Consider the following 72,089-nt stretch of genomic DNA (forward strand, 5'->3'; position numbering starts at 1 on the left):
TCAGGTTCCCCTAGTCAAATTTCCTCATAATCGAAACTCTGCTTCCTTTTAAAGAAACATTATGTGATCTGATGAGTAGCAGACTTCTCTTCCAATAAGACAGAGCTCAGCAGTCACTAACAGTAAAGAAAGGGAAAAGTTTGAATTGGAAAGCAGTGTTTCTACAACTTGTTTTAATTTCTCCCTGATCCATTCTTTAGGAGTTTCTGTGTGTCTTCTGTAGCCTTGCCAAAATCCACATTGAGTCCAATGTCCTAATATCATCTATGATCACTTACAAATACTCACACATTTTACCTTTTTTCCTTCTGCTCTCAAATCGTTGTCTGTTACCGTCTCTTCAGCCTTTCTCTTCCTGGGATTCTTTTCTCAGCATGACGGCCCCAAGGTGGTCATACGCAAAGAAGCACCCTGTGCCTCAGATATGTATTTATGATTTAGTGACCTCTCCTCCCCTCAGACCAATTATTATTTTACTTGGAGTAGCAATGGTCATTACATGTAAAATTGAACAGTCAAGAATGTTGTTCTGAAGTCTTCTCCCCTGGTGACTTTTACCAAAGTAGAATTAGAAGTTTCAGCTGTCAGTTCTTAAGAGAGTATTGTAGAGTTCAGAGAAGTTGTTATTTCCTCAGTTCTCTAGAGGTCACCAGATCTCAACCTTAGAGTCGAGGAAATAATGTGGCCTGTCTGAGGTCTACAATTGAGTTATGCATATGTATTGTATTTCTGGATTATTTGAGGTGTTCTGTAAACTAATCTATTGTGTCTTCTTCATCTCAGACGGTGTCATCATCATGTATAGAATGGAAGTCCAATGACAAATATATTTTGATATTAAGAAAGTGAACCATAAAATGACCCAGATGCTATAAATCCAGAAAAGTATTTACTGAATAAATTCTAGTTGTCCAAAGTAATTTATCATTATTTGGTTTTCAACTATAGCCAATGTTCAATTGTTTTTTTATGAGAAAATACCATTTATCACTGTAGACATTACTGAGTGAAGTGAAATAAAATCTTAAAGAGAGATAATATGTATGTCTGGACAATTTTGCTATAAGCAGATGGATTTATTAAATGAAAATTAGTTAAATTGTCAAATCAAATTTCATTTCCGGACATGATCTTTCTTTGTGATTAATTGGTATGTGATGACTGAGGTGCCTAAACACCAGAGGGGGCTGACATTGCTTTTGCTTGGTGATGATAACTAGTTAGTAAGAGCACATTTCTATGGCACTATGCACTAATGATGTAGTGTATAGAAAACTAAATATAAACTGTCGACAATATACTCTCACTGTATCCAGCATGGTAGAATGATGACTTTCTAGGCAAGTGGTATTGACTGTTTCAAGAGTGGTACAGCTGTTATGGGAGTAAGCAATCATTTAAAAATGGCTATGACGCCTGTTTGTTATTTGGGATTTCATATCTGATACAGTGAACTAGTCAAACGTCAGAGACTGAAGATATCATAGGTCTACTGCTGTTTTCTTCAAAAATCAGTCATCCTTTTAAACCTTTTAAATATATTTGTAATCATATATTCATTCTCTCCACCTTTTGTTAAGTTTATTTTTCTTTTGAGTTTTCTGAGGCAGAGATGAGTAAGAATGTTTCCTTTTTAAATATATGTTTATATCTGAGGGGAATCTCTATGTTTTCATATATTCCCAGTGACAGTCACACATTTCAGGGACCCATTTGATGGGGACAGAACAGCTAGGAAGACAAATCTTAATTTGTACAATGTATCTGCTTACTGTAATGGTAGCTCTGCATTCCTTGAAAAGCCACAAAACCACTAACTAAGTTGAGGCAGCTTATTATAAAATACCATTCCTCATTCAGCAAATAGTGAAAAATCAACAAGAAACTATTTCTCTAAGACGTTTTGGATAATTAGTGGTATCTACCACAGGACACATAGTTTCCAGTGAAACTGATGGACTAAAAGTAATATTGCATAACCTGAAGACAATGCATTTAAGATTATATAAAAAGTACCTGTGTCCTTTAGTCATAGTTTTCCTTGGATTGCTTTGATGAAACACCAAAAGAGAATCCAGATGGAATCTCGTAGAGTGTAGCATGAAGAGAGGTCAGGGCATACTGAAGGTCAGAGACCTAGGGGCATACTGAAGGTCAGAGGACTAATTGATGGAATCACATCTATTTCCACCTGGGTCCTGGAAATGACTTAAAGTCATCAGTCTTCACTCTATTAACGTAAGCCTGGTGAGGAAAGGTTTTAGCCTCCATACAATGTACAACCTCATCTAGGCCTAGATTGTTTTAAGCCTCTAAAAATTACTGATGAACAAGGTCACTCCTCTTTTTGGTCATTCTGAACTCTAGCTGGATGGTCAACTCAGCTGTTCCGGCTCAAACCCCTCTCAAAGCTGACTGATTCATTCTGCCATATCTCTCTCTTAGCCTCAAACTAATTCTGACTAGTTTATTCTAATTTTTGAGCACTTTCTCATTCTCTAGCTCATTCTGACTTTGCTTTTGTCAGGCTTATTCTCTCTTAAAATGTCTCCTACAATGCTCCCTGTAAAACTGCTTCATTTTTTTCCTTTCTCTTTCCCTGAACTGCATATCCTATCCTATATCTGCTCATGAGTCTTGCGCATATCCTATCCAGTGAAATCTTTCTCCAATTAATCACTTTGCCTGCCACTCAGACATCAGTTCCAAACATTGATGCCTCTGTCTTGAAAGTATATTTACCTTTTTTTTTTGGACGAAAGGTGTATACTAGTCGGATATGTTTATCTTCCAGCCAGAAAGAATCAAGTTGTGTGCTCAGGGATGGGCCACACCACAACTAGGAATGGTTTTGGTTTCAGTAAGTAAGACAATTTCGGAGTTCACAGTGTGATCCAACATTCTGCAACAAATTGTGTTTAATTCCCCATAGTCAGAGGTTGCATTTTTTCTTTCACATTACAAGTAACAAAAGAGTGTCAGAAAATGAAGGAATTCTATTGTCATGCTCTTTTGTACTACTTACATCAGAATGTAACTAGCAATGGGAACACACTAAGCTGTTGCTTGGAGGGACTATCTTACTAAATTATTTTGAGTTTTCTAGTTAAAGATCATTTTTTTCCTTGCTTCAAAGCCAATACTTTTTTTTTCTTTATTAAACTGAGTATTTCTTATTTACGTTTCGATTGTTATTCCCCTTCTTGGTTTCCAGGCCAACATTCCCCTAACCTCTCCTTCTCCCCTTCTATATGGGCTTCCCCTCCCCATCCTCCCCCCATTGCCACACTACCCCCAACAATCACGTTCACTGGGGGTTCAATCTTGGCAGGACCAAGTACTTCCCCTTCCACTGGTGCTCTTACTAGGCTATTCATTGTTACCTATGAGGTCAGAGTCCAGGGTCAGTCCATGTATAGTCTTTAGGTAGTGGCTTAGTCCCTGGAAGCTCTGGTTGGTTCGCATTGTTGTTCATACGGGGTCTCGGGCCCCTTCTAGCTCTTCCAGTCCTTTCTCTGATTCCATCAACGGGGGTCCCGCTCTCAGTTCAGTGGTTTCCTCCTGGCATTCGCCTATGTATTTACTGTATTCTGGTGTGTCTCTCAGGAGAGATCTACATCCAGTTCTTGTTGGCCTACACTTCTTTGCTTCATCCATCTTATCTAGTTTGGTGGCTGTATATGTATGGGCCACATGTCGGGCAGTCTCTGAATGGGTGTTCCTTCAGTCTCTGTTCTAAACTTTGCCTCCCTATTCCCTACCAATGTATTCTTGTGCCCCTTTTAAAGAAGGAGTGAAGCATTCACAATTTGGTCATCCTTCTTGAGTTTCATGTGTCCTGTGCATCTAGCGTAATTCAAGCATTTGGGCTAATATCCACTTATCAATGAGTGCATACCATGTGTGTTTTTCTGTGTTTAGGTTACCTCACTCAGGATATTATTTTCCAGTTCCATCCATTTGCCTATTAATTTCATAAAGTCATTGTTTTTGATAGCTGAATAGTACTCCGATGGGTATATGTACCACATTTTCTGTATCCATTCTTCGGTTGATGGGCATCTGGGTTCTTTCCAGCTTCTGGCTATTAAAAATTAGGATGCTATGAACATAGTGGAGCATGTCTTTGTTGTATGTTGGAGCATCTTTTGGGTATATATATGCCCAAGAGAGGTATAGCTGGCTCCTCAGGTAGTGGAATGTAATTTTCTGAGGAACCTCCAGACTGATTACCAGAGTGATTATACCTGTTTGTAACTCTACCAACAATGTAGGGGTGTTGCTCTTTCTCAACATCGTCACCAGCATCTGCTGTAACCTGACTTTTTTGTCTTAGCCATTCTGACTGGTATGAGGGAGAAATTCAGGGTTGTATTGATTTGCAATTCTCTGATGACTAAGCATGTTGAGCATTTGTATATGTACTTCTCAACCATTTGATATTCCTCAGCTGAGAATTCTTTGTTTAGCTCTGTACCCCATTTTTAATAGGGTTATTTAGCTCTCTGGAGTCTATCTTCTTGAATTCCTTGTATATTTTGTATATTAGTCCTCTATCACACTTAGGATTGGGAAAGATATTTTCCAAATCTGTTGATTGAGTTTTGTCCTAATGACAGTGTCCTTTGCTTTACAGAAGCTTTGCAGTTTTATGAGGTCCCATTTGTCAGTTCTTGATCTTAGAGCATAAGCTACTGGTGTTTGGTTCAGGAAATTTTCCCCAGTGCACATGTGTTTGAGACTCTTCCCCAATTTCCCTTCTATTAGTTTGAGTGTATCTCGTTTGATGTGGAGGTCCTTGATCCACTTAGACTTTAACTTTGTAAAAGTGGGTCAATTTGCATTCTTCTACATGCTTACCTCCAGTTGAACCAGCACCATTTGTTGAAAATCCTATCTTTTTTCCATTGGAGCATTTGAGCATTTCTGTATCCATTCTTTGGTTTAAGGGCATCTGGGTTCTTTCCAGCTTCTGGCTATTAAAAATTAGGATGCTATGAACATAGTGGAGCATATGTCTTTGTTGTGTGTTGGAGCATCTTTTGGGTATATATATGCCCAGGAGAGGTATAGCTGGGTCCTCAGGTAGTGGAATGTAATTTTCTGAGGAACCTTCAGACTGATATCAAGTGACCATAGGTGTGTGGGTTCAATTCCGGATCTTCAATTCTATTCCACTGATCTATCTGCATGTCTCTGTACTAAACCATCCAGTTTTCATTACTACTGCTCTGTAATACTGCTTGAGGTCAGGAATGGTGATTCCCCCAGAAGTTCTTTTGTGGTTGAGTATAGTTTTTGGTATCATGGGTTTTTTTTATTCCAAATGAATTTGCAAATTGTTCTATCTAACTCTATAAAGAAGTGAGTTGGAATTTTGATGGGTATGTCATTGAATCTATAGATTACTTTTGGTAAAATGGCCTTTTTTTACATATTAATCCTCCCTATTCATGAACATGGGATGGCTTTTCATCTTCTGAGATCTTCTTCAATTTCTTTCTTCAGAGACTTGAAGTTCTTGTATACAGATCTTTCACTTGCTTGTTAAAGTCCCACCGAGGTATTTTATATCATTTGGGACTATTGTGAAAGGTGTCATTTCCCTAATTACTTTTTCAGCTTGTTTATCCTTTGAGTAGATGAAGGCTACTGATTTATTTGAGTTAACATTATAACCAAACACTTTGCTGAAGCTGTTTATCAGGCATAGGAGTTCTCTGGTGGAACTTTTTGGGTCCCTTAACCATAGATAAATATTATCATATCATCTGCAAGTAGTGATATTTTTACTACTTCCTTTCCAAATTGTATCCCTTTGACCCCCCTTTGTTGTCTAATTGCTCTGGCTAGGAATTCAAGTACTTTGTTGAATAAGTAGGGAGAGAATGGCAGCCTTGTCTAGTCCCTGATTTTAGTGAGATTGTTCTAAGTTTCTCATCATTTAGTTTAATGTTAGCTAATGGTTTGCTATAAAATGCTTTTACTATGCTTATGTATGGGCCTTAAATTCCTGATCTTTCCAGGACTTTTCTCATGAGGGTGTGTTGAATTTTGTCAAATGCGTTCTCAGCACCTAATGAAATGATCATGTGGTTTTTTTTCTTTGAGTTTGTTTATATAGTGCATTTCATTGATGGATTTCCATATACTGAAACATCCCTGCATCCCTGGGATGAAGCCTACTTGATCATGGTGAATTCTATTTGTGAGAATTTTATTGAGTATCTTTGCAATAATATTCATAGGGAAAATTGGTCTGAAGTTCACTTTCTTTGTTGGGTCTTTGTATAGTCAAAGTATAAGTGTAATAGTGACATCATAGAAGGAATTTGGTAGTGCTCCCTCTGTTTCTATTTTGTAGATTAGTTTGGGCAGTATTCGCATGAGATCATTATTTAGCTTCCTTGTATGTGGGCTTTCTCTTGTTTTTGTTGTTGTTAAAGACCACCCTTAGTATGTGGTGATGGGATACATGGGATTATTTCTATCTTCCTATATCTGTTGAGGTCTGTTTTGTGACCAATTATAACATCAGTTTTGGGGAAGGTACCATGGGGTGCTGAGAAGATATATCCTTTTTTTTAAGGATAAAATACTCTATAAATATCTGTTAAGTCCATTTGGTTCATACCTCTGTTAGTTTCTGTATGTTTCTCTTTAGTTTCTGATTCCATGATCTGTCCATTGATGAGAGTTGGTGTTGAAATCTCCTACTACTATTGTGTGAGGTGCAATATAGGATTTGAGCTTTAGTAAGGTTTCTTTTATGAATGTAGGTGCACTTGCATTCGGAGCAGAGATATTTAGGTTTGAGAGTTCATCTTGGTGGATTTTTCCTTTGATGAATAAGAAGCGTCCTTCATTATCTTTGTTGATGACTTTTGGTTGAAAGTCAGTTTTATTCAATATTGGAATGGCTACTCCAGTTTCTTTCTTGGGACCATTTGCTTAGAAAGTTGTTTTCCAGCCTTTTACTCTGAGGTAGTGTCTGTCTTTGTTTCTGATGTGTGTTTCCAGTATTCAGCAAAATGCTCGGTCCTCTTTATGTATCCAGCCTGTTAATGTATGTCTTTTTATTAGAAATTGAGTCCATTGACATTAAGAGATATTACGGAATACAGATTGTTGCTTCCTGCTATTTTCATTGTTAGAATTGGAATTATGTTTATGTGTCTCTCTTTTGGTTTTGTGGCAAAGAAATTACTTTCCTGCCTTTTCTAAGGTGCAGTTTCCCTCCTTGTGTTGGAATTTTCCATCTATTATCTTTGTAGGGCTGGATTTGTAGACAGATATCATGTAAATTTGGTTTTGTCATGGAATATCGTGGTTTCTCCATCTATGCTAATTGACATTATTGCTGGATATAGTAGCCTGGGCTGGCATTTGTGTTCTCTTAGGATCTATCTGCCCAAGATCTTCCAGCTTTCATTTCTTGAATGACTTGAAGTTCCTATCATACAGATCTTTCACTTGTTTGGTTAGAGTTACCCCAACATATTTTATATTATCTGTGGCTATTGTGAAGGGAATCATTTCCCTAATATATTTCTCAACGTGTTTATCATTTGTATAATGAACCACTACTGATTTATTTGAGTTAATTTTATATCTGCCCACTTTGCTGAAGTTGATTATCAGCTGAAGTAGTTCTTTGGTAGAATGTTTGGAATTGCTTATGTATACTATCATGTCATCTGGAAATAGTAATACCTTTATTTCTTCTTTGCCAATTTTTTCCCTTCAATCTCTTTTTGTTTTCTTCTTGCTCTAGTTAACACTTCTAGTACTATACAGAATGGATATGAGGAGAGTGGGCATCCTTATCTTTCCCCTGTTTTAGTGGGATTGCTTCAAGTATCTCTCCACTTAATTTGATATCAGCTGTTGGCTTGCAGTAAATAGCTTTTTTTTAGGCTATTTTTATTTACCATTCAAATGTTATCCCCTCTTCAACTTTCCTGTCAATAAACATCCATTGATCCCTCCTCCCCCTTCTTCTATGAGGGTATCCCTCCAACCACCTACCGCTTCCCACCTCTCCACCCTGGCATTCCCCTATAATAGGGGGTCCAGTCTTGGCAGGACTGAGGGCTTCCTCTCCTGTTGGTGCCCAACAAGACCATCCTCTGCTACTTATGCAGTGGGAGGATTGTCAGTCCATGTGTACTCTTTTGGTGGTGGTTTAGTCCCTGGGAGCTCTTTTCGGTTGGTATTGTTGCTCTTATGGGTTTGCAAATCCCTTCAGTCCCTTCAATCCTTTCTCTAACTCCTCCATTGTGGACCCTGTTCTCAGTTTAATGGTTGGCTCCTAGCATTTGCCATGCTCTGACAGAGCCCTCAGGAGTCAGCTGTGTCAGGCTCCTGTCAGCATGAACTTCTTGGCATCAGCAATATTGTCTGGGGTTTGTTGGCTATATGTATATGGGCTGGATCTCCAGGTGGGGCAGCCTCTAAATGGCCATTGCTTCAGTCTGTGCTCCAAACTTTGTCTCCATATGTCGACCTATGAATATTTTTGTTCCTCTACCTTTTAAGAAGGACTTAAGTGTCCGCACTTTGGTCATCATTATTCTTGAGCTTCATGTGGTCTGCGGATTGTGTGTTGGGTAATTCAAGTTTTTGGGCGAAAATCCACTTATCGGTGAGTGCATACCATGTGTATTTTTTGTGATTGGATTACCTCACTCAGGATGATATTTTCTAGTTCCATCCATTTACCTATGAATTTCATTAAGTCATTTTTTATACTAGATGAGTAGTACTCCATTGTGTAAATGTACCACAATTTCTTTGTTGAAGATTATCTGGGTTCTTTTCAGCTTCTGGCTAGTATAAATAAGGGTGCTGTGAACATAGTAGAGCACATGTCCTTGTTTTATGTTGGAACACCTTTTGGTATATGCCCAGGGGTTGGTATAGCTTGGTCCTCACATAATGCAATGTCCAATTTTCTGAGAAAACTCCAGACTTTTTTCCAGAGTGGTTGTACCAGTTGGGAATTCCACCAACAACGAAGGAGTGTTCTTTTTTCTCCACATCCTTGTCAGCATCTGTTGTTGATCTTAGCCATTCTGATTGTTGTGAGGTGGAAACACAGGGTTGTTTTGATTTGCATTTCCCTGATTAAACATTTCCTTAGGTTCCTCTCAGTCATTTGGTATTTCCAAGCTGAGACTTCTTTGTTTAGCTCTGCACTCCATGTTTTGCTTTTATTATCTTTAGGTATGAGCCTTAAATTCCTGTTCTCTCCAATATTTTAACATGAAATAATGTTGTATTTGGTCAAATGATTTTTCTGCCCATGAGGAGATGATCATGTGACCCCTTTCCTTGAGTTTGTTCATATAATGGATTTTATTAATGGATTTTCATATCTTGAACCAACCTGCACCCCTGGGATGAAGCCTATTTGATCTTTGTGAATGATGGTTTTTGCATGTTCTTTAATTAGGTTTACAAGAATTTTATTGAATATTTTTGCATCGATATTCATAAGCAAGATTGATCTGAAGTTCTCTTTTTTGGTTGGGTCCTTTTGTTGTTTAAGTGTCAGAGTAATTGTGGTTTCATAGAATGAATTAAGTAGTGTTCCTTCTGTTTCTATTTTATGGAATATTTTGAGGAATATTGGTATCAGTTCTTCTTGTATGTGTGATAGAATTCTGAACTAAATCCATTTGGCCTTGGCCCCTTTTTGGTTGGGAGGCTTTTAATGACTTCTATTTACTTATGGAATATGGGCCTGTTTAAATAGTTTATGTGTCTTGATTTAAATTTGGTACATGACATCTGTCGAGAAAATCATCCATTTTACCTAGATTTTCCAGTTTTGTTGAGTATAGGCTCAACTGTAGCAGGAACTGATGATTTTTTGAATTTAATAAGTTTCTGCTTTTATGTTTCCCTTTTCATTTCTTATTTTGTTCATTTGTGTACTCGTCCCTTTATTTTATCTGGCTAGGGGGTTATATCTGTTTTGTTGATTTTTTGAAAAACCTGGCTTTCAGTTTTGTTGGTTTTTTGAGTTGTTGTCTTTGTTTCTATTTGATTTGGGCCATGAGTTTGACTCTTTCCTGTGATATACTTCTCTTGAGTGTGTTTGCTTCTTTTTGTTTTAGAGCTCTCAGGTGTACTAATAAGTGCTAGTATAGGATCTCTCCAATTTCTTTAGCAGGGTCCTTAGTGCTATGAATTTTCCTCTTAGCACTATTTTCATTGTGTTCCATGAGTTTGGGTATTGTGTCAGCATTTTTACTGGATTCCAGCAAAGCTTTAATTTCTTTCTTTATTTCTTTCCTGAATAAGTTATCATTGACCCAAATGGATCAAGGACCTTAACACAAATCCAGATACACTGAATCTAACAGAAGAGAAATTGGAATACAGCTTGGAACTCATTGGAATGGGGGATGGATTTCCTAAGCAGAACTCCAATGGCTCGTTTCATCGGAGATCAAGAATTGATAAATGGGACTTTAGGAAACTGAAAAGCTTCTGTAAGGCAAAGGATATATTTAATAGGACAAATGCAGAACTTAGATATTGGGAAAAAATCCCTCACTATCCCACCATAAAATAGAGGGCTAATATCAAATATATATAAGCTAACCTCCAAAAAACCAAGCAACCCAAACAAGTAAAGGGGCATAGAAGCATAGAAGTAAACAGAGAACTCACAACAGCGGAATCTTAAATGGCTGAAAAGCACTTAAAGAAATGTTCAGGAGTCTTCTCCTAGCAGCCTTCAGATGAAGATGTAGAACTCTCCTGCACCATGCCTGCCTGGATGCTGCCATGTTCCTGCCTTGATGGTAATGGACTGAACCTCTGAACCTGTAAGCCAGCCCCAATTAAATGTTGTCTTTTATAAGACTTGCCTTGGTCATGGTGTTTGTTCACAGCAGTAAAACTCTAGGACAGAAGTTGGTACCAGGGACTGAGATATTGTTCTGATAGACCTGACCATGCTTTTATTTGGAAGAATGTGTATTTGGGGCCTTTGGATTTGGAAAGTAGTGGAATGCTTTAAATGGGGCTTAATGGGCTATCTCGGTAGGAATATGGAAGACATTTCTTACTGAGAGTGATTTGAATTTTGTGGACCTGACCTAAGAGGTTTCAGTGGAGAATTTCAATATGTGGCCTAGAGACTGTTTTTGTGGGGGGGGGGGTTGATGAAGAATATGGCTACTTTTTGCCCTTGTCTGAAGAGTCTGACTGAGGCTAAGGTAAAGAGACTCAGATTAATTGCACTGACAAAGGAAATCTTAAAAATGCCCAGCAGAATCTTTGTTCTCTGGTTAAGTCTCATGAAGAGCATTTTGAACAAGCTTATCAAGCTGAGAAAGGAAAAATATAAAATGTATGGATCAAGTATTAAAGGGATACAAGGAAGTAAAATGGAACTGAATGCTGTGTTCAAGGATATTAAATTGAATAAAGGGAGTGGAAACCTTGGGGCAAGATTCTACCCAGTTAAATTTAGATCCAGGCATGTTGGCACACACCTTTAATACCAGGAGGTCAAGCAAAGCAGATCTCTGAGTTCAAGACTAGCCTGAGACAGAGGAAGTTCAAGGTGAAGAAAAGCTGAAATCTAGACATGGTTTAATTCCATTAAAGGTACGTACCTTTAATTCCAGGAGACAGGCATGCAGATTTTTGAGTTCAAAGTCAATCTACAGAACAAAATTCTGGACAGCCAAGCTTAGGCAGTGAAGGAGTTGGAAAAAAGAAAGCTAGTGACAATGTAATAGGAAAAGGGGGCCATCTTCCAGCTTCTTCAAGAAACAGAACTCAGCAGTTTTGTCCATATGGCTCTGACTTTAGAGTGAGAACCAAGGTTGTACCTCATGCTGTAGTTAGACTTGTTAATGTGTAAGAGTCACCCAGGTGGTACTGGTTTTGAAGGCATGGAGGGGTCTTGAAGAGCAGCTGAGGCTGGGCACTGTGAGAGAACATGGAAGGCTACTGGTGAATGTGCAGCCTCAGTTGTAGTTGATGGCCCAGGACTGAAGGGATCATGCAAAGGAACTGAGGCTTGGCACCAAGAAGAGAGCCTATGAGAGGAGCTATTGGTGAAGCCTAGTTGCAATGGAAGACCTCAGTGTATTAGAGATGTCAGTACCACGGGATGGTCGCCAAGAACAGTAGCAGCAGTGGAGTGGATCAATCTGTTCTTGGAGTGCTACAGAGGGCAGAGCTGGAGAAATGATACCAGCCCTTTGGAGCTCAGAAGATGATGTGTAGATCCCAGATATTGAAACAAGAAGCTGTAACATGTAAGACTCTCAGAGAGAATCTTCCCTCAGGAGGGAGATCCTCGAGCCCAATGACCAGTCTGAGTGAACAGGCTGCAATCTGCAAGGGGATTTTTATTGATCAGGATACACAGGTATCTGTGGGCGTCCCAGTCGATTCGGAAGACTGGCGCACCTAGCAGAACCAGGGACGGGTTTTTATAGGGTATTGGGGAGCAGAAGCAGGCTTACAGAAGCAGATGCATGGTTGGTGGATTCAAGTGAGGCGCAGATGTATGGTTACACCCAATTGGCTATTTAAATGAGGTTGTCACACAGCAAGAGAATACGTGCAGGTTGGGGCGTCTGGAATGTCAGGGGCTATGGGCTTATCTCTTGTTAGGTGGCCCATAAAGCAATACCAATAATTTAGACTGATTTCTGTATTTTGTTTTCTTTTATGGTCCGTTTTGTCTAAATGATGGGTCAGCTTGTCCCACAAAGCTTGGACACATCTTGAACTTTCCCAGGCTTATTTTAGTTCTGAGTCTGTGTATCTAAAAACTTACTTTTTACTTCTACAGTTGAGGGCCTTGGGCTTGTACAATTCCCTTTCTGGGAGGGGGTCTTTCAAACATTGAAGTTGTCTTGGAGATCCCAAGATGTTGAAGATGCAAGAGCTGTGGGATACCTGCCAAGGAAAGCTACTAACAGGAAGTGGAACCAGCCCAGGAGAAAGAGAAGTTTGTTGCTGTCAACAAAGATGACAAAGGAGTTAAAGATCTGAAGACTGATCTGGCATCAGACATAGAGATGCAGAGTTTGGAGTTTGCCTAGCTGGTTTTCTGTCTTGCTTTGGGGATCACAGTTAAGTGACTGGATGAATTTCAGAAGAGGCTTCGAATTTTGGACTTTGTTGAGACTGCTATAGACTACGGGAACTCTGGAAGCTGGACTAAATGTATTTTGCATTATGCTGTGTTTAGGTATGGCCTCCATAGACTCTTATGTTTGAACAACAGATGGGGGCCAGTGAGTGGAATGTGATGGTTTGTATATGCTTGGGCCAGGGAGTGGCAGTATTAGGTGTGGCCTTGCTGGAATAGGTGTGTCACTGTGTATGTGGCTTTTAATACCCTTGTCCTAGCTGCCTGGAAGAGTCACTCTTCTACTAGCAGCCTTCAGATGAAGATGTAGAACTCTCAGTTTCTCCTGCATCATGCCTACCCGGATACTGCCATGTTCCAGTCTTAATGATGTGGACTGAACCTCTGAACATGTAACCCAGCTCCAATTAAATGTTGTCCTTTATTTAAAAAAAAAGAAGAAATGTTCAGAATTGTTAGTCATCAGGGACTTGAAAATCAAAACAACCCTAAAATTCCACCTTACACTAATCAGAATGGCTAAGATCAAAATCTCGGGTGACAGCACCTGCTTGTGAGAATGTGGAGAAAGAGGAACACTCCTTCATTGTTGGTGGAATTGCAAGCTGGTACAACCACTCTGGAAATCAATATGGAGGTTCCTCAGAAAATTGGAAATAAACCTACCTGAAGACCCAGAAGTATGACTCTTGGGAAAATACCCCAAAGATGCCCCACAGTGCCACACTGGCACATGTTACACTATGTTCATAGTGGCCTTATTTGTGATACTTAAAAGCCAGAAACATCCCAGATGCCCTATAATGGATTAATGAATATAAAAAGCATGGTTCATTTATACAGTGAAATATTACTCAGCTACCAGGAATGAGGACATCATGAGTTTTTCAGACAAACGGATGGAACTAGAAAATATCATTCTGAGTGAAATAATTCAGAGCCAAAAGAACACACATGGTAATTACTCACTAATAAGTGGATATTAGCCAAAAAGTACAGAATTCCCAGGATAAAATCCACAGTCCTCAAGAAGGTTAACAAGCCCTAGGCCCAAGTGAGGATGCCTCTGTCCCACTTGAGAGGGGAAGAAATCAAACAAGGAGGGTACAGGGAGGGAGGGATCTGAGTGGGAAAGGGGACAGGGAGAAGACAAGGTGAACATGATGAGATATTGGGAAAACAGGAGTGAAGCCCTGAGGACTAGCAGAAATAATGGAAACAGGCAACCTCAGGAGGTAGAAAGTAGGGGAACCCTCTAGAATATAACCTGATAGTCGAGGGATGCTCAGAACTCAAAAGTATGAACCTTCAATATAATGCCCAACTGTGGAAGAAGGAACTTGTAGAATCTACCTCCAGTAGAAAGACAGGACATCAACTGGAGAGATGGGTTTGCCATTCCATACTGAAAAAGTCTGACCCAGAATTGTCCCTGTCTAAAAGAACAGCAGGGACAAAAATGGAGAAGAGCCTGAGGGAAAGGAGATCCAGTGATTGTCCCAAAGTGGGATCCAACTCAAGGAAAGGCTCCAGACCTGACACTAAAATTGAGTCTGTGGTGTACTTACATGCAAGAGCCTAGCCTGGCTATCTTCCAAGAAGCCCAACAGGCCACTGAAAGAGTCAGATGCAGATACTTACACCCAACCAAATGAGAGAAGCTGGGAACTCCTGTGGTTGAATTAGAGAAAGGCTTAAAGAAACTGATGAGTATGATGAGCCCATAGGAAGACCAGCAATCTCAACTAACCTGTACCCCCAACATCTCTCAGACACTGAGCCATCAACAAGGCAGCATACACTAGCTGATATGAGGGCTCTGACTTATATAGAGCAGATGGCTGCCTGGTCTGACCTCAGTGAGTGAAGCACCTAATCCTGGAGAGACTTCAGGCCCCAGGGTGTGGCGTGGTCTGTGAGGTGGAGTGGGGGTTGGGGTTATCCTCTTAGAGACAGGGGAGGAAAATGTACTCAGCACTAATTTTGAATTCTTGGATCTCATATTTCACATTTTTGTGCTCAGAGTACAAGCATGTATGGGTACTGTGTATTTATGTAGTACAGGGGATGAAAGTTCAATCACATCACATGTTAGGCGAGGATATTATATCCATATACCTTTTATTATATAATATTTTCTTTCATGTCTATCACTTTGCTCTATCATATTATCTCAGCTATTTTCCCACTGTCATTCTCTTCATCTTGTTCAATTGTCTAAAAGAAAAAAAACACAAAAAAAGAAAAGAACAGAAAAATGACTCATCTATACCATCCTGTGCCAAAGGAGGCTTTGCCTCACAGAAGTGATAACTGCTCATTCTGTCACTACAGTACTGTTCACAATAGTTATAAAATAGAAATAAGTTAAAGTAGGGTTCAGGCTAGGGAGAGAAGGCCAGAAAAGGCTGAAAGGTTAGTCATAATATGGGAATGATGAAAAAGCTATATTCAAGACTCTTTTTCTTAAGTTATGTAATTTTAATATCAGTCCTAGAAGCAAAATACCATTCCTGGGATGATGTACTTTTCTAGTAGTGTTGGTTACAGAGGCTGCAAATAACCCTCTAAATATAGTTGACATCCACAGCTTTTTGCTGTCCATCAGATTTATATGGAAAGACATTATTCATCAAGGTCCCTCATGGTTTTGCTGCAGGACACAACTGGAATTGTGCTGGTATCTCTCACTGCTGGGCAGCTTGCACATGACAAAAGGTGCTATGCAGGCTTTTGTGGAATACAATACTTAACAATCATATCCAGCTGAGAACTCGGAGAGGTATATTATTGACCTATCAATCAAGATGTACCCACTGTGCCATAGTTGCATCCTTCTTTGGGTTAAAGCCTGCCATGTCCACATTGGGTTTAAGACCTGCTCTGCTCTACAGTATGCAATCCATGCTTCTTATACTAAACATGCTTGTATGTATGAGTTTATGTTTGGGCAACAATAACAGATTGACAAAACAAGCAAGTAGATTTAAAGTACATTATTGGAGAGAACGAAAGTAACAGTGTTTATAGCGTGTAGCAGAATGGACTGTAGAAGCCCTTCCCAACTGGGTGGGTTCCAAGTAGAGCACAACCTCTGCTCCACAGATGAACTCCCAGATTCTGGTTCTGACCACCCTCGGCACTTATATACGAAGGATAACAGTATCCTCATGTACTGTTATGAAGGAATGGTTCACCTTCTAGTGGTTCTCAAAAGAAACACAGTATTTTAAATACCTATAATTGTTTCCTCTTCTCCTTTTTCCTCTGCTTCAGTTTTGCCTAAGGACATGGAGATTTGAGGGGTATTTGAGGTAAATACAACTTATTTTAGTATCAGAAAGGATGTCCAGGCTCTCAGCAACTGCTTTCCTTTTGTTTTGGATATTTTATTTATTTACATTTGAAATACTATCCCCTTTCCAGGTTTCTCTTCTGGAAGCCCCCTAACTCATCCCCCTCCTCCTGCTTCTGTGAGGGTGTTCCCCTGTCCATTCACCCACTCCTGCTTGCCTCCCCTGGCATTCCCCTACACTGGAGCATGGTGCCTTCACAGGACCACCCATTGATGTCAGAAAAGTCCATCTTCTGCTACATATGCTGCTGAAGCCATGTGTACTCTATGTCTACTCTTTGGTTGGTGGTTTAGTCCCTGGGAGTTCTGGGGGGAATATGGTTGATTAATATTGTTGTTCTTCCTATGGTGTTGCAAACCCCTTCAGTTCCTTCAGTCCTTTCTCTAGTTCCTCCATTGGGGATCCTGTGCTTATTTCAATGGTTGGTTGGCTGTGAGCATTCATTGATTTTTTTTGGGGGGGGGTTGTTTTGTTTTGTTTTGTTTGTCATAGTTGTCAGGCTCTGTCAGAACCTCTCAGAAGACAGCTATATCAGGCTCCTGTCAGTAAGCACTTCTTGGCATCCACAGTAGTGTTTGGGTTTGGTGTCTGGGTATGTGATGGACCACCAGGTGGAGCAGTCTTTGGATGACCTTTCCTTCAGTCTCTGACTTTGTCTCCATATTTTTTCCCATGAGTATTTTGTTTCCCCTTCTAAGAAAGACTGAAGCATCCACACTTTGGTCTTCCCTCTTCTTGAGCTTCATGTGGTCTGTGAATTGTGTCTTGGGTATTCTGAGACTTTGGGCTAATACATGGTGAGTGCATACCATGTTTGGTCTTTCTTTTTTCTTTCTTCCTTTCCTTCTTTCTTTCTTTCTTTCTTTCTTTCCTTCTCTCCCCCCCCTACTTTTTTTTTTTTTTGGTGACTGGCTTACCTCACTGAGTATGGTATTTTCTAGTCCCATCTATTTGCCTAAGAATTTCATGAAGTCATTGTTTTTAATAGCTGAGTAGTACTCCATTGTGTAATGTACCACATTTTTTAAATCCATTCCTCTGTTGAAGGGCATCTGGGTTCATTCTATCTTCTGGCTATTATAAATAAGGCTGCTATAAACATAATGGAGCATGTGTCCTTGTTATATGTTGGAGCATTTTTTTTTTTTTTTTTTTTTTTTTTAGTATATGCCCAGGAGTGGTATAGCTGGGTCTTCAGGTAGTACTATGTTCAATTTTCTGAGGAACCTCCAGACTGTTTTCCAGAGTGTTTGTACTATTTGCAATCCCACGAACAATGGAGGAGCCATTCTTAGCCATTCTGACTGGTGTGAGGTGGAATCTCAGGGTTGTTTTGATTTGCATTTCCTTCATGACTAAGGATGTTGAACATTTCTTTAGGTACTTCTCAGTCATTCCATTTTCCTTAGTTGATAATTCTTTGGTTATCACTGTACCCCATTTTTTAATAGGGTTATTTGGTTCTCTGGAGTCTAACTTCTTGAATTCTTTGTATATATTGGATATTAGCCCTCTATCAAATGTAGGATTGGTAAAGATCTTTTCCCAATCTGTTGGTTGCCATTTTGTGATGAATAGCAAATGACTGTCTAACATAATACATATATTAAAATGTTGAGCAGGAAGTAGTGGAGTGCATGAGTCAGTAGAGTGGGGTAAAATGATTATTATTCATTACATATTTAAAACTGAATCATGTATCTCAAAGCACTTTGCAGTGGTGAAGCACCAGGAAAGCTCAGCACATCTCATTATCTATACTGGTGATAGTTACTTGAATCTATGTGTACTTTGGCATTTTTTGATGAATGGTGAATCTACCACGTGATGGAAATGAGATGAAAAAATTTTCATTAGAATTCCTGAAATTATTTCCACTGACTTTTGACACTTGCATCTGAAGACTGCTGTCACAAACTTCCTTTAAGACATTTATTTGACAGCAAGCATTTGCTTCTATTTAAAGTAGATACACTGGGGGTTGGGGATTTAGCTCAGTGGTAGAGCGCTTGCCTAGGAAGCGCAAGGCCCTGGGTTCGGTCCCCAGCTCCAAAAAAAAAGTAGATACACTAAGAACTTTCAATGCTAAATGCCAAAAACAGTTTACATGCTGTTTCCAACTTTCAAGCAAAAAGCACTTAAAATATTCTTAAATTGTTATTTTTATTCAAAAAAAGAAAACTTGGCACTTAAAAAATAAGAATTGATCTTCAGTGTCAACAATTTATAACCTTTGTGAATGCAATTCTTTTTCATAAGAGAAAATATAACCCTTAAAATAGGTAATTATATATATATACATATATATATGTAATCTTTGAATTAAAAACAAAATCTATTCTTGCTCATATTCACCATTGTCCCTGAACATAACCTACTTTGAATCCCCTTTGAATCGCCTATGCCCACTTTTCCTTGAGCACTATCCCACTTTCCTGTGAATCCCCACCCTTCTTCCTTCTAGTCCATTACTTGCTACCCGCCCCCCAAACCCCCACCCCCCAATGCTATTTTCTGAATCAGTTTTAAGTCCTCATCTCTCCATTCTCTGCATTCAGGTCCTCTCTGGCCCGCACACATTTCTCTAGATACTGTACCCCCCAAGCAAGAGTTTCCTACTCTGCGCCCCACTGCCCCACTAGCACACAGTTGCCAACAGCACCTTAAAATTCCACCTCCGCCTCCAGCTGCATATGTAGCAGGGGATGGCCATGTTAGGCACCAATGGAAGAAGCCCTTAGTCCTGAGCTGGACACTCCTCTTCTCCTTCCCCCCTCCCCCCGTAAGAGAATGTCGGGGGTCCTGAGAGGGTGGGAAGAAAGAGTTGATGGGGAGGGGAACACCCTAATAGAAGAAGGGGTAGGGGATGGGATGGAATAGGGGCCTTATGTCCGGGAATCCGGAAAGGGAATAACATTTGAAATGCAAATAAAAAAATATCCAATAAAAGAAAAAAAAAATCCATCGCAGTCCAGCCTCCTTTCTAGGTACCGCCCCTTGCTAGCATCAATCACTTGTACTCTGGTCCCGCCTTATTTTCCTCCGGAGCTGACCCCTAATGCACACAGCACACTCAGGCGCAGCGACCCGGAAGCGGTTTTCCTCTGCATAGATCGCGTAGCTAGGTGAGTTTTCCCAGATCTTTTAGGCCGGTTGCTGGTACTCAGAACCCAGACCTCTGCCCTGGAATCCCTATCTTGCGTGCAAAGCTCCACTCGGGGACGCGGAGAGCTGCGAGACTGAGAAAGTAGGAACGTGGGCGAGAGATGGCAGCGGAGCCAGGCGAGGGGTGTCCAGAGAGGATGCAGCCTGGAAGAAGCAGGGACACGGATGTAGAAGCTTCTGCGGTGGGGGGAGGATACACGACTAGCGCTTGTGTGGGCAGTGCGGGGGATTCGGGACTAGGAGAGCTAGAGAGGGCTGCAGGTAACAGAGTGGCAGAGGAACAGCGTGCCGAGGCGCCGGGTGGAAGGGAGAAGAAAGCAGGGAAGTGGAGAGGAGAGGGAGAGAACAGCTAAGCTGCCAGAGTGTTGCGGGCTGTATGAGGGAAAAAAAAGCAGGAGATGGAAGCGAAAGGGGATGTATCTGGTCAGACCTTCCAAGACCAAGTTCTCAGTAAAAAGGTTTATTTGCCCTAGAGGGATAGAGGTCAAAGACAGGAGATAGAGGAAGAAGGGAAAGGGAACAAAGAAGAGGGCAGAAGGGGGGCAAGTAGTATTTGTCCAGGAGTGGGACAAAGGACTGCTTCTAGATAAAGAGGAGACACATGTGACCTATAGGCAAATGGCGGTTTATAGAGGTAAAATGAGAATCCCTGTGTTAGGACAAGGTGTTTAATTTTAATTTGGCATATTAATTTGGTGAGTCAAAGGTGCCTTTTGGTTACCAGACTTTAATGATTTGATAAATGGGCCTTCATAGTCAGCCCCAGGAGGAGGGATTGGCCAAATAAGGGAGTAGACCTTGGGGGTAGCTTTAGGAATGTAATCTAAGAGTTTTTAACAAGGCCGAGAGAGGAAAGGGCAAGGCCTACCAGAGTCATGGTCACCATGCTGGAGCTGGCAAAGTCCCTTCAGAAAGGGTAAATGAGATAGTGAAGAATGAGGGAGGGGCAGGCTGGATAAGGGAGATGTTGATGGAATAATAAGGTTGTTATTACCGAGCTTGATTCTGTTGGTGAAAAAAAAAAACTTTAACTTTTGTTTAAGTTTTAGTAGTATGGAAGAGAGTTGCAAAACTTGAATCTGATTGGCATTAACTGGTACAGTGTTAGGCATGGCGGCACAGATCAGTAAGGCCAGAATGTGGAAAGAAAGCTGGGGTTAGAAAATGGAGTTTAACCTAGCCTGGAATAAATCACTAAGACACTTTCTCAATGTGTAAATACTGTTGCGGTTAGAAGTTTACTGACCCTTTATAGTCCTTATACAATTAGAACTGATGTGACATTTTTAGACAATGTCACCCTTCTTTGAAAGGGGTGTGGTGTGGAGGAGCTAGCTCTCTGTCAGGCACCAATTTCGTGTTATGAGCTTTAACTCATATCTTGCTCACTTCCTGAAGATAATATCGAATGCCACATTTTCAGACAATTCTCCCCTTTTACTTTCAAGTCCTGTGACCTGAATATAACCTACTATCACGAGTGCTGTTAATGTACTTGCCCAGCTCTAGATTCACAGGGAAATGGTTTGGTTAGGTTTACCCATTACGAGAAACAAGACAGAGGAAAGAGGTGACCATCTCAGAAGACTCTCCTGTAAGTTTTAACTTGTCAAGTAGGGAAGCAGTCCTCTTCTAAAGTGTTAGCTGAATATTCTGCTTATATTTATTTTGTCTGTATGATTACATGTGTTAGTTTATATGCATATGTGCATTCTGAGTATGTGTAGTGGTGACCTTGTATTTCTGATCTTTCAGAGAAGGAATCAAGTTCTGTAGGAAAGTGTCAAGTCTCCTATTGTCCCTTCTGCTGTAGTTTCTTGTTGCTATGGCCCCTCGGTATAGCGGTCTACAGATGCCCATATTTCTACATGGTGAATGAAATCCTTCCAGTGGCTGTGGCTCTAAACACAAGAAGTAGGTATCTTGCTGGGCTGGTTCCCATGCAATCCCAGCTCACAGGAGACTGAGGCAGGAGGATCATGCATTCCAGGCCTATCCAGGCTATATAGTAGGTTCTCATCTCAAAAGGGGATGCTAAGTGATTGTATTTATCCTGAATATTATAGTTTTACCATTTTGAGAGAAGGGTCTATTAGTTCCTTATGGCCTGAAAATCATTATGTTTTCTAGGCCTTTGGTTAACAATCCTCTGCTTTGAGTGACATGATTATATGTGTATGCTACCATGCCCATGCTTTATTATTTACTTATTTATTTCCACAATAAGAGTCTTTATTATAATCTCTGTGAACGCATGTGATATACTTAATTGTATTAATTATATGCTTTTGGTATTCAGGACTGACTTCTAAACCCTCATGTTGTACAAGGAAGAACCTGGGAGGAGGAGAAGAAAGAGGAAATAAAAAGATCCAGAAATGGCTGTCGCTCAGGTACAGTGAGTGTGCTCCCTTTCCCATTGTTTCTCTGCTCTCTGAAGAGTTAGGCATGGAAGCTGCTGACCACTGGGTATACACTAGACTTCTTCACTTGCTCATACTCATATTTTTCGTTATCCATTAAATTTCATCAGGCAATGATCCTGTCATACGAGAGATGCTTTCCTTGCGTGTGTCCTAGGAGCAGCCTTTATGCTGTTGGGCAGGAAGGTTTGTCTAGTATCACATCTGAGTGAACTTTTAGCACTCTAGATATAGGTTAAAGAAGCTACACATGGAAGTAATATGTTAATGTGCACAGATCGATTTTGAGTTGTGGAGGGAAAGGAGACCTTCATGGGAAATCGTATTCTGCCTAACCCAGTACACTACAACACCAGTAGTAAAGTTAATGGTCAGTATTTCCAGAGAACATCTCAACAATTAGCAAATGGAATGAGGGATAGAGGGCGTTGTATTTCATCATCAAGATATTATAGTTTTGGGTAGGTCTTTTGTGTATTTGTTTCTCTTTTTTATTTATTAAATCACATTATATCCTGATTCCACCCCCCACCCTCCCAGTTCTACCCTTACAACTCCCTTCCCCCATTACCATCTCCCCTTCTCAGAGAAGGGGATTCCCCCCAACCCCATCCCTTGAGTAGAACCCAGGCCTGGGACATCAAGTGCCAGCAGGACTAAGCACCTCCTCTCCCACTGAAGCACGGCCAGGCAGTCCAGCTATGGGAAGGGGATCCCATGGCAGGCAGCGGTCAGAGACAACCATGGCTCCAGTTGTTAGAGGACCCAAATGAAGAGGACCAAGCTCTACATCTGCTACAAATGTATAAAAGGTCTAGGTCCAGTCCCTGTATGCTCTTTGGTTGGTGGTTCAGACTCTGTGAGTCCCCACAGGCCCAGGTTAGATGTTCTTGTAGGTCTTCTTCTAATGTTCTTGGGTTCTCCAGCACACTCATTCTATCTCTCATTCTTCCCCAAGACTCCCCAAGACTCCATCAGATATCTGGTTGTGGATCTCTGCCTCTGTTTCCATCCACTGCTGGATGACGCTTCTCAGGAGGCAGTTATGCTATGTTTGTGTTTGCCAGAGTATTGGGCTTGTTCGGTTGGTTAGGTTTTCTTTTGTCCTTGTTTTTAGAGAGATTATCTTCCTGTTTAATTCGGACCATCTTCCGGAGTGCTCATATGATGATGCACACAAGGCTTTCATCTCTGTGTGTATGTTCATGTGAGTGTGTACTCACGTGTACACGTGTGTTTGGAGGTCAGAGGTCAAACCAACCATCTTCTTCAGTGTCTTACCACTTTTATGTTTATACAGTATCTCTCATGGATGCTGGAGTTCATTAAGTGGTTAAGCTCCGTGGATCTCTCTGTCTCCATCCATATAGCACTGAGTTTCCAGATACACTCAGCATTTACATAACACTAGGGATGAAAACACTAGTGCTCATGATTTCCAGGCAAGCACTTTACTTCCTGGGTGGTCAATAGGAATTAGCCTGAGTGCCCAGCAGCAGGGGCTTCTGTAAACAACTCATCCTGTAGACCCTGCTGGGTCTCTTGTGAAGCTGGCAGTTAGGGCAAAAGCAGTTATATTTTTCAGTCATCAGAGAGCATGTCCTTGTAATTAAAAATATATAATAACATTTTCCTCTATTCCATTACTATTGAGTATTCAGAAATAAAAGTATGAGTGTGTATCCTGACATGACTCTTCCACCGTGAATCTGGAAGCAGTCCTGACTCTTAGGCAGCGAGACTCAGCATTCCCTTCATTGCCTAGTCTTTCAGTCTCTCACAGCCGTAAACCATCGCTGCAGTTCTGTCAAGCAATCATACAATTCTTTTTTATTTTATTTATTTTTATGATATTTTATTTTGCATGTTTTCCTTTAAGGAAAAAAGGCTAGCTTACTCATTTCCTTTGTGTCAGCCTTTAACTCTATTACATGGACCCCTCTGTAGTCCAGTCTGTCCTTGTCTTCATAGTAAAAACTGTTGCCTCGATTTCAACAGGTCTGTGAGTTACTATCCCCATCTCTTCACAGTCTATGGGAACATTCTGTAAATGGATATGCATTGCTTTTCCACAGTCTTCATGGAGTGAGGCTTTTCATCACTATGAACCCATCTTGTGGTAGAACATGGATTCTGATAAGTAGGTGCTCACATTACACCACTAGACTTGCTGTGCTATTTCTACCCTCTGCCCTGGTTCCTGTGTTGACACACCATCTCAGATTTCACTGCTAAAATCAAAAGTGTTTGGATTTCTTATGGTCCTCATATTATTAAATCTGTGAATCCCTGAGGGAGATTCCATTTTAAGAGACCACTGTTCTTCTGTCTAGTAGACAGTACTTCAGTACAATTTAAAATCCCTTTTCAGGCTTTTTTTTTTTGATCTTCTAAGGATTTGTTTAGGTGTACATATGAGTCTGTCTGTATGCCTGCACCCCGTGCATGCCTACAGCAAATAGAAGTGGGCACATTAGATCCCGTAGAACTGGAAGTTTTCAATCCAGTGTGAGGGCTGGGAACAAACCCTAGTCTTTGGCAAGAAGAACAGGTGCTCTTAACGATTGATGTATATCATTAGCCCACTTTCAGCATCCTTGAAAAGTCTTTAATTAGGTGCTATTATATATTTTCAAAAGAAAAGCACAGTGCCTTTGTGGGAGTGCATGTTTCTTGAGAGTGATGATAAAATACACTGTTGTTATTCACTCCTGTGTTTACCTGGTTCTGTGTTATAACCATATCACATCTTATGGGTCTCAAATCCTCCACTTGAGGCCTTGCTGGTTACAGAAGATTGTCAGTCCAGGCCCCTTGTTCCCATTACTGGCTCTATGCTAGGGTTACTCTAGTAGGCTCCATCGAGTTTACATTATACTAGGTTACCACCTTTCCCCCAGTTACCCCCAGTTCCAGTTGTTTCTCCCTCCCACCCTATCTGATCTCTCCTGTTCTAAAACCCAAGTGGCCTAGTTTACCTGTGAAATCTATTCTATTCCTTGTTCCCAGGAGATACATGCCTCACATTTTGAGCAATCATTTTTACCTAGCCTCTCTGGGTCTATGGACTGTAACATAATTTTCTTTTACTTTATAGCTGATATCCTCATAACAGAGTATATATCGTGTTTGTCTTTCTTAAGTCTAGGATACCTTACTCGCAATGATTTTCTTCTAGTTCCATCCAGTTACCTGCAGATTTCATGATGTCTTTGCTTTTAACAGCTGCGTAATACTCCATTGTGTAAATGTACTTCATTTTTATTATTAATTCTTTGGTTGAGGAATGGCTGATTGTTTTCCGTTTTCTATCCATTATGAATAAAGCTGCTGTGAACATAAGTGATAAGGTGTCCTTTGATAGGATGGAGTGTCTTTGGGGTGTATGCTCAGGAGTGGTATAGCTGCGTCTGAAGGTATGTCAGTTTCCAGTTTTCTGAGAAACTGCCTTATTGACTTGCAATGTGGTTGTACAAGTTTGTACTCCCACCAGCAGTGTAGAAATTTCCTGCTTGTTCCATACTGACTCCAGCATGAGTTGTCACTAGTGTTTTCTCTCTTACTTATTCTGAAAGTTGTAAGGTGGAATCTGAAAGTAGTTTTGACATCCATTTCTCTGATGTTGAATATTTCTTTAAGCGTTTCTTGGCCATTTTTATATTCCTCTGTTGAGAATCCTAATTAGATGTGTACCCCATCTTTCACTTGGATTATTTGGTTTGTTGATGTCTAGTTTCTTGAGTTCTTTATATATTAGATATTAGTCCTTGGTCAGATGTTCTTTTCCAATTCTGTGGGCCATGTTGTCCTATTGACAGTGTCTGTTGCGTTACAAAAACTTTTCAGTTTCGTTTATTAATTGTTGATCTGAGTGCCTGCACTATTTGTATTCTGTTCAGGTATTTGTCTCCTGTGCCAATGTGTGCAAGACTATTCTTCATTTTCTCTTCTATCAGGTTCAGTGAATATGCTTTTATGTGGAGGTCTTTGTTCCACATGGATTTGAGTTTTGGGCAGAGTGCTATGTACGAGTCTATTTGCATTCCTCTATATACCAACATCATTTAGATCAGCACTATTTGCTGAAGATGCTTTCTTTTTTCCATTGTGTATTTCTGACTTCTTTATCAAAATTCAGGTGTCCATATATAAGTGTGGATTTACATTTGGTCTTCATATTAATTCTATTCATCAACCTGTTTATATACCAATGCTATGTAGTTTTTATTACTACAGTTCTATAATACAGCTTGAGATCAGGGATGGTGATTCCTCCAGAAGTTCTTTTATTGCTCAGTATTGCTTTACCTATCCTAGGCCCTTTGTTTTTCTCTATGAAGTTGAGTATTGTTCTTTCAAGGTCTGTAAACGATTGTGGTGGAGTTTTGATAGAAACAGCATTGAATCTATAGATTTCCTTTGGTAGGATGTACATTTTAACTATGTTTTAACTACAGATCTATAACATGGCAGATCCTTCCATCTTCTGATATCTTTTTCTATTTTCTTCTCCAAAGAACCGGTTTTTATTATATTAGTCTTTTACTTGCTTAGTTAGACTTACTCCAAGATATTTTATATTATTTGTAGTTATTTTGAACCTTTTAAAAATATATTTCTCAGTTTTTCATTTGTATGTAGGAGGGCTATTAATTATTACTAATTTTTTGAGTTAATCTGTGGAACCACTTTGTTGAAGGAATTTCTGCTGTAAGAGTTCTCTGGTAAATTTTGGGAGTAGCTTATGTATGCTAGTCATATCTTTTGCAAGTAACAATACTGTAACTTCTCTTCCATTTTTGTATATACTTTATCGCCTTTAGTTGTCTTATTGCTTCAGAGAGAACTTTAAGTACTATACAGAATTGATATAGAGATAGAGGACAGCCTTGTGTTCCTGATTTTAGTGGAATTGCTCCGACTTTCTCTCTATTTATTTTGAAGTTGGCTATAGACGTTCTGTATATTGCCTCTATTATGTTCAGTTATATCTCTTGTATCCCTGATCTCTCCAAGTCTTTTGTTATGAAGGGGTGTTGGATTTTGTCAAAGGTTTTCTTTTCACCATCTAATAAGATCTTCATGCGTTTTTGTTGTTCTTGTTGTTGCTTGTTGTTTGTTTGTCTGTTTGCTTGTTTTCTTTCTTTCTTTGTATGGTGGATGGCATTGCCAGATTTTCTATGTTGAACCATCATGCACAGGTGGGATGATGTCTACTTATCATGGTCGATGTTTTTTATGTTTTCTAGAACTTGGTTTATGAGTATTTTATTGTGTAGTTTTGCATCAGTGTGTATGAGGGACGTTGGTTTTTAATTCTTTTACTTTGTTGAATACTTTTTTGGTTTGTGTATCAAGTTGACCATGGCCTTATAGCATGAATTTGATAATGTTCCTTCTGCTTCTATTTTGTGGAATAATTTGAGGAATATTGGTGTAACATCTGGTCAAACTCTCTGGCCCTGTGCTTTTCTTGCTTGAGAGACTTTTAAGGACTGCTTCTATGTGCTTACTGGTTATACCTCTATTTAAATGGTTTGCCTGAGCTTAATTTAAGTTTTAAATGTAGTATCTATTGAGAAAATAGTCCATTGCTTTTCGATTTTCCAATTTTGTGGAGCACAGGTTTTTGCACGTTGATCTAATTATTCTTTGCATTTCCTTAGTATTGTTACGTCCATCTTTTCATTTCTGATTTGGTGAATGTGAATATTATCTCTGTATTTGGATCAGGGTTTGTCAATCTTGTTAATTTTCTCAAAGATCCAACTGTTTATTTATTCTTTGCATTTTTCTCTTTGGTTCTATTTTATTGATTTCCATCCTGCATTTGATTATTTCCTGCCATGTACTCCTTTTTATTTTAGAGTATCTAAGTGTCCTGATGAGTCACTAGTATGTGTTCTTTCTACTTTCTTAATGGAGGCATATAGTGCTGTGAACTTTCCTCTTAGCACCACTTCTTTCTGTAACAAAGGATTCGGTATGGTACGTTGTCCGTTCATTTTCACTGAATTCTAGAAAGTCTTTAATATCTTTATTTCTGCCTTGACACTGAATTCGTTCAGTAGGGAGTTGTTCAGTGTCCATGAGTTTGTAGGCTTTCTGTTGTTTCTGTTGTCGTTGAAATGCAGTTTTAATCCATGGTAGTCGAGGAAGATATAAGGGGTTATTTTCACTTTACTTTATTATTTCAGAATTGCTTTGTGACCCAGTATGTAGCCAGTTTTTTAGAATATTCTGTGAGTTGCTGAGAAGCTATACTCTTTTGAATTTGGGTGAAATTTTCTATGGTTATATATAAGGTCCATTAGATCCATAATGCTTACTAGCTCTATAATGTCTCGTTTAATTTTTGTATAGATTACCTTTCCTTTGGTGAGTCAGATACTGAAGTCTCCACTATTAATATCTGAGGTTCAATGTGTGATTTATGATTTAGTGAGGTTTCTTTTACAAATTCAGTTGCCCTAGTTTCCGGGGCATAAATGTGAAGAAATGTCATTTTGCTACATTTTCTTTTGATGGGTTTGAAATGTCTTTCTCCATCTCTTTTGATTAATTTGGGCTTGAAATTTAGAGCGTTTGTGTTTCCCTTCTTTAGGTTTTCCTGGTATGAGATTATTTGTTGTGTGTGTTTTTATGGGTGTAGTTATCTTTCTGTGTGGGAGTTTTCTTTCTAATCCTTTAGGGCTGGATTTGTGGATAGATCTTATTTCAATTTGGCTTTGTCATGGAATATCTTGTTTTTTTCCAGCTATAGTGATTGAGAGTTTGCTGGGCACAGTAGTCTGGGCTGTAATCTGTGGTCTCTTAGAGTGTGCAAGACATTTACCCTGGCCCTTCTGGCTTTCAGAGTCTCCACTAAGAAGTTGAGTATAATTCTAAAAGATCCACCTTTATATTTTACTTAATCTTTTCCCATGAAGCATTTAATATGCTTTCTTTGTTCTGTATGTTTAGTGTCTTGATTATTTTGTGGCACAGGGATTTTTTTAGTCTGATCCAATCTATTTGGTGTTCTGTAAACTCCATGCCTATGCTTACAGGTATGACCTTTTTGAGGTTTTGAAAAATTTCTTCTATTATTTTGATAAATATATTTTCTGGCTTTTGATCTGGGATTCTTCTCCTTTGTTTATTCCTATTATTTTTAGGTTATTTTTTTCATAGTGTCCCAGATTTCCTGCATGTTTTATATCACAAATTTGGTAGATTTAACATTTTCTTTGACCAGTGAATCTATTTATTCTGCCCTCTTCTCAACCCCTGAGAGTCTTTCTTCCATTTCCAGTTGTCTATTGGTGATGTTTGTATCTGTTTGCTTACCTAGCTTTTCAAGCATTTCTGTTGAGGTTTGGTCTTTTGCTATGCTAAATTCTAGTTGTTCCCAGACACTATACATAGACCCAAATGATGCTATGTGACCTTGTCCCCTAAGTTATTCTTGATTGGTGAATAAATTTGCTGACAGCCAATAGCTTGCCAGAAGAGACATGGGTGGGATTTAGGGATCTTAGATTTAGGGTTGGAGGAGAACCACAAAGTGAAAATTAAAAAAAAAAGTGAAGAGAGGCAAAGCCACCTTGGGATAAGAATCTTAAAACAATGGCCATGTGCATTGGCCTGGCAAACTATATAATGGGATTGTTGGGTGGGTCGGGTGGAAAATAGACATAATAGCATAGAATATGGATATCTGCACAGCTCTTGTGCTGACTAAGGCAGATTATAAATATAAAGGTTGTGTATATCTTTTATCTGGGAACTAAATGGTCAAAGACAGGGTAGAAACCCTGAAACAAGAGTGAATGTTTGTACAACACATTTCCATAATTCCCTCCATTTTGTTTTCTTTATTGCTTCTACTTCAATTTTCAGGTCTTGACGAGTTTACTTCACCTGCTTGTTTCTTTGTTTCCTTGCTATTCTTTAAGGAGTTTATTGATTTCCTCTAATTTTTTTGTCTTTTCCTCAATTTCTTTCAGAGATTTCTTGTTTAAGGACATCTGTTATCTCAGTAATGTTAGTTTTAAGGTTGATTTCTTGTGATTCAGCTGCATTAAAATATTTTCAGTCTTGCTTTATAGGATAGTTGAGCTCTAGTGATGCCATATCACCCTGACTATTATTGATTTTGTTTTTAAGCAGTTGTTTACACATCTGGTTTTGGTTATAGGTCTAAATGACTATTTTTGAGGTTGTATTTGTTAGATGTGGCATTCCTTGGTTTCTGTTCCTGTTTAGTCTTCTGTTCCTTACAGCCTGGATTTCTGGCTGACCAGCTTGACCTTTCTTCAACTAAGGAGTCTCTGACTACGTTAGTGACTCGATTTTTAATGACTAGCTTGGCCTTAGGTTCAGGAGAGAAGGTGGTGAAGTGGAAAGGGGGAGGTGCAATAGTAACTTTTATTCACCTGCTGTAATTGTCAACTCTGAGACTTACTTCCCCTGTCTGCTATGCTAGACTAGTCCTGGAAGCTCCTACCATCTGTACAATCTAACACAGACATAGATTATTTTTATCCTCTCACAATTACTGTTGAATAAGTTCAGCCCTTCCTACTTCTTTCTGATCTCTGGCTGTTCTCAGTCAAACTCCTCCAAGCTGACTGATTCCATGTAGCTTCTGTCTGCTTCTCCTGGTTTATTCTACTTGGCCTCATAAAAACTTCATCAACGTGTTTTAATCTTCTGTCTCCTGATTTTCTGTCTTTTCTTGTTTTAACTTTTGTCTAGCTTGTTCTATCTTGGTAAAACGCCTGTTCCCCTCCTGCATTGCTCTCTCTTAAGTCAACTACTCTCTTTTCTCTCTCATTTTTATGAGAGTTGGGATTATCCTATTCTGTCAAATCTTTCTGTTTTGTCACTTTCTCTGTCACTCAATTAGACACCACTTTCAAAACCTGGGTGATTCCTTCTAAAAACTAATGTTACCTTCATCATTTTGGATTAAAAGTGTGTTCTAAAGATGTGTTTGTACTGTAGCCAGAGGGATTAAAGGTTTTTGCTAAGGCAGAACCACCTTACAACAAGAAAAATTTTTTTTTCTCAATAAACAGCACAGTCTTGGGAGTTCACAGTGTGATGAAATAACCTATAACAGGCAGGCATTGAAATAGGTTTTTTGAGCCAAGTCTAGAGAGTAAGACACTTTACCTGGCAACCAAGTCCCTTACCTGTTTTTCTGACGTGGCATGAACCTGCATGGTGGGATTGTATGGAATTGTGGAAGTATGCTGGAATTGGCAGCAGGGAGCTATAAGGTGGGAAATATGGTAGGAGAGCAGAATTGGTAGAATATGCCTTTAGGGACCAAGTCTAAAGAGTAAGACATTTAATCTGGTGGGCAGGTCACTCACCTGTTTTGTTTTGTTTTGTTTCTTAAAGCCTCACGACTTTATCTGTGAAGACACTGTTCATGCAATAGCTCAGCTAGAAACTGAACAGGGTGTGTCAACCAGTACAAGTGAGATGAAACTATCGGTTTTTCTTTTTTCCTTTTATGGGATAGTTACTAGGGGTGGGCAAAAGGGCCTAGGAAAATGCTTCGGTGAATAGAGTTAATGTATAAGAACAGAAGGTAAATGAAAGGGGCACACCAAGTCTTGGCTTCCATTTGTTTGCTATTCATATTATTCACAAACAAGAGAAATGGTCTGTGACATATCGTAATATCTCAAAGAAAAACAAAATAACCTTAGAGAGAAGCTATATTGCTCTGATGCTTCTTAATCTGGGAACATAGGAGGAAAAAAAAATGTCTATTTCTCCCTGTACCCTCTCACCCAACCGAAGACTTAGGATAGCACACATACGAGGTTTTCCCCACACCTCAGGAAAGTAATTCTCCAGTGTACCCCCGCCCAGTGTCAGCTAATTCTGTTGCATTCTGACACTAAACAGCTAGAAACCTCAGTTCCATAGACTGCTCTGCCTCTCTTCAGTTTTATGTTTCATTTTCTAGGGCAGCTCAGAATACCTATCCCCATTTATATGAAGGACATTTCAAAGGCTATAGATAAATGGTTAGACAAAGAAGACACAAAAGGTGAGGTGCAGGAGATGGACTGTGGCTTTCACACCCTGTTTGAGTAAGCCCCTCTTTAGCACTTTTGACCATAGCAGAATGTGAGGAAAAAACTCTGTTCTTTGAGGATACATGGAGTTCCATTACACACACATGATTACTTAACACCACTGGTCATTGCTGTTCACTTGAGACTTCAGCTCCTCTACCCTTCCTAGAGGATGGGGAGAAAGCCTGAAGTTCAGACCTATTCTTGTCTTGGTCACCTTGGTTTCTAGCAACCTTTCTGAAACTCAGAACCCTCTGGACCTCATTTCAGTGCTCAACATAATCATTCTTAACAATCCAGAGATGCCAGGTGAATTACACATCTGAGAACTAAATAAAGACATGTTTTTATTAGGTTACAGCATGGAGGTGGTTTATTTTCTTTAAATTAGTTCATCCTTTTGATTTTTCACTTGTGTCACCTCTGTGTAAAGCTCTTAAATGTCCACATGGTAAAATGTGTTTGTTCCCTTTTAGGGACAGTTGACATTCAGTGATGTGGCCATAGAGTTCTCTCAAGAGGAATGGGACTGCCTAGACCATGCACAGAGGGCTTTGCACAGGGATGTCATGTTGGAGAACTACAGCAACCTGGTCTCCCTGGGTAAGGATGGCTTTCTTTGTAACTTTCCATTTTCCTTCTGTGCCTTTGGGGATCCATGTAACTATTCTACCTTTCTCCTTTTCCTTCTTTCTTCCCTCCCTTCCTTCATTGGGAATAAAACTTAAGACTTTCATACAAGCAAGCGTTCTACCACTGGGCTGTGCTCCAGGCCCTTATGATAGATTTTTTGGCCTTTTAATTTATTTTTTTTTATTTTGAGTTGTATAGTCTAGTAGCCTTGAACTTACAGTCTGCTTGCCTCACACTGGAATTATAAGCATTTGCCACCATGCATGACTCTTGGCACCTAGGCATGTGTTTAAAGTATCTAATTCCTTGCTTTCTTTCCCTGAGCTTTTGAGTCAGTACTTCTTTGTAGATAACTAGTTTCTGTCCATTAAGTTCCCAGAGGGAGGCATTCATGATAAGTTTGTGAAGTATTTTTCTAGATTTATATGTAACATGTTCTGTCCTCACTTTAGCACAGTATGGAATTTCTATAACATCCTCAGTTCCTGATGTTACTGTCTTTGTAAACAGGAATGACACTTCAAAGTCTGAATGCTGTGTCTAAGTTGGAACAAAACAAAGGACCCTGGACCGTGGAGAGTGAGGCAATAATAACCAGAAAATCAAATGTACAGGAATATGCCATAGCTATGAATGCAGGTAAGCTGTCAGAGCACAGAGTAAAGGCTGCCCTATTGTGTAATGGCCAAGTGCAAGGTCTCAGTGAGAAACAAGTATCTACAAGCTACTATTCGCTACAGGAACAAAAATTTAGCTCTTCATACTCATGTGGTGCCAGGCAGTTTTGTCTGGTTTTAATCTCGTTTGTATATTTGAGGTAGTGTCTCACTCTTTTGTTCATGCTATTCTGAAACTCACTGTGTAACCCAGGGTGACCATAAAATCTGAGTAAGCCTTCTGCCTCATTCTTCCAAGTGCTAAGATTAGATGCATAAGCTACTATATCCAGTTTCTGTACAGTAAATAAGTTTTGACAAAGGTGCTATAATACAGATACACCTTGTGTGTATACTGAAAACTTCATGATGAAATATTTGATTCTCTGTGGCAATGTGATATGTTCTAGAACTTTCTGCAGGGCAGGAGAATGGGTTGCAAGATTGTGCTGTGCAGACCAGGCTGGCATGAAAATCTTAGTCCTCTTGCCGCAGCCTGACAAGTGAGGAGATTATATATGAGCTTCCATTCTTGCTTCAAATAGAACTTTGAAGAGGTGAGTCTAGTTGAAAATAGGTAGCTGGGATATGCCACTCTGAAAAGGAGTAGTACTGAATACTGTGTTAGTAAGAGAGATTGTTTATGAAATAATCAGGCTAAACCAGGCATGGTGGTGCATGCCATAATCTAAAGACTTGAAAAGTTGAGGCAGCTAGGTATTCATAAGTTTGAGACAAGCCTGATTCACATTTTAAGTTCCAGACAAATCAGGGCTGTGTAGTGAGAACCTATCCCAAAAGAAATAAAAATTTTAAATAAAATAATTAGGCTAACAAGCAAAGAATACCTAATTGTTGTTTACTTGGTTTGTTTTGCTCAATAAAATATTCTTTAGACTGATAGACACTGTTGTAATAAGAACTCTTTTTCGGAAGAACAAATGAAACTAATATAATACATAGAGTCAATTGGTGGTGTACACCAAGGTTAATTATGTAATTAACTACTAGGAAGAACAATGAGAATAGTACAGACATTCCATGGACACATCAGTCTTCTAGATCTATACTCAAGCTGAGTTGCTGGATGATACAATACTAGCATCTTTTCTGGTTCATCTGTGCCAGTCCAACACCTCATCCACACTTATTTTCTTTATCCTAAAACTTCCCATGAGTGTCAGAGAACTTTAGTGCTGTGAGCTAAATGAGTAGTCTTTTCTTACTTAGCTTCAGGTATTTCCCTCTGAGTTTGGAGAAATAATGTGCATATCATATATCCGACAGGGAGTGAATAACTGAATCATGAAACCTGAAACAAGCTAGTGTGAAAACAGCACACTAAAAAAGGAGGATGGACTTATGTGTTTGTGTGCAATGGGGTTATGATTAAGCCCAGGGCATTAGCTGAGCTAATATTCGGCCATCTTCCACTGCCCATTAGAAATGTGGGTATTTTAATTTCTTTTATTTATTTATTTTTTTGAGCACTGCACAGGCCACTAAGCTTCCTCAATGCATGGATTAGAGGTGTACATTGCCATGGCCAACTTAATAGACATTTATTGAACAGCAGTGACATACAGAAGTACTCTTATTGCAGAAATGCCAATTTTCACCCTAATGAGATATCGCCTTCACTTGTTAAAAATATGCTGCTTTGGAAAAGCTGCACCTTGGTCTGGATGTGAGGGAAAGGAGACTCTTATTAAGTGTTTGTTGGAATATAGATTAAGATTCAATAATGACACCTTTTCACAGAGATGTCAGAAAAAATAAGAGGTATCGTGTAATCAAGCAGCTGAGCTTTTGAGTGTAGATTCTAAAGCCTCAAGATGATGTTTTGTGTGGGATGTTTATATTCTTGTGACATAAGTCACAAGTAGTCAAATTATGTAATAGACCATGTGTTTATCACCAGCAGTTTCTCTCCCCCCCCCCGTCTCTCTCTTATCTTTTTGTCTTTCTCTCTCTGTCTCTTTCCTCCCTCCCTCTCTCTGTCTCTGTCTCTCCCTGTCTCTCTGTCTCTCTCTGTCTCTGTCTCTCTGTCTGTGTGTGTGTGTGTGTGTGTGTGTGTGTGTGTGTGTGTGAATTTTACTTGTCCTGCAAAAGAACATTCTCTTAGTTATGATGTTTATCAGCCTGGAAGAGCTTTTATAAACAGAATAAACCAGCAGGTAATTGTCACATTGGGTTTTCTTGGATACCCACTCCAGTTTTGTCCATTTTGCTGTGGATAACAGAAATTCATTCTTTTAGGATCATAGTCTTCACTGGGTATATCTCCATATTTTCCTTATCCATTTATCTGCTAACATACATATAGGTCAATGCCATATGCATATCTCTCATGAGTTTTCACTTATATATAAAATTTCACTCAATTCACCTAGAAACAGCGAACAGAAAGGTAAGCACCAGGAGTAGAGAATATTAATCAGTTAGTGTCAGTGAGACCAGAGTTTTAACAAAACAATAGGCGCAATAAGTGTATTTTTAAATGGTTAGTATGATCATGTTTCCATCTTGTTATCACTTTGCTACACACAAACACACACACACACACACACACACACACACACACACACCCCTGAAATACCATGTTTCAGTCTTATCATTTTGATATATATATATATATACACACACACACAAATATATAATGACTTTCTAATATTCATTATCATACTACTTCTTTAAATTAGTGAGATACAGCAGACATCTCATACATGTGTACTTTTGGTCCTTGATCATGCTCAACCTCCAATTTTTTTTTTTTTTTTATTCTCCTTCCCCTTCCCTGATAGACCTTCTTCTACTTTATCATTCTTTGTTCAAACTTTTTCAAAAATTTTCCACATGTAAGAGAAAATATGCTATATTTTCCTTTCTGTTTGACTTATTTGCTTAGCACAATGCCATATAATTTTGTCAGTTTTTCTGATGAATGACAGAATCCCATGTTTTTTTTTGTGACTGAATAATACCATAACACATCAGTGCATGCATACTTTTCTTATTTTTTTTCCCTTTTTCTGTTTGTTTGGGGTTTTTTGTTCTTTGGTCAGTTTGTTCACTTTTCATGACAGGATTTTGTTACTGCAACTACAGCTGCCCTGGAACTCATTCTGTAGGCCAGGCTGTTCTCAAATTGAGAGATCCACCTGGTGCTGCCTCTAATTGAGAGGATTAAAGGCATGTGCCACCACAGACCATCACATTATTTGAACCTTACGATCAAAATTATAGTTATGCACGCATATCCTCATAATAGTGACTTCATTTCATATGCAAACACCGTAGTGGAATGGCTGAAAGCTATATTTCTATCATTTTCTGTTATTTCCATATAGAAAATCCTGCTTTTTTTCCATAATAAGAAAGTGTATATCATTTTACAACATACAGAATTTTGTTTTCAATCTAATTTTTTAATTATGTTTTTACGTGTGTGTGTATACATATGAGGGCAGATGTCCTCACCAGATAAAAGTTTTGGATCCCTGGACTTGGTGTTTATATGATCGTGAGTTGTCTGGTGTGGGCGCTGGGAGCAGAATTCAGCTGCTCTGCAAGAGTGGTACATGTTCTTAGCGCCTCAGTCATCTCTCTAGCTCCTACATTTAGCAGTTCATGGACATATGTATTAATTATTTGCCTGGTTGCTTTATTATGGAATTCTAGATTGTTTTTGTAATAGTTCGTAGGACCTACAAGTGCTTGTTTTCTGTGTGTGCTGTGCACTGTAACAGACTTGCACTACTTATTCATGTTGAAAAATGCCTTTCATGAGCCAGTCTAGGTAGGTTTTCAAGAGGTTCTTGTATTGTTTTTGCTGGTCCTGTTTTTGTGAATTTTTCTTATTTTTTGCTATTGTTTTGTATTTCAAAATTGCTACGTACTTAACAGATTATATAAAGAAACTATAGTTAAATTTTATTATTATATATATTATGGTATTTTATATGCATTTATACAGAATATACTGTTAATATTATTTTTTATTTACTTGTGATACAGCCATAGACAATAACATATATTGATTTATGTAAATTTACTCACTATGAATATTTGGTCATAAGTTATTTGAAATGAGTCCTCACTCCTAGTTATTAAAATTACATACAATTATCTGTACTTAAATACAAAAATCAATGTTTAATGATAATAAAATTGGCCTTTATGTTTCTAAAAGTTGACAAACAAACTCAGTAAATTTTATTTTTGCTATAAATATTTTCATTGTAGAATGTCTTGTCTGTACTTAATCAGAAAAGTGTTATATCTTCTAGTTAACTCTCCTAAAAATAAAATTAAAGATTTCCTACCAAAAGGGAGTGGAGATTCAGGAGAAATATTCCAGACAATGGTATCAGAAAGATATAAATTCAATAACATTGATGAGTTTTCCTTCAGAGAAATCCATCAGAACATTCAGAATTTTGAGTACCAGTGGAAAGAGCATGAAAAGAATTATAAAACCACTTGTAGAAGAGATCAAGATAGTGGAAAGGAGACAGGAATAAACCTTAGGAAAATTCGCTTCTATTAAGTTTCACTTCATATCCATTTTCATTTGCAGAAAATATTGATTGTATGGAAGCTAAGTCCATCAGCAACGGCTCTTCAATTTTGTCCTCTGACAGAATTTTTCTTAGTGGTGACAAAGCACCCTTTGTTCATGAATATGATGTTTATTCTTCACTACTTATGAAAGGACAGAAAGCAGCCATTAAGGAAAAACCTTATCAATGTAATGAATGTGACAAGGTCTTCCGTTATACTTCTTCTCTAGCATATCATCGGCAAATTCATACTGGAGAGAAACTTTACAAATGTGTTGAGTGTGGTAAGGCTTTTTTTCGACGTTCTTACCTTTTGGTACACGAGAGGCATCATTCTGGAGCGAAACCTTACAAATGTAATGAATGTGGTAAGGTCTTCAGTCAGAATTCACACCTTAAAAGTCACCGAAGAATTCATACTGGTGAGAAGCCATACAAATGTAATGATTGTGGCAAAGCCTTTAGTGTTCGTTCAAACCTAACTCACCATCTGGTAATCCATACTGGAGATAAACCTTATAAATGTAATGAGTGTGGCAAGGTCTTCAGTCAAACCTCAAGCCTCACGATCCATCGAAGGACTCACACTGGAGAGAAACCTTATAGGTGCAATGAGTGTGGGAAAGTATTCAGTTCACATTCAAACCTAAATACCCATCAGGCAATCCATACTGGAGAAAAACCCTACAAATGTTCAGAGTGTGGCAAGGTCTTTACTCAGAATTCACATCTTGCAAATCACTGGAGAACACATACAGGAGAGAAACCTTACAAGTGTAACGAGTGTGGGAAAGCCTTTAGTGTGTATTCCAGCCTCACTACCCATCTGGCAATCCATACAGGAGAAAAACCCTACAAGTGTGAAGAATGTGGCAAGGTCTTCACTCAAAATTCACATCTTGCAAATCATCGTGGAATTCACAGTGGGGAGAAGCCTTACAAGTGTGAAGAATGTGGCAAACACTTCAATCAAACTTCAAATCTTGCAAGACATTGGAGGGTTCATACTGGAGAGAAGCCTTACAAATGCAGTGAATGTGGCAAAGCTTTTAGTGTGCGTTCTAGCCTGACTTCCCATCAAGTAATCCACACTGGAGAAAAACCTTACAAATGTGCTGAATGTGGCAAGGTCTTCAGTCAAACTTCAAGCCTTTCAATCCATCAGAGAATTCACACTGGAGAGAAACCTTACAGGTGCAACGAGTGTGGGAAAGCCTTTAATTCACATTCCAACCTAAATACCCATCAGGTAATCCATACTGGGCAAAAACCCTATAAATGTCTGGAATGTGGCAAAGTGTTTACACAAAATTCACATCTTGCAAATCATCACAGAACCCATACAGGAGAGAAGCCTTACAAATGTAATGAGTGTGGCAAAGCCTTCAGTGTGTATTCAAGTCTGACCACCCATCAGGCAATCCATACTGGAGAAAAACCTTTTAAGTGTAATGAATGTGGTAAGGTCTTCACTCAAAATTCACACCTAGCAAGTCACCGGAGAACTCATACTGGAGAAAAACCTTACAAGTGTAGTAAGTGTGGTAAAGCCTTTAGTGTGCGTTCAAGCTTGACTACCCATCAGGCAATCCATTCTGGAGAAAAACCTTACACATGTAGTGAATGTGGCAAAGTCTTTAGTCGAAGTTCCAACCTTGCAAGTCATCAAAGACTTCATGTTGAACAGAAAGTTATGTCAATATAGCAAGGTCTTCAGGCATGATTCACTTCTTGCACAACATCCAGGAATCCAACCCTAAGAAAATATTGGTATTGTGTTAATGATAAGTACCCATCATAAGTTCAAATATGTCATTGGATGTCCTGGTATGCATGTACAACCACACACTTTCTAAGGTGTTGTAGGACCACTGTCTGCCCGGGATATATAGGAAAAATGTGATTTAAAATTAAAAATAAGGGACTGGAGAGATGGCTCAGCGGTTAAGAGCACTGGCTGCTCTTCCAGAGGTCCTGACTTCAAATCCCAGCAACCACATGGTGGCTCACAACCATCTGTAATGGGGATCCGATGCCTTCTTCTAGTGTGTCTGAAGACAGCAACAGTGTATTCATATACATTAAATAAAATCTTTAAAAGAATTAAAAATAAATCAAACTCTTATAGACACATATCGTATTAAGAAGACATTTCAAACATGTAGAGAAGATGCTTCAGGATATGATTCCCTCTATAAACATCAAAATGCACATTGTTGATGAACTCATCTAGCTTGCACTTACTGAGAATGCTATTTAATGACTATTACAGTAAAGGGTGAATGGAAGGAATTACTCAGCCTCTTGTTTTCATGGCTAGTCTCTCATGTTACGTTCCACAGAATAATTGCTAGTTACTGAACAATTAGCTAAAAACTTGCCAAAACACAATATATTTGAAAGGTGGAAGGCATTTGATATTTGCCTTCAGTATTCATATACTCATTTATTTATGGTCCTTGCAAAATCTGCTTTGCCATTTATGATTGTTATCTGCAACTTTCTGGTGATGCAATACCTGCCTCAGGGCATTTTATTGCAGCCTCTGGAAAAAACAGAATAGTCACATTAGTAGGAAAGAATCATGTCTGGTTCTGAGAATGACTCCATTCCACGTTTTGAATTAAGTACTGACTAAGTTATTTTTCTAATTTGTGTTTAGTTTTTGTATTAAATTTCATGACTAAAGCTAATGTGGGGAGAAAAGGGTTTATTTCATCTTATGTGTTATAGTTGATCAACAGAAGCCAGGGTAAGAGTTTGAGTAGGAACCTGGAAGCAGGGAATAAGGAAGACAATGGAGAAATAATACCTGCTGGCTTGCCTTTCGTGGCTTAGCTTTTTTGTACAACCCAGGACCACCTACCAAGGGATGGCACTGCCTAAAGCTATCTAGGCCTCTTATGTCAATCATTAATAAAGAAAACGCTTGACAGAAATTTTCAGACCAGACTGATGGATGTGATTTCTTAAGTGTCCCTCTTCTCTGGTAACTCTAGTTTGTGGCAAGTTAAAAAGATATAACCAGATCATTTATCATCTGAAAGGGACAGGATATTGTAAAATTACAATGTAAAGTTATCAAGTTTATTGTGTATGATAGGGGCATTCTGTGGGGCAGAAGCAATTAGGTTGGAAAGAAATGATCTACCATCTGATCATGAGGTACAAAAGCTGCCACAAAATTTGGATACTGCATTTTTTATGAAATACACTTTGTCAAATAACTGCAGAAGACATAGTAAACGTGTATATTGGATAATAACAGGTTTCATGTAGGAAATAATAATTTTTCCTACTTTTAAAATTAAAGTGAGAAACACCATTAGGATGGAAAATTTAACCCCAAAATGTGTAGGACTGTGTGTATAGCTAGTGGAGAAGCACTTGTGTCATGCATGTCAGGCCCCAAGTCCAATGCTCAGCAGCACCAAAAGTAAAAATTCCACACAATGTTTCTTAAGAGTGACATCATTTAACTACTGTTGTTAAGTTTTCCCACTGTCTTGTTCAAAACATCACTAATCAAACTTTTAGCTAATGAAATTAAAGGTTTTATTTTCCAATAACTGTATTTGTATTTTCTTTCTTTTTCCTTATCAGTACATGGGAACTGAGAAAATGAAGTGAAGCTCTTCCATTTGAGGGTTTTCTGCTTTTTGAATGACTTCAAGGACCATAAAGTTTTAGGACCCTTTAATCATTTATCCATGCCCCTAGGATTCCTTTATAGGTGTAGTGTACATCAAACACGACACATGGAACACTGTCAGAGGTGCGATGGTTTCTGATTCAAATATACACTTGGGACTTCATAGCTGTGCAATACTTCAGACATTCCACGGACAGAACTATACAGTGCTCATTCTGCTTGACTTTCATGAAGAAAAAACTTGAAGCACTGTTCAGTAAACATGAAAGTCAGATATATGATGTGACATGAATAGAAATAAATCATTATTTCGAAAGAGAGGTGATTATTTTTTGGTCATTTGTTCTTTGTTTGGGTGTTTTTGTCTTTCTGTTATGATATTTTACCAACACAAAAGGCAAGTTAGGGGGAAAAAGGACTTTATGGTATTTTTACAGTTTCAGAGTAAATATAGACTTTGATGACAGGGAAGCCATGGCAGTCAGCAGGCATCACATTGCATGAGCAGAAAGCAGAACATAAAGCAAAGCCTAACCCCCACTAATCAGTTTCCTCCAGGAGGGTTCACAACTTACAAATAATACCACCAATTGGGGTATTCAAACGATGAGCCTGTTGGGCACATTTCCCATTCAGCCACTCATTGACTTACCTTGATAGTTCATATATTCTTTTACTTAAACCAGTGTGAACTGGAAAATACTGTTAAGCTCTTTTGTTACCTTTCCTCCTTTGGCCAGTTGCACCACCTTCTGTACAAGGAAACTGGGGCAGAATAACCCTAAGGTTTCTCCTTCCACAAGTTGGGGCACTAGGTGGTGGGGTTTTACCCGTAGTTAATCTTATTGTGCTATTGCAGTGTCAGAGACTCCTCTTTACAATGCTAGTCATTTAACACTACTTTTTCAATTCTTGTCTTGACTGCAGTCTTTCCAGTGCTGTTTTGCCCTACCAACTACTTAACCTCTCTGTGCCACATGTTGTGGTTTTCCATTGCAGACTCAAAATTAATTAGTACTAAAAACGCAATTTTGGAAACTTTTCCAAAGAAATCAATCCATTCCTTTTTAATACAGTGTCAAGAAATTCTTGAGAGAGGGCAGCCTTCTTCTTTGCCAATATGTCACATAAATGGCCTCTAGCATAGTTGATAATAGAGTCCTTACTTTATTCTGAAATCTCATTTCTTTCAGCATTGCTTTCATCTATGCTCACACTAGAAGTCCCATTAAATTATACATACAGCATTCTATGATTTCTCCAATGAAAAGCCCCAAATTTTGGTATATTTCTACCACAATACACAGGCCTATAAACCACATGGTTGGATTTGTCAAAGAAACAGTTATGATGATTTGAAGGTTAATGGCCTCCGTAGGCTCATAGATTTGATTGCCTGATCAGAAAGTGGCACTATTTGAAAGGACTAGTAGTTGTGGCCTATTGGAGGATGTGTGTCTCTAGGAGTAGGCTTTGAGCTTTCCAGGCCTCATGGATCTCTCTGTTCCTGTTGCCTGAACTCCGGGCGTAGAACTAAGTTATTCTCCAGCTCCATGTTTGCTTACATGTTGTCATGCTTCCCCACTATGATGATAATGGATTGAACCTCTGAACTTGTAAGTAAAATCCACTTAAATGCTCTCTTTTAAGATTAGAAATTATTATGATACCTCTTCACATCAACAGAACCTGGGCTAAGACAAGTTGGTACCAGGATCAAGATAATTCTATGATAGGCCTGACCATATTTTGGGGGAGGCGTATTGAAAATTTGGGGACTTTGGATTAGAAAAGTGAATGGACACTTTAAGTGTGTCTTAATGGGCCATCCTAGTAGGAGCATGGAAGACAGTGCAAAGGATGTTTTCTACTGGGAAAACTCAGTTCAGCTCATACGATCCAAAAGGGAAGAATATTAGTAAGGGGCCTAGAAATCATTCTTGTTTTATTTTGGCAAATAATATAGCTTTCTGCTCTTGTTCTAGAAATCTACCAGAGGATACATTGAAGAACTTTTAGATTAATGGCATTGATAGAGAAGATTTCAAGACACTCTAGTATTTACTCTGTCCTATGCTTATTAGTAGTCACTCTTATGCAAATCTAAATGTAAAGCAATAAGGAAAATGTGAGTCTCTGCTCCCAAACCCCATGGGAGAGAGACCTCACCGCCTGATCAGGTGGGCACTCCTGAGGCTGCAGAGCGGAGGAGACCACCAACACTGCCCACATCCCTGGCCCAAGAGGCAACTGTATAAGGCCTCTGGGTTCCCGTAGGGGAGGGCCCAGGAGCGGCAGGACCCCTGCGCCTGAGACACCGCCGGAACCTGAAGGAAACAGACTGGATAAACAGTTCCCTGCACCCAAATCCCGTGGGAGGGAGAGCTAAACCTTCAGAGAGGCAGACACACCTGGGAAACCAGAAGAGACTGCACTCTGTGCACATCCAGATGCCAGAGGAAAACACCAAACGTCATCTGGAACCCTGGTGCATGGAGGCTCCCGGAAAGAGTGGCGCAGATCTTCCCGGTTGCTGCCCCAGCGGAGAGGACTTAGGCAGTACCCCATGAGCAAACTTGAGCCTTGGAACCACAGGTAGGACCAACTTTTCCCCTGCAAGAAACCTGCCTGGTGAACTCAAGACACAGGCCCACAGGAACAGCTGAAGACCTGTAGAGAGGAAAAACTACACGCCCGAAAGCAGAACACTCTGTCCCCATAACTGACTGAAAGAAAACAGGAAAACAGGTCTACAGCACTCCTGACACACAGGCTTATAGGACAGTCTAGCCACTGTCAGAAATAGCAGAACAAAGTAACACTAGAGATAATCTGATGGCGAGAGGCAAGCGCAGGAACCCAAGCAACAGAAACCAAGACTACATGGCATCATCAGAGCCCAATTCTCCTACCAAAAATAAACATGGAATATCCAAACACACCAGAAAAGCAAGATCTAGTTTCAAAATCGTATTTGATCATGATGCTGGAGGACTTCAAGAAAGACGTGGAGAACTCCCTTAGAGAACAAGTAGAAGCCTACAGAGAGGAATCGCAAAAATGCCTGAAAGAATTCCAGGAAAACATAAATAAACAAGTAGAAACCCATAGAGAGGAGACACAAAAATCCCTGAAAGAATTCCAGGAAAACACAATCAAACAGTTGAAGGAATTAAAAATGGAAATAGAAGCAATCAAGAAAGAACACATGGAAACAACCCTGGACATAGAAAATCAAAAGAAAAGACAAGGAGCTGTAGATACAAGCCTCACCAACAGAATACAAGAGATGGAAGAGAGAATCTCGGGAGCAGAAGGTTCCATAGAAATCATTGACTCAACTGTCAAAGATAATGTAAAGCAGAAAAAGCTACTGGTCCAAAACATACAGGAAATCCAGGACTCAATGAGAAGATCACACCTAAGGATAATAGGTATAGAAGAGACTGAAGACTCCCAGCTCAAAGGACCAGTAAATATCTTGAACAAAATCATAGAAGAAAACTTCCCTAACCTAAAAAAAGAGATACCCATAGGCATACAAGAAGCCTACAGAACTCCAAGTAGATTGGACCAGAAAAGAAACACCTCCCGTCACATAATAGTCAAAACACCAAACGCACAAAATAAAGAAAGAATATTAAAAGCAGTAAGGGAAAAAGGTCAAGTAACATATAAAGGCAGACCTATCAGAATCACACCAGACTTTTCGCCAGAAACTATGAAGGCCAGAAGATCCTGGACAGATGTCATACAGACCCTAAGAGAACACAAATGCCAGCCCAGGTTACTATATCCTGCAAAACTCTCAATTAACACAGATGAAGAAACCAAGATATTCCATGACAAAACCAAATTTACACAATATCTTTCTACAAATCCAGCACTACAAAGGATAATAAATGGTAAAGCCCAACATAAGGAGGCAAGCTATACCCTAGAAGAAGCAAGAAACTAATCATCTTGGCACCAAAACAAAGAGAAGAAAAGCACACAAACATAACCTCACATCCAAATATGAATATAACAGGAAGCAATAATCACTATTCCTTAATATCTCTCAACATCAATGGCCTCAACTCCCCAATAAAAAGACATAGATTAACAAACTGGATACGCAACAGGGACCCTGCATTCTGCTGCCTACAGGAAACACACCTCAGAGACAAAGACAGACACTACCTCAGAGTGAAAGGCTGGAAAACAACTTTCCAAGCAAATGGTCAGCAGAAGCAAGCTGGAGTAGCCATTCTAATATCAAATAAAATCAATTTTCAATTACAAGTCATCAAAAAAGATAAGGAAGGACACTTCATATTCATCAAAAAAAAATCCACCAAGATGAACTCTCAATCCTCATCTTCGGTTGGTTTATATACAAGTGTGCAATTTCTAGGCTTGAAAGTAAAATGATGCTATCTGGTGCTGGATAGAGGAGCCTTATTTTTTATTATGGCAGCTTGCGATTTTTGTAACATGGTGATTTGGTTGAACACAATAAAGTACAGTAGTAACTGATCTCCCCTTCTTCCTGGATGAGTGAGGAGATGATTAAATGTTGATGTCAGCATCCTTGAGCATATTCAGATGAGCTTCTGCTTCTGTTGAAAAGGATGCTGTGTTTGATTGTGGTCCGAAGCTTTGAAGCACTACTTGGCATCTCCTTTCTTGGAGGTCTCACTGTTTAAACATAACAGATTTGATAGCTTGTCGGTAAGGTGAGGTCCAGCTTGTCTCCACTAGGTCATCTTCATGTGAATCCGGTGGTTATATGGTTTTGTTCTAGGGATATTTCATTTTTTTAATAACGGTTTTAGCTGACATTCATGGGGAGAATGAATCCTTAGAACTGTGCCACTAGTGAAAGGAAATCCTGTCTAGAGTATGTTTCTTTACAAAGCTGTGTCACACCATCCTTTGGGCCCTCTGCTGGAAAAGTAGAATCAAGTCTCAAATAATGCCTTTTAAATTGTATCCTCTAGTATTATAGATGTAGGACAGTACTGTATCATACCTCTGTGGATGTAAAATAGCTTGTACCTGCTTTATGATACGTAGTAGTGACCGTGCTTTATCAGAGCTGTCTTTAATGATGTTGCTCAGAATGTTTTCTTTCCAGATGATGATTGAGAAGCTAATTTAAAAAAAAAATGGTGCCAGGTACCACAAGAGTAACAGAACTGTGCTGTTTTCTCGGGTTTTGTTTTTTTACTTTTTTTTTTTTTTAATGGAGTGTGCTGGATGTCTCTACAGTTTTGTTCAGATGACTGCAGAACCTGGAAAAGCTGTTGCTGCTGTTGATGTATAACACACTGCTATTATTGGTCTTTTTATATAAATATAAATATATATATATATATACAGATATAAAATTTGAATTTTTTGAAACTTTAGCTGTGCTGTCAACTTTGGAAAAAAGTATCCCCGTTTACTGTGTTGAGTTGGCACTGTACAGAAATTAACAGCCATATTGGTCTAGAAATGTTGGACTTAAGTTTTCTCCATTTGTACAGGGGTAACACACTGTATTAAATATGTAAGGTCTTATCTACGTGGGTTTGATTACAAAAACTAATAAAGTATTCTCTAAATTAAAAAAAAAGGAACTGGAAAAAAAAGAAAATGTAAAATGCATAGTTTGAAGAGAAAAAAAGCACCAAATATATCCATACATCCAAGTTACTCCCAGGGTCAGAAGTTACATCCTTGAACCTGTCCATTATTAACCTTCCTCATATTAATTCCTTCCAAACACCTGATTTCTGACTCAGAATCCAAACATGTTTTGACATAGTATTTGTTGCACAAATTATTCCTTGTTCAAGAAATCTACATCTTGAATGAGCCCTTAATCATCTCAATTTCATACCTTAATTATGCCACAAAGTCTACTGTATGTATAGGACAAACTAGGTATAAATATGTCTGTGTCTAAATATGTATTGTTTAATGTAGATATGTACATTTGTGTGTACCAATATGTATGTAATCTATATGTTATATGTAAATGTACTAGTGTTCTATATGTGTGTGAATGTCTTATGAAGATGTGTATATGTATGGATACAAATGTGAATATATATATATATACACACACATATTTTTGTATATATGTGCACATGTAGGTATTTTCCATTTCTTTATGTTGTGTGTTACACATTTCACTAATGTATATTCACACACAAATCTTCAGTAATTTTTTTTCAAGGTCCCTCTTGACACCCAGGTACTGAGTTGGACCCATAGTTAGGGGTTGCTAAATGTTGGTTCTCCTCTGAAGATTCAGTTCTCTTTTACACTCCTGGGGCCAGAGCTGACAGTTTCTGGCAATTTATCCCTGCTGATAACAGCAAGGGATTAAGAAAAGAAAAATAGTTACTTAGGCAAGGGGAAAGATTTTAGCTTTTGAAGTCAGGGCCAATATGGAGCAGCCACCAGCAGAGTCTTGGAGCCCATTAATTCATCATGAGCCAGAGAGAAACAAGAAACAAACAAACAAAAAAAAAAAACTCAAAGGATAACCATCACAGAATAGAACCTGTGAAAACCTGAGACACAATGAATCCTAAATTCTTTGTCTCATGAACTTTTCACAGCCAGAAAAAAGAAAAACAGCCAGCGAAAAGTAAAACCCTCCATTGTCACTGTGTGATGGTTAATGTGTTTTCACACTTAATTGGATGAGAAATATATTGGTTTCAATAAATCACTTCTTGGGTTATGTCTCGAGACCTTCCATGGACTGTTGTTGACCCACAACTACCAGGCAACATAGGTACCTCCAAAGGGAGTCTGAGAATTAAAGGAGAGGAACAAGAAGAATGAAGCCAAGACAAAGTTCTGATCAAGGGTCAGCTTTGTTGCAAAACAGTAGGCATATAAAGGCAAAATCCACAAACCCAACTCCTACACATGACTAATGATGTAAATCACCTCATGCCAGCAGCCAATGGCTTACGTTTTCATGTCTCAGCACAGGTCTCTCTCTCTCTCTTTATTTTATTTATTTTTTTATCTTTATTAACTTGAGTATTTCTTATTTACATTTCGATTGTTATTCCCCTTCCCGGTTTCCAGGCCAACATCCCCCTAACCTCTCCCGCACCCCTTATATATGGGCTTCCCCTCCCCATCCTCCCCCCATTACCACCCTCCCCTCAACAATCACATTCACTGGGGGTTCAGTCTCGGCAGGACCAAGGGCTTTCCCTTCCACTGGTGCTCTTACTAGGCTATTCATTGCTACCTGTGAGGTTGGAGCCCAGGGTCAGTCCATGCATAGTCTTTGGGTAGTGGCTTAGTCTCTGGAAGCTCTGGTTGGTTGGCATTGTTGTTCATATGGGGTCTCGAGCCCCTTAAAGCTCTTCTAGTCCTTTCTCTGATTCCTTCAACGGGGGTCCCGTTGTCAGTTCAGTGGATTGCTGCTGGCATTTGCCTATGTATTTGCTGTATTCCGGCTGTGTTTCTCAGGAGAGATTTACATCCGGTTCCTGTCAGCCTGCACTTCTTTGCTTCATCCATCTTATCTAGTTTGGTGGCTGTATATGTGTGGGCCACATGTGGGGCAGGCTCTGATTGGGTATTCCTTCTGCCTCTGTTCTAAACTTTGCCTCCCTATTCCCTGCCAAGAATATTCTTGTTCCTCTTTTAAAGAAGGAGTGAAGCATTCGCATTTTGTTCATCCCTCTTAAGTTGCATGTGTTCTGTGCATCTAGGGGAATTCAAGCATTTGGGCTAATAGCCACTTATCAATGAGTGCATACCATGTGTGTTTTTCTGTGATTGGGTTACCTCACTCAGGATGATATTTTCCAGTTGCATCCATTTGCCTATGAATTTCATAAAGTCATTGTTTTTGATAGCTGAGTAATATTCCACTGTGTAGATGTACCACATTTTCTGTATCCATTCCTCTGTTGAAGGACATCTAGGTTCTTTCCAGCTTCTGGCTATAATCAATAAGGCTGCTGGGAACATACTGGGGCATGTGTCTTTGTTATATGTTGGGGCATCTTTTGGGTATATGCCAAGGAGATGTATAGCTAGGTCCTCAGCTAGTTGAATGTCCAATTTTCTGAAGAATCTCCAGACTGATTTCCAGAATGGTTGTACCAGTCTGCAATCCCACCAACAATGGAGGAGTGTTCCTCTTTCTCCACATCCTCGCCAGGATTTTCTGTCACCTGAGTTTTTGATCTTAGCCATTCTCACTGGTGTAAGGTGAAATCTCAGGGTTGTTTGGATTTGCATTTTCCTTATGACTAAAGATGTTGAACATTTCTTTAGGTGTTTCTCAACCATTCGTCATTCCTCAGCTGTGAATTCTTTCTTTAGCTCTGAACCCCATTTTTTAATAGGGTTATTTGTCTTCCTGCGGTCTAACGTCTTAAGTTCTTTGTATAATTTGGATATAAGCCCTCTATCTGTTGTAGGATTGGTAAAGATCTTTTCCCAATCTGTTGGTTGGGGTATTGTCCTAACAACAGTGTCCTTTGCCTTACAGAAGCTTTGCAGTTTTATGAGATCCCATTTGTCGATTCTTGATCTTAGAGCATAAGCCATTGGTGTTTTGTTCAGGAAATTTTCTCCAGTGCCCATGTGTTCGCGATGCTTCCCCACTTTTTCTTTTATTAGTTTGAGTGTATCTGGTTTGATGTGGAGGTCCTTGACCCACTTGGACTTAAACTTTATACAGGGTGATAAGCATGGATCGATCTGCATTCTTCTACATGCTGACCTCCAGTTGAACCAGCACCATTTGCTGAAAATGCTATCTTTTTTCCATTGGATGGTTTTGGCTCCTTTGTCAAAAATCAAGTGACCATAGGTGTGTGGGTTCATTTCTGGGTCTTCAATTCTATTCCACTGGTCTATCTGTCTATCTCTGTACCAATATCATGCAGTTTTTATCACTATTGCTCTGTAATACTGCTTGAGTTCAGGAATAGTGATTCCCCCAGAAGTCCATTTATTGTTTAGGATAGTTTTAGCTATCCTGGGTTTTTTGTTATTCCAGATGAATTTGCAAATTTTTCTTTCTACCTCTCTGAAGAATTGGATTGGTATTTTGATGGGGATTGCATTGAATCTGTAGATCGCTTTTGGTAAAATGGCCATTTTTACTATGTTAATCCTGCCAATCCATGAGCATGGGAGATCTTTCCATCTTCTGAGGTCTTCTTCAATTTCTTTCTTCGGAGGCTTGAAGTTCTTATCACACAGATCTTTTACTTGCTTGGTTAAAGTCACACCGAGTTATTTTATATTGTTTGGGACTATTATGAGGGGTGTCGTTTCCCTAATTTCTTTCTCATCTTGTTTCTATTTTGTGTAGAGGAAGGCTACTGATTTATTTGAGTTAATTTTATACCCAGCCACTTTGCTGAAGGTGTTTATCAGCTTTAGTAGTTCTCTGGTGGAACTTTTGGGATCAGTTAAATATACTATCATATCATCAGCACAGGTCTCTCTTAAAGGAAGGCAAAGCTGAGTTCAGGCCAAAAGTGAGACACCCACCTCAGGTGGGGAAAATTCCATCAAGTGCTGTGATAGCAAAAATAGCTGATGTGGCAACTCCTGCTATGCAGATCTGGGAAGAACCTCCATAATGGACATTTCACTGTGAGATTTGGAAGTCATAAGCTCTGGGAGATGTCTGTTGATGTCTTTATGAGGAGGTGGTGAAAAGAAGGGTAGTGAAATACCCAAGGGAGGACTCATTGTGATGTGTTCATAAGGGCTATAGTTTGTCCTGAAATCATACTGTTTTCCTCTTTACATTTTTCTTCCTCTCCAAATCTTAAGAGTTTGTGTCTTCCACTTTAGGCTTCTTGCACAATTATTTTCTGCAAAAATCCAAGAGACCAACCAACCACAGACTAAAACCTCTGCCACTACAATTACTATATATCCTTCTGTCAAATGTTCTATTTTCTCAGCAATGGCAAACTCACGTACACCACAGACATTCATCCATGAACTCACACACTCCCTGAGTTACCCACTTACAGAAGTTCACAGTTACACCTTTTGATGAAGTGATCCTAGAGTTGTGCCTGTCAATGGTCTTTAATATTTGTACTCTTTCCTGGTCCTTCTCTCTTCACTGCCTTCCAAGGAATAGGAGGCATTTTTTCTACCATGCTTTTCTAACATGCCAATGTTGTTTCCTTCACAAAGACTTAAAAGCATAGGATTCAGAAAACTGTGGACAGAAACGTCCAAAATTCTGTGCCAAAATATTTTCCCCTTTACGCTCTTCCTGGCAGATGTTTTTCCATAATAGTCAGAAGGATTGCCCTTATTTGGAGTCAATATGACAGAGTGTAACAGTACTCTGTACTGAATTTATAGACATTCAAAGGTACCCAGCCAAAAGCACCACATGCCAAAAAACAAAACAAAGGCCAAATTTAGAAAAGGATGAAGGTTCAGTTCCCAGCATCAATATGGCATTTGCAGTTGTTGCAATGTGGCAAATGCAGTTGTAGGGCATTGATGCCCTCTTCTGGACTCTGAGTACTGCATATATGTCTATAAATAAAGCAAACAATTAACAAATTCAAATGATTCATGATTATCTAATGATGTGGTGAACTCAGAAAACTGTTGGAAAACAATGTACACTTATGTGGCTGTTTCTCAGTGTCAGTAGTAAAGACAAAATTCTGCATTTTCCTGTGTTCTGCTATAGTTTATTTTATTCAACAGATGAAGTATTTCAGAGACATTGTAATTCTTCTATAACACTTTAAAATGAATACCATCACTTATGCCATACATGGCATGCTTCACTCTTGGCTTTCATTTACTCTCTGTAACTGAGTTTCCCCTGCAATTGAACAGAATGCTATTTAGGGCTCCAAGAAAAATGTTAGTTGGCTTCTACTTCTTGAATGACTCAAGTTTTCTTCACAGTTGCCATAAATTCCTGTAATTTTAGGACTCCAATGTTAAATGTATGAAGCAAAACTGAAAGTTAATTGTGATATGTCTACAAGTTGCAGACTTCCTCTGTACTTAACATTAAATGTCATCACAAACCCTCCTTCCTTTTGCCCACTACAGATATGACCATGTTAGTAAATTAAGTATTATCATGAGGGAATTTTGCTTGTGATTGCTGATCATCTTGTGATTGATTTTGAAGCAAAAACAAAAGACCATTATTGTAATATATCATGATCTGTGATATCATAGTTTTAAGCCAGCTTACATCCCAGCAGAAAGTCATAGATAAATAGATCACCACTTTGAAAATATATTCAGCCTTGTGGTTTGGATCTATGCTGGGAGCAGAGCTTCTGTTCTGGATCCCAACCCATTCATCCCTCACCCCAGTTGCAGCTAGACCCTCCAGGTATTCTGACACATACAGGATCACAGGTGAAACCCCAACACCAACCCAATACCTAGCATAATTGGGTTCCCCAGGACCCTGGACACAGACACCTTGCCAAACCAGAGACCTGCACTCCTTCCTGTTTTCACCTGTACCTTGAGCAGAGCCTCACCTCTGGATCCCAACCCACTAAGCCAACATCCCAGTAGGAGCTCAAATACCCAGAAGTTCTGACACATCCAGGATCACAGGATTACAGGCTCACAGGCTCACAGGAGGGACAGGCTCCAGTCAGTAATGGTGAGGCCAGTTAACACCAGAGGTAAGACCAGACCCCAGGAAGCAGATTCACCACCTAGCTAGAGAACCACTGCACCTTCTGGTTCTCATTTAGACTGGACCCGATCCCACACAAACTACACCCCAGTCACAGCTTGACTGCCAAGGTATTCTGGCACACCCAGCTTCACAGGTAAGACACTAAACTCTGCCACAAAACATGGCATACTGGGATGCCTACGACCTGTGGAAGCAACTGTGCCACCCAGCCTGAGACCTACGCACCTTTTGGTTCCCACCTGTGCCTTGGACCAGACCCTCAAGCGCCAGACCAAATTCCACACAGCCCACACCCCAGTTGCAGCTCAACTCCTCAGGTATTCTGACAGACCCAGATTCACAGGCTCACAGGCTCACAGGAAGGACAGGCTCTAGTCAGAGACAGGGAAGCCAGATAACACCAGAGAAAATCAGAAGGCAAGAGGCAAGCACAATAACATAGGTAACAGAAACCAATTTGACTTGACAACATCAGAACCCGGTTCTCCCACCACAGCAAGTCCTGAATACTCCAACACACCAATGAAGCAAGATTCAGATCTAAACTCTCATTTCATAAATAAGATTGAGGACTTTAAGGAGGACTTAAATAACTCCCTTAAAGACATACAGAACACAAGTAAACAAGTAGAAGCTCTTAAAGAGCTAAATCCCTTAAAGAAATATAGGAGAATACAATAAAACATGTGAAGGAATTGAACCAAATCATCTAGGATCTAAAAATGGAAATAGAATCATTAAAGAAAACTCAAAGTCAGACAGATATGGAGATGGAAAACCTACGAAAGAGAACAGGAATCACAGAATCAAGCATCACCAACAAAACACAATAGATAGAAGAGAGAATCTCAGTGGCAGAAGACAGAATAGAGGACATGGATACAACAGTCAGGAAAATTACAAAAAGCAAAAAACTATCTCAAAACATTCAAGAAATCCAGGACATAAAGATAAGGCCAAACATGAGAATAATAGGTATAGAAGAGAGTGAAGATTCCCAACTGCAAGGGCCAGCAAACATCTTCAAAATTATAGTAGAAAACTTTCCTAACCTAAAGGAAGAAATGTCCATAAACATACAAGAAGCCTACAGAACACCAAACAGATGGGACCAGAAAATAAATGACTTTCATCACATAATAATTAAAACACCAAATGCACAGAACAACAACAACAATAAAAGAATATTGAAAGCAGTAAGGAGACAATGTCAAGTAACATATAAAGACAGACTTAACAGAATTACACAAGAAATATCAACAGAGACTCTAAAAGTCAGAAGATCTGGGGCAGATGTGGAACAGACCTAAGAGAGAAAAAAGTGCCATCCCAGGGTACTATACCCAGCAAAACTCTCAATTATCATAGATGGAGAAACCAAGGTATTCCAAAACAAAACCAAATTTAAAAAATATCTCTCTACTAATCCAGCCCTACTGAGGATAATAGAAGGAATAGTTCAACACAAGGAGGGAAACCACCCCCAAGATAAAGCAAGAAATTAATCTTTTCACAACAATCCCAAGAGATACACACAAGCATATTTTCACCTCTAACAACAAAATAACAGGAAGCAACAATCATTTGTCCCTAATATCTTTCAACATCAATGGACTCAATTTCTCAATAAAAAGACATAGGCTAACAGACTGGATACATAAACAGGTTCCAGCATTTTGTTGCATACAGGAAACCTCAGTGGCATATCTCAGTGACAAAGACAGACACTACCTAAGAGTAAAAGGCTGGTAAAAATTTTCCAAGCAAATGTTACCAAGAAACAAGCTGGAGTAGCCATTCTAATATCCAACAAAAGAGACTTTCAACCAAAAGTTATCAAAAAACAATGGAAGGACACTACATACTCAACAAATGAAAAATTCACCAAGTTGAACTCTCAATTCTGAACATCTATGCCCCAAATGCAAGTGCACTCACATTTGTAAATGAAACATTATTAAGCTCAAAGCACACACTGAATGCCATACAATAACAATAGGATATTTTAACACCCCACTCTCAGCAATGGGCAGTTCGTGGAAACAGAAACTAAATAGAGACACAGTGAAACTAAAAGATGTTATGAATCAAATGGTTTTAACTGATATCTATAGAACATTTCACCCTAAAACAAAAGAATATACCTTCTTCTCAGGACCTCATGGTACCTTCTCAAAAGTCAACCATATGAACTTGGACACAAAACAAACCTCAAGAGATACAAGAACATTGAATTAATCCCATGTACACTATCAGACCACCATAGACTAAGGCTGATCTTCTTTTAAAATTTTATTTTTTCTTGGATATCTTATGTATTTACATTTCCAATGTGTCCCCTTTCCCCCACCTCCCATTCCCCCTCTGCCATCTACCTGCTTTTATGAGGATGCTCCCTCTCCCTCTCACACATTCCCAACTTAATGCCCTGGAGTTCCATTACATTGGGGAAACAAGCCTTCCCATGACCAAGGGCTTTTCCTCCTATTGATGTTAAACAATGCCATCCTTTGCTACATATGTGGCTGGAGTCATAGGTCCCTACATGTGTACCCATTGGTTGGTGGTTTAGTCTAGTTTGGTTGATATTGTTGTTCTTCCTATAGTGTTGCAAACCCCTTCAACTTCTTCAGTCTTTTCTCTAAATCTTTCCACTGGGGTACCCCGGTTCAGTCCAATGGTAAGCTGTAACCATCCTCATCAATGGGGCTCTGGCAAAGCCTCTTAGGAGACACCCACATCTGGCTCCTGTTAAAAAAGCACTTCTTGGTATCAACAATAGTCCCTGGGTTTGATGGTTGCATATGGTATGGATCCCTAGGTGGGGCAGTCTATGAATGATCTTTTCTTCAGTCCCTACTCCATTCTTTGTTCCTGTATGTCCTCCCATGAGTATTTTGTTCTCACTCTAAGAAGGAAGGACACTTCCACATTTTGGTCTTCCTTCTTCTTGAGCTTCAAATGATCTGCGAATTTTTTTATTAGATATAACAAGTTTCTGGGCTAATATTCACTTATCATTGAGTGTATACCATGTGTGTTCTTTTGTGACTGTGTTACTTCACTTAGGATGATATTTTCTATTTCGATCCATTGGCCTAAAAATTTCATGTAGTTGTTTTTAATAGTTGAGTGATACTCCATTGTGTAACTGTACCACGTTTTCTGTATCCATTCCTATATTGAAGGACATGTGGGTTCTTTTCAGCTTCAGGCTATAATAAATAAGGCTACTATGAACATAATGGAGCATGTATCCTTCTTATAAGTTGGAGCATCATTTGGGTTTATTCCCAGGAGTGCTATAACTGGCTCCTCGGGTAGTACTATGTCCAATTTTCTGAGGAACTGCCAGACTGATTTCAGAGTGGTTTTACCAACAATGGATTCCTATTTCTCCACATCCTCATCAACATCTACGATCACCTGAGTTTTTGATCTTAGCTATTCTGACTGATGTGAGGTGATATCTCAGGGTTGTTTTGATTTACATTTCCCTGATGACTAAGGATATTGAACATTTCATTAGGTGCTTCTCAGCCATTCAGTATTACTCAGTTGAGAATTCTTTGTTTATCTGTACCCCATTGTTAATAGGATTATTTGGTGCTATGGAGTTCTTGGTATCTATTAGATATTAGCCCTCTATTTGATGTAGGATTGGTATAGATATTTCACAAGCTGTTGGTTTGCCATTTTGTGCTATTGACAGCGTCCATTGCCTTACAGAAGCTTTGAAGTTTTATGAGGTCCCATTTGTTGATTCTTGGTCTTACAGCATAAGCCATTGATGTTCAGTGCAGGAAATTTTCTCCTGTGCTATATGTTCAAGGTTTTTCTGAACTTTCTCGTCTATTAGTTTCAGTGTATCCGATTTTATGTGGAGGCCTTTGATCCACTTGGACTGGAGATTGTAGAATGAGATAAGAATGGGTCAATTTGCATCCTTCTACATGGTGGCCTTCAGTTGAACCAGAACCATTTGTTGAAAATGCTTTTTTCCACTGAATAGATTTAGTGCCTTTGTCAAAGATCAATTGACCATAAATGTGTGGGTTCATTTCTTAGTCTTCAGTTCTCCATTGATCTACCTACCTGTCACTGTACCAATACCATGCGGTTTTTATCACAATTGCTCTGTAATACAGCTTAGATCAGGGATGGTGATTCCCCCAGAAGTTCTTTTATTTTTGAGAATAGTTTTCACTATCCAGGATGTTTTGCTCTTCCAAAGGATTTTGAAAATTGCTCTTTCCAACTCTGTGAAGAATTGACTTGGATTTTGATGGGGATTACATTGAATCTGTAGATTGCTTTCCACAAGATGGACATTTTTACTATATTAATCCTGCCAATACATGTGCATGCGAGATGGCATCATCTTCATAGATCTTAAATTTTTTCTTTTTTCAGACACTTGAAGTTCTTGTCATACAAACCTTTAACTTGCTTGTTAGAGTCACACCAAGGTATTTTATAATATTTGTGGCTATTATGAAGTGTTTCATTTCCCTTATTTCTTTCCCAGCCTGTTTATTCTTTGAATAGAAGAAGGCTACTAATTTGTTTGAGTTAATTTTGTACCCAGCCACTTTGCTGAAGTTGTTTATCAGCTCTAGTAGTTCTCGGGTGGAATTTTGGGGGTAACTTAAGCATAGTATCATATCATCTGAAATTAGTGATATTTTTCACTTCCTTCTTTCCAATTTGTATACCTTTGACCTCTTTGTGTTGTCTAATTGCTCTGGCTAGGACTTCAGGTACTATATTGAATAGGTAAGGAAAGAGTTGACAGCCTCGTCTAGTTCCTGATTTTAGTGGAATTTCTTCAAGTTTCTTTTTATTTAGTTTCATGTTGGCTATTTGTTTGCTGTATATTGCTTTTACTATGTTTAGGTTTTGGCCTTGAAATCCTGATCTTTCCAAGATTTTTTTATCATGAAGGGGTGTTAAATTTTGTCTAATGAAATGATCATATGCTTTATTTCCTTTGGTTTGTTTATATAGTGGATTACAAGGATGGATTTCCATATATTGAACCATCCCTGCATACCTGGGATAAAGTCTCCTTGATCATGGTAAATGATCATTTTGATTTGTTCTTGGATTCAGTTAGGAAGAATTTTATTGAGTACTTTTGTGTCAATATTCTTGAGGGAAAATGGACTGAAGTTCTTCTTTGTAGGGTCTTTTTATGGTTTAGGTATAAGCATAATTGTGGCTTAAAAGAATGAATTGGATAGTGTTCTTTCTGTTTCTGTTTTGTGTAATATTGCTATTAGGTTTACTTTGAAGGTCTGATAAAATTCTACTCTAAACCCATCTGTTCCTGGGTGTTTTTTTGTTTTGGTTGGGATACTTTTAATGACTGCTTCTATTTCTTTAGGGGTTATGGGACTATTTAAATGTTTTATCTCATCCTGATTTAACTGATTTATCCTGGTATCTGCTTAGAAAATTCTCCATTTCCTCCAGATATTCCAGTTTTGTTGAATATAGGCTTTTGTAGTAGGATCTGATAAGTTTTTTTTTTAATATCCTCAGTTACTTTTGTTAAGTCTCCCTTTTAATTTCTGATTTTGTTAACTTGTATGCTGTCTCTCTGTGCACTCTGGATAATCGGGCTAAGAGTTTATCTATCTTATTAATTTTCTCAAAGAACCAGATCCTGGTTTTGTTGATTCCTCATATAGTTCTATTTTTTTCTGCTTGTTTGATTTCAGCCCTGAGTTTATTATTTCCGTCTACTCCTCTAGGGTCAATTAGCTTCCTTTTGTTGTAGAGCCTTCAGTCGTGCTGTCAAGTTGTTAGTGTATGCTATGTCCAATTTCTTTTTGCTGGCAATCAGAGCTATGAGTTTTCCTCTTAGCACTGGTTTCATCTTATCATATGAGTTTGGGTTTTGCCTTCATTTTCATTAAATTCTACAAAGTCTTTAATTTCTTTATTTCTTCCTTTGACCAAGTCGTCAATAAGAGGAGTGTTGTTCAGCTTCCATGTGTATGTAGACTCTCTTTTATTTCTGTTGCTATTGAAGACCAACCTAATTCCAGGTTGATCTGATTTCAATCTCCTTGTATCTATTGGAGCCTGTTTTGTGACCAATTATATGTCAATTTTTGAGAAGGTACCATGAGTACCATGAGGTGCTGAGAAGAAGGTATATTGTTTTGGTTTAGGATGAAATGTTCTATAGATATCTGTAATATCTATTTGGTTCATAACTTCCATTACTTTCACTGTGTCTCTATTTATTTCCTATTTTCATGATCTATTCATTGATGAGAGTGGTGTGTTGAAGTCTCCTACTATTATTGTGTGTGGTGAAATGTATTCTTTGAGCTTCAGTAGAGCTTCTTTTATGAATACGGGTGACCTTGCATTTGGAATATAGATGTTCAGATTTGACAATTCATCCTGGTAGATTTTTCCCTTTGATGAGTGTGAAGTGCCCTTCCCCTCTTTTTGATAACTTTTGGTTGAAAGTCTATTTTGTTTGATATTAGAATGTCTACTCCTACTTATTTCTTTGATGCATTTGCTTGGAAATTTTTTCCCCAGCCTTTTACTCTTTGGTAATGCCTGTCTTTGTCACTGAGATGTGTTTCCTATATTCAGCAAAATGCTGGATCCTGTTTATGTATCCAGTCTGTTAGCCTATGTATTTTTATTGGGGAATTGAGTCCATTGATGTTAAGAGATATTAAGAAATAGTGATTGTTTCCTTTTATTTTTTTGTTAGAAGTGGAATTATGTTTGTGAGCTTATCTTCTTTTGGGTTAGGTGCAAAGAGGTTACTTTCCTGCTTTTTCTAGGGTTTAGTTTCCCTCCTTGTGTTGGACTTTTCCATTTATTTTCCTTTATAGGGTTAGATTTGTGGAAAAATATTGTGTAAATTTGGTTTTGTCATGTAATATTTTGGTTTCTTCATCAATGGTATTTAAGTGTTTTGCTGAATATAGTAGCCTGGGCTGGCATTTTTGTTCTCTTAGGATCTGTGTGACATCTGTCCATGATCTTCTAGCTTTCATAGTCTTTGTTGATTAGTCTGGTATAATTCTGATAGGTCTGCCTTTGTATGTTACTTGACCTTTTCCCCTTATTGCTTTTAATATTCTTTCTTTGTTTTGTGCACTTGGTGTTTTTACTATTATGTGATGGGAGGAATTTCTTTTCAGGTCCAATCTGTTTGCAGTTTTGTAGGCTTCTTGTATGTTCATGGGCATCTCTTTCTTTAGGTTAGAAGTTTTCTTCTGTAATTTTGTTGAAGATATTTACTAGCCAATTAAGTTGGAAATCTTCATTCTCTTCTATAACCATTATTCTTAGGTTTGGTCTTCTCATTTTGTGCTGGAATTTCTGAATATTTTGCATTAGGAGATTTTTTTTCTTTTTGCATTTTCTTTGACTATTGTGTCAATGTTTTTCTATGATATCTTTTGCCCCTGAGCTCCTCTCTTAAATATCTCATATTCTATTGGTGATACTTGTAGCTATTACTCCTATCTCTTTCCTAGGTTTTCTATCTCCAGGGTTGTCTCCCTTTGTGATTTCTCTGTGGTTCTATTTCTATGGTTCTATTTCCATTTTTAGGTTCTGGATGGTTTTGTTCAATTCTTCTCCTGTTTGTTTCTGTTTTCCTGTAATTCTTTAAAGGACTTTTGTGTTTCTGCTTTAAGTACCTTTACTTGTTTTATTATGTTCTCCTAGTTTTCTTTAAGATATTTATGTCCTTCTTAAAGTCCACTATTATCATCATGAGATATGATTTTAAATCCATATCTTGCTTTTCCAGTGTGTTGGGATGTCTAGTATTTTTTGTGGTGGGAGAACTGTGGCCTGATAATGCAAAGTAGTCTTGCTTTCTGTTGCTTACGTTCTTGCACTTGCCTCTTGCCATCTGGTTATCCCTGATATTAGTTGTTCTTGCTGTCTCTGACTGTAGGTTGTCCCACCTGTGGGCCTGTAAGCCTGTGATTTTTGGAGTGAGCAGTCCTGGGAGACCAGCTCTCTCCAGGCAGATTTTAGGTCTGTGTACTGTGCAACAGCCTCAGAGTGTAGTTGGAGACTGAAAGAATCCAGTCCTAGGCTGCCCTGCAGCTCCCTTACCCTGTGTGCTCCTGGTGTGTCTCTTCTTGGACAGTAAAAGGAGGGAAAGTGGAGTCCCACCTTTGGGCTTAGGAATAAGAATGCTTCTCACAGACTAGCTCTCTGCAGGCAGGTTTTATGTCCAAGGGCTGTGTAATAGCCCTGCATCTGGGCAAAAAATCTTCCTCTATTCTAAGGGCTGCTGTTAAATACTTTACTCTGCCCCTGGAATAGATCAAGGATCATTTCATCTGGTTTGAACAGTGGCCTGGATCCTTGCCTATACTCTCTTCTCTTCACCATCCAGGGCTCTTAGTTCTGATTAACAGGCTGAGACTTGAAGGCTTTGCTACAGTTTCCTCTCTTCACCATCCAGGGCTCATAGTTCAGACTCACAGGTGAGTAGGACTGCCCGATGAGTGGGAGGTTCCAGGGCCACCTGGCTGTGGTTTCCATAGCTAAGCTACTGACTGCTGACTTTCCAGGTGGGAAATCAGGAAACCATATCTGAGTAGATATTCTCAGAAAGCTGGTCTTCAATAGCAAAAAAACCAACAGAGAGTCCACATACATGTAGAAGCTAAACAACTATCTACTCAATGATAACTTTGTCAGGAAAGAAAGAAAGAAAGAAGTTAAAGCCGTTTTAGAATTCATTGGAAATAAAGGCACAGCAGTGCCAAACTTATGGGACACAGTGAAAACAGTGGTAAAATGAAAACTCATAGCTCTGAGTGCCTCCAAAAAGAAATTGGAGAGATTATACAGAGCAGCTTAACTGCTTATCTGAAAGCTCAGGAACAGAAAGGAGCAAATACACACAAGAGGAGTAGATGGCAGAAAATAACCAAACTCAGGGTTGAAATCAACCATGGAGAAACAAAAAGAACTATATAAAGAAACAACAAAACTAGGAGCTGGCACTATTATCAACAAAATAGATAAACCCTTAGCCAGGCTAACCAGACGACACAGAGAGAGTATCCAAATTAACAAATCTAGGAATGAAAAGGGAGACATAGCAAGAGAAACTGAGGAAATTAAAAAAATAATCACGTCCTACTACAGAAGTCTATATTCAACAAAACTAGAAAATGTGGATGAAATGATTTCCTAGACACATATCAGGTACCAAAGTTAAATCAGAATCAGATAAGCAAACTAAACAGCTTTTCAACCCACATGGAAATTGAAGCAGTCACTAGAAGTCTCCTAACCAAATAAAGTCCAGGGACAGAAGGTTTTAGTGCAGAATTCTATCAATCCTTCTAAGAAGACCCAATACCAACACTCTTAAAACTATTCCATAAAATAGAAGCAGAATGAACACTATCCAGTTATTTCTATGAAGCCACAGTTGCACTGACACCTAAATTACAAAAAGACCTATCAAAGACAGAAAACAAAAAATAATTTTCCTTATGAATATTGATGCAAAAATACTGAATATATGGAAATCTATCAATGTAATTCCACTATATAAACAAACTCAAAGAAAAAAAGCCACATGATCATCACATTAGATGTTGAAAATGCCTTTGACAAAAAAAAACCCATTCATGTTTAAAATATTGAAGAGATTAGGATTTAAAGGAGAATATCTAAATATAATCAAAGCAATATGCAGCATACCAATAGCCAACATGGAGAGACACTCAAAGCAATCTCATTAAAGTCAGGAACCAGACAAGGCTGCCCAGTCCTCTCTACCTAGTCAATATAGTATTTGAAGTTCTAGGCAAAGCAATTAGACAATAAAAAGAGACTAAATGGATACAAATTGGCAAAGGAATTTGAGATATCATTATTTGCAGATGATATAATAGTGTGCATAAGTGACTCCAAAAATTCAACCAGAGAGCCCCTACAGCTGATAAACAACTTCAGCAAAGTGGCTGGATATAAAATTAACTCAAACAAATCAATACCCTTCCTCTATTCAAAGGTTAAACAGGCTGAGAAAAAAATTAGGGAAACTACACCCTTCACAATAGCCACAAATAATATAAAAGACCTTGGTGTGACTCTAATCGAGCAAGTGAGAGATCTGTATTACAGATCCCAAAAGAAAGAAATCAAAGAAGACCTCAGAAGATGGAAATCTCCTATGCTCATGGATTGGCAGGATTAATAAAGTAAAAATGACCATCTTACCAAAAGCAACCTACAGATTCAATTCAGTCACCACCAAAATTCCAACTCAACTCTTCATAGAGTTAGAAAAAGCAATTTGCGAATTCATTTTGAGTAGCAAAAAAAAGCTAGGATAGCAAAACTATGCTCAACAGTAAATGAGCTTCTGGAGGAATCTCCACCCCACACCTCGAGCTGTATTAAAGAGCAATCGTGACAAAAAAAAATGCATGGTATTGGTACAGGGACAGGCAGGTATATCAGTGGAATATAATTGAAGACCCAAAATGAACCCACACGCTTATGGTAACTTAATCATTGACAAAGAAGCTAAAACCATCCAGTGGATAAAGGACAGCATTTTCAACATGTCCTGTTTCAACTGGCAGTCTGCACATAGAAGAATGCAAATTTATCCATTCCTATCTCCTTGTCCAAAGCGCAAGTCCAAGTGGATCAAGGAACTCCACATAAAACCATATACTGAAACTAATAGAGAAGAAAGTGGGGAAGAGCCTTGAATAATTGGGCCCAGGAGAAAACTTCCTGGACAGAACACCAATGGCTTATCCTTTAAGAGCAACAATCAAAATATTGGACTTCAGAAAATTAGAAAGCTTCTGTAAAGCAAATGGCATTGTCAATAGGACAAAACAACAACCCAAAAATTTCGAAAATGTAGTTACCAACCCTACATCTGATAGAGAGCTAATATCCAAAAATACAAAGAACTTAAGAAGTTCGACTCCAGAGAACAAAATAACCCTATTAAAAAGTGGAGTACAGATGTAAATAGAGAATTCCCAATTGAAGAAACTCAAATGGCTTAGAAGCAATTAAAGAAGTGTTCAACATCCTTAGTCATCAGGGAACTACAAATCACAACAACCCTGAGATTTCACCTCACATCTGTCAGAATGATGACTCAGGTGAGAGCAGTTGTTGGTGAGGATGTGGAGAAAGAAGAACACTCCTCCACTGCTGGTGGGACTGCAAGCTGGTAAAACCACTTTTGAAATCATTCTGTCAGTTCCTGAGAAAATTGGAATTAGTTCTACCTGAGGACCCAGCTTTACCAGTCCTAGACATATATCCAAAAGATGCTCTAAGATATAACAAGGACACATGCTTCATTATAGTCATAGCAGCTTTATTTATATTATCCAGAATCTGGTAACAATCCAGATGTCACTCAACAGAAGAATGGATACAGAAAATGTGGTACATATACACAATTGAGTACTACTCAGCAATTAAAAGGAATGACTTCATGAAATTCTTAGGCAAATGGATGGAACTAAAAAATATCCTGAGTCAGATAACCTGGACACAAAAGAACTCACATGGTATGTACTCACTAATAAGTGTATATTAGCCCAAAAGCCCACAATGCCCATAATACAACTGACCTAACATATGGAGAAGGAAGACCAGGGTATGAATGCTTCAGTCCTGCATTGAGGGGGGAAATGTATGATTGTGGAAGGTGGAGGGAAAGGAGAACCATGGAGGGGAAAGAAGGCAGAGGAAAAGGATGGCAGCATTAGGATCTGGTGGAGATGTGCGAGGCGTACAGAGGATCAGGAAATTGAACTAAAATATGTAGTGGTGGGGGTGTGAGGAACTGGGCATAGCCACAAGAAGGTCCTAGATACAAGGCTCCCAGGAACCAAGGGGGATAACTTCAGCTGAAATGTGCAGAGAAGGGGATGATAGATCCCTACAGATCTCCTCCAGCAGATAGGCACAGCCCCAGGTCAAGGAATGGGGACAGCCACCCATCTTAATGTTTTAACCCAGAAGTGTTCCTGTCCAAAAAACAGGGACAAAAACAGAGACTGAAGGAAGGGCCATCTGGGGGTTGCCCCTCTTGTGGATTCATCACATCTTCAGATACCAAACTGGACACTGTGGCAGTGGTCAAGAGGTGCTTGCTGACAGGAATCTAGTGTGGTGGGTCCTGAGAAAGCCTGACCAGCAAATGAATAATACAGATGTGGATGCTTAGGGACACCATCAAATGGAGTTCAGGAAACCTGGTGGGGGAGTTGTCAGGATTGGAGAAGAGGAAGGGGACTGCAACCCCATTAGAAGAACAATATAGGCAAGCTTCCACCCAGTTCCCTCATAATCTAGGCCACCAACCAAGGAGTGTACCTGGAGGGATCCATGGCTCGAGATACATAGTTAGCAGAGGATGGCCTTGCCTGACAGAAATGGCAGGGAAGGCCCTTGGTCCTGGGGAGGCATGATACCCCAATGTAGCAGGGTGCTGGAGCAGTGTGGCTGGAGAGTATGGATGGGTACAGAAGCACTCTCCTAAAGGCAAATTATAGGAAGAAGGGCAGATGTAAGATAGGGGGATAGAGGGGTAACAGTGAAGTGGGATATGGAATGGGGGTTTGGTGGAAGGGGTAACTGAGAAGTGAGATACTATTTGAGATATTAAGGAATGGAATGATTAATTCAACAAAAGAAAAAAGGAAAGTATATTCAGTTAAAATATTTTCAAGGTTTCAGTATGTTTTTCTATATTTTATCCAATCAAAGAGAGTCTATTCTTCTGGAAAAAGGGTTGCTGCTGATGCACAGACTTGCCATTGGGAATCAACCAGTGAATAGTATTAAACTTTTCAATAGCCATAAACAAGGTTTTTTCAAAAGAGCAAAACAAATGTGAAACACTCAGGAGAGAGTATACAGAGACACAAAAGTGATCATCAGGCCTAGAATGATCCAGATAACCTGAGCTTCCACGGAGTATCTTTAGGAAAAAGTAAGTTCTTTGAGTATGCTGCACTTCCTGTTTGTACCAGTGCATGGTGATAACCATAAAGATGTTCGTTGTTGTAAACCCTATTATTTATTCTTAATTCTAACTATGACAGGGTCAGTGCCCTAATAATTGAGACAGGAGTCCTATTCAATCAGCTTTGCCCAATTACTGTGTGATTATCCCTAATCCATTTGTCTTTATGCAAACTGCCTGAATCCGAGCTGCATAATCCAAAAGTTATCCAAGTTACTTGCTGTTTAAGTCTGTCCCAGGTTATTTCTAGTCCATTAGTCTGTCCTCAGGATGCACTTCTTCCGGTTCATATCATCTAGTGGAGACCTCCTGTTCTCATCTTCTCCTCTTTCCCTTCTTTTCACTTCAGCATGCTCCCTACCTGTGACCCACCAGCTCAATACCTAGGAATTTGTTGTAACCACTTTTATATTACCAATAGCTTTATACTGGGGAGTAGGGTTTACATACAATGGCATGTGTACATGAGAATTCTTTTACCTGGCAACAACTAGATTATTTGGATTCACAATTTAGCATTTGTATACACAGTACCAGATCAACCCCAACAGATGGTGGAACAGAATCTATGCCCCCCACAAAGAAAGTCCTGGGCTACTACCAATGGTGTGTGTGTTAAATACTAATGTACTGGGGATTGGTGTATGATACCCATAATCTTCATTGCTGGAATTACTACCATCTCCTCATTTTCCCGTTATAGACAGGGGAACCATGATATTGACCACCATGTTCAGGAGATAATAGTGGAGCCTGGAGCCACATACTTGACAGATTTTACCTTAAACTATGCCACAAGATAGGTATGGTGATGGCCTGGAGAGGCTGTTGCAACCAATGAGCACACTACTTGCCAATTTCTGAACATAGAAACTTAATTTACATCCAAAATTTCTAAGAAAATCCCTTAGCTCCAAATATGATATCACTTCAGGTATTTCATTGGAGGGAATGACTAAGATTCTGATAATGTTCGTGTGGGTGAGAACCTCATCTATGCACTTAAGTATACATTCTGTTAAATAGAGGAAGAGGGATGCCAATGAGGAAAAAAAATTCTCAAGTATTCCCATTTGTATCCAAATTAGAAAAGAAATAAGTTTGCCTCCATAGGAAAGTAAAGATATTCATAGCTCATTGCCATACCACCACCTTAAATACCTCAGGATTTTCTGCTTGCTCTCTGTGAGACCTTGCTTTCCTCTCAGGATTAAGAATTACCAGATTGACCTTGCTGATCCTGGCCCACAGCTCCCTGCTCCCAAACCCCATGGGAGAGAGAGCTCATTTCCCAGAGAGGAGGGCACTCCTGAGACAGCAAGGCAGGAGAGACCTCCAGTACTGCCCACCAAGCCCATATCCCTGGCCAAAAGGAAACTGTATAGGGCCTCTGGGAACAGGAAGATAGGAGCACTCAAGCTGCAGGAAGGCTGCAGTCCAGACTCCCCCCAGATTTGAAGGGACCCACACAGACAGCTCCCTGCACCCAAATCCTGTGGGTGGGAGAGCTAGACCTTCAGAGGGGCAGACACGCCTGGGAAGCCAGAGGAGACTACTCGCTGCCCACATTTCTGACTCTAGAGGAAAACGCCTAGTGCCATCTGGGCCCCCCTGAGCACAGGGTCCCAAGAGAAGGCAGGGCATGCCCTTCTGGTTGCTGCCCTCATGGAGAGCTGAAACACAGCTCTGAGGAATGACTTCAGGCCCAAGACCAGAGGTAAGACCAACTTTTCTACTCCAAGTGACCTGCCTGGTAGCCTTAGGACACAGGCCCACAGGAAAACAGGAAGACCAGTAGACAGGAACTACTATATGCCTGAAAGCAGAACACTCTGTTCCCACAACTGGCTGAAAGAAAACAGGAGAACAGGTTTACAGAACACACACAGGCCTATAGGACAGTCTAACCACTGTCAGAAATAGCAGAACAAGGTAACAACAGAGACAACGTGATGACAAGAGGCAAGCATAGTAACCCAAGCAACAGAAACCAAGACTATATGGCATCATTGGAGCCAAATTCTCCCACCAAAGAAAACACTGAATATGCAAACACACCAGAAAAGCAAGATCTAGATTTAAAATCACATTTGATCATGATGATGGAGGACTTCAAGAAAAACATGAAGAACTCCCTTAGAGAAATGCAGGAAAACACAAATAAGCAAGCAGAAGTCTATAGAGAGGAAACACAAAAATCCGTGAAAGAAATACAGGAAGACACAATCAAACAGGTGAAGGAATTAAAAAATGGAAACAGAAGCAATAAAGAAAGTTCAAAGGGGGAGAACCCTGGCTATAGAAAACCAAAGGAAGAGACAAGGAGCCATAGATACAAGCATCACCAACAGAAAACAGGAGAGAGAAGAGAGAATCTCAGGAGCAGAAGATTCCATACAAATCATTGACACAACTGTCAAAGATAATGTAAACAGAAAAAGCTACTGGCACAAAACCAGCAAATCCAGGACTCAATGAGAAGATCAAACCTAAGGATAATAGGTATAGAAGAGAGTGAAGGTTCCCAGCTCAAAGGACCAGTAAATATCTTCAACAAAATCATAGAAGAAAACTTCCCTAACCTGAAGAAAGAGAAGCCCATAAACATACAAGAAGCCTACAGAACTCCAAATAGATTGAACCAGAAAAGAAACACCACCTGTCACATAATAGTCAAAACACCAAATGCACAAAAACAAGAAAGAATATTAGAAGCAGTAAGGGAAAAAAGTCAAGTAATATATGAAGGCAGAACTATCAGAATTATACCAGACTTCTCACCAGAGACTATGAAAGCCTGAAGATCCTGGACAAATGTCATACAGACCCCAAGAGAAAACAAATGACAGCCCAGGTTACTGTATCCTGAAAAACTCTCAATTAACACAGAAGGAGAAACCAAGATATTCCATGACAAAACCAAATTTACACAATATCTTTCTACATATCCAGCCCTACAAAGGATAATAAATGGTAAGGCCACACAAAAAAAGGCAAGCTACACCCTAGAAGAAGCAAAAAATGAATCGTTTTGCAACAAAACAAAGAGAAGACAAGCACACAAACATAATCTCATATCAAAACATGAATATAACAGGAAACAACAATCACTATTCCTTAATATCTCTCAACATAAATGGACTCAATCCCCCAATAAAAATTACAAAGCTAAAGTCCAAGTGGATCAAGGACCTCCACATCAAACCAGATACACTCAAACTAATAGAAGAAAAAGTGGGGAAGAATCTAGAACACATGGGCTCTGGAGAAACTTCCTGAACAAAACACCAATGGCTTATGCTCTAAGATCAAGAATCGACAAATAGGATCTCATAAAACTGCAAAGCTTCTGTAAAGCAAAGGAAACTATTGTTAGGACAAAATTGCAACCAACAGATTGGGAAAAGATCTTTAACAATCCTGCAACTGATAGAGGGTTCATATCCAGAATATACAAAGAACTCATGAAGTTAGACTGCAGGAAGACTAATAACCCTATTAAAAAATGGGGTTCAGAGCTAAACAAAGAAGTGACAGCTTAGGAATGCCGAACGCATGAGAAGCACCTAAAGAAATGTTCAACATCTTTAGTCATAAGGGAAATGCAAATCAAAACAATCCTCAGAGTTCACCTCACACCAGTGAGAATGGCTAAGATCAAAAACTCCAGCGACAGCAGATACTGACAAGGATGTGGAGAAAGAGTAATACTCCTCCATTGTTTGTGGGATTGAAGACTGGTACAACCATTCTGGAAATCAGTACTGAGGTTTCTCAGAAAATTGGACATTTCACTACCTGAGGGCCCAGCTATACCTCTCTTGGGCATATACCCAAGAGATGCCCCAACATATAAGAAAGACACATGCTCCACTATGTTTATAGCAGCCTTATTTATAATAGCCAGAAGCTGGAAAGAGCCCAGATGCCCTTCAAAAGAAGAATGGATACAGAAAATGTGGTACATCTACACAATGGATTACTACTCTGCTATCAAAAACAATGACTTTATGAAATTCATAGGCAAATGAATGGAACTGAAAAATATCATCCCGAATGAGACAACCCAATCACAGAAAAACACACATAGTATGCACTCACTGATAAGTGGCTATTAGCCCAAATGCTCGAATTAACCTAGATGCACAGAACACATGAAACTCAAGAAGGATGACCAAAATATGAATGCATCACTCCTTCTTGAAAAGGGGAAGAAGAATACCATTGGGAGGGATTAAGGAGGCAAAATTTAGAACAGAGACTGAAGGAACACCCATTCAGAGCCTGCCCCACATGTGGCCCATACATATACAGCCACCAAACTAGATACTATGGATGAAACAAAGAAGTGCAGGCTGACAGGAACCAGATGTAGATCTCTCCTGAGAGACACAGCCAGAATACGGCAAATACATAGCTCAAATCCAGCAGCAAACCACAGAACTGAGAACAGGACCCCCATTGAAGTATTCAGAGAAAGAACTGAAAGAGCTTGAAGGGGCTTGAGACCCCATATGAACAACAATGCCAACCAACCAGAGCTTCTGGGGACTAAGCCACTACTCAAAGACAGGTGGGAATGCTTAAAAGCCATAAGAAAAACTGCAAGATTGCTTTCTCAATGTCTTTTTTTCTGTTGGGGATGTAGTTGCTTTTCTAATCTTTCTGTTTCTGTTGTGATGGGTAGCAATGTCCTTAACATTTTTTTATCACATTTTGATCATCTGTCTTGAGTTTCATTTGTTCTAGGCATCTAGGGTAATTCAAGCATTTGGGCTAATAGCCACTTATCAATGAGTGCATACCATGTGTGTTTTTCTGTCATTGGGTTACCTCACTCAAGATGATATTTTCCAGGTCCAACCATTTGCCCACGAATTTCATAAAGTCATTGTTTTTGATAGCTGAGTAATATTCCATTGTGTAGGTATACCACATTTTCTGTATCCATTCCTCTGTTGACGGGTATCTGGGTTCTTTCCAGCTTCTGGCTATTATAAATAAGGCTGCTATGAACATAGTGGTGCAAGTGTCTTTTTTATATGTTGGGGCATCTTGTGGGTATATGCCTAAGAAAGGTATAGCTGGATCCTCAGGCAGTTCAATGTCCAATTTTCTGAGGAACCTCCAGACTGATCTCCAGAATGGTTTTACCAGTCTGCAATCCCACCAACAATGGAGGAGTGTTCCTCATTCTCCACATCCTCACCAGCATTTGTTGTCACCTGAGTTTTTGATCTTAGCCATTCTCACTGGTGTGAGGTGAAATCTCAGGGTTGTTTTGATTTGCATTTCCTTTATGACTAAAGATGTTGAACATTTCTTTAGGTGTTTCTCAGCCATTCGGCATTCCTCAGCTGTGAATTCTTTGTTTAGTTCTGAACCCCATTTTTAATAGGGTTATTTGTCTCCCTGCAGTCTAACTTCTTGAGTTCTTTGTATATTTTGGATATAAGGCATCTATCTGTTGTAGGATTGGTAAAGATCTTTTACCCATCTGTTGGTTGCCGATTTGTCCTTACCACAGTGTCCTTTGCCTTACAGAAGCTTTGCAGTTTTATGAGATCCCATTTGTCCATTCTTTTTTTTTTTTTTGGTTCTTTTTTTCAGAGCTGGGGACCGAACCCAGGGCCTTGCGCTTCCTAGGCAAGCACTCTACCACTGAGCTAAATCCCCAACCCCCCACTTGTCCATTCTTGATCTTAGAGCATAAGCCATTGGTGT

The 72,089-nt window shown here is 39.2% G+C and overlaps 1 protein-coding gene across 6 annotated transcripts; it reads left to right on the plus strand.

Annotated features, from left to right (window-relative positions):
• The first annotated feature begins 19,574 nt into the window (after positions 1-19,574).
• Zfp160 (zinc finger protein 160) lies at positions 19,575-41,973 on the plus strand. Of its 6 annotated transcripts, XM_087605677.1 has the most exons (7): positions 19,575-19,732; positions 21,406-21,564; positions 21,950-22,043; positions 32,629-32,755; positions 33,296-33,424; positions 38,021-39,252; positions 41,607-41,973. In XM_087605677.1, the coding sequence occupies exons 3-7, from the start codon at positions 22,029-22,031 to the stop codon at positions 41,631-41,633; spliced, it is 1,530 nt and encodes a 509-aa protein (XP_087461803.1). In that variant the 5' UTR covers positions 19,575-19,732; positions 21,406-21,564; positions 21,950-22,028; the 3' UTR covers positions 41,634-41,973. The 6 variants fall into 6 exon arrangements, with proteins under 6 accessions (XP_087461803.1, XP_087461809.1, XP_087461798.1 ...); XM_087605683.1 differs by lacking the exon at positions 21,406-21,564; XM_087605672.1 differs by lacking the exon at positions 21,406-21,564 and having other exon boundaries at positions 19,575-19,610.
• Positions 41,974-72,089: the final 30,116 nt, after the last annotated feature.

This window comes from Rattus norvegicus, chromosome 1 (genome assembly GCF_021556685.1).
Source record: "Rattus norvegicus strain SHRSP/BbbUtx chromosome 1, alternate assembly SHRSP_T2T, whole genome shotgun sequence".
Lineage (NCBI taxonomy): Eukaryota > Metazoa > Chordata > Mammalia > Rodentia > Muridae > Rattus > Rattus norvegicus.

Coding starts and splice junctions, on each gene's coding strand:
- Zfp160 (XM_087605668.1), top strand. Junction 32,756..33,295: donor CAGCAACCTGGTCTCCCTGG/GTAAGGATGGCT, acceptor CTTTGTAAACAG/GAATGACACTTCAAAGTCTG. Junction 33,425..38,020: donor TGCCATAGCTATGAATGCAG/GTAAGCTGTCAG, acceptor TTTCATTTGCAG/AAAATATTGATTGTATGGAA.